Below are 51882 nucleotides of genomic sequence, written 5' to 3' on the forward strand. Positions count from 1 at the left end.
TTCGTTTTTTAAGACTTGTTCGCTCACTGAGAATTTTTATTGTATTTACATTCAATGAAGTCTCATGCAAAACTTGATGCTCCTATTTCTCTCAAGAAAATATTTCGGGGCATAAAATTATGATAGAAATTAAAGCGTATTAGTTTAACAGACTAACATCTGCTCTGTTCATTGCGTATGTTAAACATCCTAATGAAATCAAATCGCATGGCATTGCAGCGTTTAAAAACACAGTTGCCCTGTTTATCTATCTTCCAATTTTATAGTACTGTAATTTCCCTTTCTTATTCGTCATTTAAATTATGCAAATGTTAAACAGATTCTTTCAACCTTAGTTTTCAACAACGAAAGAAACTCATGCTTTTAAATAATTGATGAAACAATCAAAATGGTTTGAATGTTTCCAGCAAAAATGTAGCCTATTATTCAAAATTAGAAGAAAAATGTTTTTTTAAAGAATTTAAAATTTCAGAAAGAATTTTCACTATTATTAAATTCATATAATTAAAAGATTTTTGCATTTTAAAATTGTGTGAAAATCGTTTTTGTGCTGCAGTATCCTAGGAAAATACTAAAAATCTGCTTAATTTTAATAAATTAAAATTTTAAAGGAATCCTGCACATTTCCATCCTCCAAATTATATCTGTATGCAATTAGGAAACTACAGTTATAAAGGTCTACTCTGTACAGCGCCAACACACACAGAGAGACAAACATTCATTCTCCTTTAGTATTAACAGAGAAAAATTAATTTTTGAATCTTAGTTATCATATTTTTCTACATTTGTTGGAAAATTCCTGCAGGAAAGTTCTGAAGGGTTCCTCAAAACCTCAATGTTTTTTCCCTGTCTTGTATTGCTCAGTTTACAAGGATTTGTCACACAAGTGTCTCATCAACAGTATTTTATGTTTGCATATTTGAAATGCTCTGCATTTTATCTTGAAATATTAAATATGTCTGTTTTGTGGTTCGGATATAGATTTGCAAAACGACTTTTCGTATATGAAAATATTTTTAAGAAAGTTTGGTACATCTTTTTATATTGTGCCGTCATCAATTGACTATAAAAAACTGCATCATGCCTATTAAATTCATTTTCATTGAGCAAATTTCCAGTTTTACTTTCAAATTTTCATTATAAGATTTCACCTAATCTTCCTATTTTTGTTATCTTTCATGTATCATTAACCCAGTCTTTTAAATTAGATTTAAAAATTGCTTCGCAGAAGCAATGAATGAAAATGTTGTAATTCTCTAAAGTATCGAATAGCATGATGCAATATTTAAAATTAAAAGATCACTGGGGCTAATAATCGGATATAAAAATTGAGGTTCAAACATCGCTAGGAAAATTAAATTATTTTCAATTACTCACAATTCATTCAGGACATTATTATTTTAAATCAATACATTTCAAAAAATTAATCTATTTTTTAAAAGAAAGGCCAAAATATTTAAATAAAAAAAGTTGTATACTTAATTAGAATTTTTTTTAATTAATAATATAAATTCCTTTTATCATGTGAAATCTCTGTCTTCAACAAACGCAACGTGGCAAGTGTGAGATGTTCTTGAAATCTTCTTTAGAGCATACGTCTAATGAGCTTTGTCCTCACTATCACTTCAATAAAATATAAATTTATTTTAAAATAAAATTTAAAATAAGTTGTAAAATACTACTGTACATTTATTCTTGTATCTGTTTTCGGATCGCAAGATCGAATTACTGGACCCGCTACGTACTGTTTACACTAACCTGTTTGTTTTTGTTTAGTCTGCGCTTTGACATTTTACTTTTACTTCAACTTAAATTCCCCAACAATGTTGCCGCAGTTCAAGATGGCATCGTGCATGAACTGTTTCAGACGATGTTGTGATGGAAATGTTGGCGGTAGTTATGTTCAAATGAAAGAGCAACCAGCAGTTTTGCTTGATACATCTCATATGGGTGAATACAAATCTAAATATATATATATATATACGATTATAAATCAGATATGATGTTGTCAAATGAAATAATTTTCTTCCTGTGATTTGCAGATTTTCATAATAAACAGCTAAGTTTTATCTCACGTTATCTTTTGTACATTCTCGTATTAGATGTTATTTTCAAATTACGATTCATCGCCCAATTCTATGGCAGTGACATCAAAACAATGTATCTTGCCCGCATCACACCCACGTACTTAAACAAAATCAACTAAAATCTTATTAACTTTTCCAAACCACAAAATGTAATTGTATGGGGTTCGGTGTATGCATAATTATTGGAGTCTATAAAATGGTGACTTGAGATTCGAAAATGTATGTATGAAATCGTTGTAATGAGCGAAATTGAAATAGTGTTAAACTTGCTGTATTATGAGATAATTTTATATGCCTTCTAATTGCTATTTAAGGTTGATTCAACACTGTAGAGTGGTAAATTAAATGTTGTGTTCGTTTGATAGATGTACCATGTGAGAAGCCAGTGATGAAGTTTTATAAAGTGATATTTTCTCTAAAGGCAGATATTCATGTAGAGATCTATGTTTATTTCTCGTCTATTTTCATAATTTCCGTTCCATCAGTATTTTCTAATACTGTTTGAAAATTGTATTTTTACAAAAATTGACTGAAATGAAAGAAAAATATATTTAAATTGAACCTAATTTTGAATCCTTTTTTATCTATCATTTTTTGTTAGAGAAAATATAAAATCTTCTTTTTTTATCCTTTTTAAATATTTGTTGCAGTACATCAAAATAAAACTAATATAATACATCACGATCAGTGGATTGTATATTAAATGTGCAAACTCATTTTGTTTATTGAAAAATAAATTCTTGCATATTAACTGCATGCAAAGCTTGCTTGCTAATACATTCTCTCACACTGAAATTTCGCTCTATTCATGAGTGACATGCTGTTAATATATAAATATTAAAAATTGTTAGGTGTTTTTGAAATCGGTTGTTCTATCATAATTATCATTTCTAATAAAATTATTTAAATTTTTTTGTATAAATTGGTATTGCAGTACTATTTATTATTATTCTTGTTTAATCCTTTTTATTTATTTAATGCATTTTCATTCTAAGGAAAGCTGTCAACAAAATGTGTAAATCATAATTAGTAATTTGTAGGGACTATATAATTTGATCTTGTTTTCACTAGTTTACAAAAACATTGCCCATGATATAGCTTCAAAGAGCAGCATTAGTTTTGTAAATCACATTATTTGAAGGAGAATTTTTTTTTTTTTTTTTTTTTTTAATTTTAGTGAGATTTCATAATATAAATAAATAACTTGTTTTATTTATAGTAATTCAATACTAGCTAAATTTGCAATTTTTTTTTTTTGGGGGGGGGGGGAATTCAATTTTTATTGACAAGCTATAGTGATTATCCATCTGGTGACAGCTAAGCATATTTTCACATTCAATTGTGTGTGTGCATGTGCGAAAAAGTTCAATGAAGCAATCTGAAATGGTTCTATAACATTTTGTTTACATTTGACTGTAAATAATAAGACTGGTTTCTGTGCCTTATACTTTAGTATTTTATATATGTAGGTAAAAGTATCAAAAATTTAAAATGGCTTATTGCATATTTGAAGTGGAAAATATAATTATCTTGAGCTCCTTTGCTTACTCTCTCTTCTAAACAATAAAACAGGTCTCTGGTTTCTTCTCACTAAGACCAACTTTTAAGTGAAATGAAGGATAAGAACTTTCTGCTGTTTAAAGAAATTCTTATTGTCTCTAAGAAAATTCATTCACATACAAAGGTTTTAAAAAATTAAAGTATGATGACGATTCTTGCATTCACGAAAAGCTATTAGTGTATTTTTAAATAGCAATGTTGATATTATTAATTAACCATTTATTGGAATTGTAGTTTTAAACATTTATTAATATTTAATTAATCCACACAACATTTTGCAGTGATAATGGATCCAGAACTTATAGATCCAATTAATCGAATCAATCTCGTGACAGGGAAGCAATTGGTTGATTGATTCTGATCTTGTGTCGTTATTCTCAGAAAGGTTTGCGACAAATGGAAAAAAATGATCTAGAAGAATGGCTGAATATTTTTCTGGATCAAAATGGCTCTCTGTATGTGCTGAAATGAATTCCTTGATCATTTTAAGAAAACATAATTAATATCAATTAAAATGTTAATATTGTAGGAACACACAACCGAAAATATTTGCTATTGTACTCTTAATGAATGGTATATTGATAACATTTATCTTTACTTATTCAAATCAGTAATTCTGTAAATTGTTAAAATTTTATGTTTAATTCATTTACTATTTCTTATTCAGGTCAAGAAGTTGTTATTGTCAAAAATGGACATAGAGTATGCGGTACTGGTGCCGCATTAGCAACTGTTCCAATTGTGCAAAATAAAGCCTACTTTGAAATGAAACTTCAACAATCAGGTATTTTCTTTCTTTTTTTTTTAATAATCCTGCTTGTAATCATAAATTCTGTTTGTATTCTCATGATTAATTGTTTCTAAAGTTTCTGCACCGATTAAATTGCTTCTCTTTCTTGCATAGGTGTATGGGGTGTTGGTTTAGCTACCAGACATGCAGATCTGAATCGTGTTCCACTGGGTAGAGACAAAGAATCTTGGGTTCTAACTAGTGAAGGAACTATTGTACATAATGGAGATATTTTATATAAATTATCAGAAATGCCCATGGAAGGCGATATTGTGGTAAAGTGATTTATTATTATTATTATTATGTTATGTAAGAATAAATTTCTTAAAATGCTTACTTGCTTGAAAAAATGATGTAATTTGAATGTAGTTGAGAATTAAGTATTTAAATATTATGAATTCATATTATAATAAACTGCAGTAATATTGAATGTAGATTATTTGCCTTTTCCTACCTATTTTTTACAATGAAATACTATTTTATAAAACAAATATGACAAATCAAAACTAGATGGATCATATAAATAAAATCTGATTTATGCAGGCTTTTTATACACGAAGAGAGAAGAATCAATATGGATTAATTTTGTAAATAACTAGTAAAATTTAAAATTAATACTTCTTTTCCATTGTTGGCACATTTTCCATTCTATCATTTATCATTATTATTTTGGTCTTCTAATCATGGAAATAACAAGCTGGTTCAAGCAGTAACCTCTAAGAAAAAGCTTGTCAGAACTTCAACATAACACCTGCCATCTTTGGTGAATACCCTTCTTTACTCGGCACAAATATCAGTTTTGTCCAATTAAAATTCCTTTAATCAAAATTGCAGCTGTTTTCCTCACTACACTCATTCCATAAACTTCCACAAGTTTATGGAGTGAGTTTTATATTTTCTTTAAATACAAAAAAACAAAAACTTCACTACATTTAGTACTTCAATCGTCGATTATGTATCCATCATCTTCCGATATAAATTTTGGAATATTAAGGCATCAATAACCTCATTTACCTGTTTGCATGCTGTGATCATCTATCCTATTTTAAACATGGAATTTTCTGCACCCATGAAATAATATTTTTTGATATTTTTATAAGTAATTTGTTAAATTATATTATTAGCAAATGTTTTCATCCATATTTGTTATTATTTTAATAGCAAATGTTTTAGATTTCTTAAACCTTAAATATTCTTTATTCATTAGAAGTAGTTCAGATATGTCCTAATAATTTAACAATGATAACTGAAATTTAGGAATTTTTAAATCCAAATGCATTTATTTTTAAAAGTTGTGAATTGTTTTCTTGTATACTATTAGTTTATACAAGCTGTAAAAGTTTTTCAATCTAGTCATATTTTATTCTAGGGAGTTTCCTATGATCATGTAGAAATAAATTTTTATGTAAATGGAAAAAATTTAATGTGTCCTGTCACTGGAGCTAAAGGCGAAGTGTTTCCTGTTCTGTATGGTAAGTAAATAATAATAAAATTAACAACTAATTTCTCAATCGCTTCATGATTTTGTGAAATTGTTATTCTTAGAAATCAAAAACTGAAATGTTAACAAATTTAAACTTCGAATTTCATTTGAATGCTCATTTTTCAATATATCATGTAAAAATATTTAAAATTATGCTACAAATTATCTTTTTTTTTTTCTGTTAAATATACTACCAGATATTAGATACTTCAAATTCTCTGTCAATATTCATCGTTATCACAAAATAGAAATGCATATGAACGAGTCATTTAGCTTAGAAAGATAAGTATTATATATAGAAAAAAGTTATTGTAATGCTATTCTAATTTATCATTATTTCATTTTTGTTTTATAAAAATCAAATTTTCTGAGGTATTAGTATATGTTATCTAATATGTAAATAGTTCTTTAAAAATACTTTAATTCTAGAGTGTCTTGTGCTAGATTAACTCTTTTTTTATATATATAAATCTTATATTAAAATATGTAATTTAATTACATATAAATTTTTCACTTTCTTTTCTAGTTGATGATGGTGCTATTTTAGATGCCGCTTTCACTAATTTCACCCATCAGCCACCTCCAGGATTTGACAGAATAATGGTTGAAAAGTCTTTATTATAGTGCCACCATGTCCACATTGAAATACCAAGCAAAAGTGAGTAATACTTCTGAAATTTAAGGAATTTTTTAATACATCTGTGCTCTACCAAATTGAGCTTTTTTTTACATTTTTTATTTATGGCATGTAATTTGTTTCAAGTATTCATTCAATTTTGAAATAGTTCAAATAACAGAATGCTTAAAATAACTTAGTTTTGATATAGTTGTTTTGTTTATGTTAACTAATCTGACACCAACTTAACTTCTACACAACACTATATTTTTAATACTCTTTGTACAGCATAGCCACATCTGTTTGTTGTGCCAATAAGCCCAACCTAACCAGGAACGGTTTGTGTATAGGATCTGTGGAACTACAAAATCTCCAGCTTTTATGAGTATATAAATTTAAACAATCACTTGATATATTTTGTATGTCTAAATCCATTAATAATGAAACAATTTTTTCAGGCAGAACATAGTAAAAAACAAAATAGAACTAAAGGAAAATTTAGGTTAATATGCAATTTTCCTTACTTCTGAACTGTGGTTTGTTGTTCTGCTAACATGTATGTTTAGAATCAGTTTTTGTAAATACAGCTTTTAACTAAGAAAAGTATTGTAATTGTTTGTACTACTAACAGTGTTAGAAAATATTTAAACCCAATTTTTCTACAGCAGGAAATTTGAAAATAAAGTAGATAAATTTTTTCACTCATCTTAAAAAAAGGGTCATTCAAAATTTCAGCTTCCTCATTCTTATTTGAAGTTGTGAAGAACTTCCAGAAGTACTATTTCACTAAAAATATTCAGGGTACCACATATTTTTTTTATCTACTTAGAATAAGTGCTTTAAGTGCATAATTGATTTGTAAAATCTTAAGCCTCTGGCTTTGAAAAACTGATAAAAGGCTCATTACATCCTGAAGTACTCGTATTTTAACAAGGTTATTGACATCTAAATGACAGCCAAGCCATGCATCTCTAATCAATGATTGTAAAGTTGTAACAAACTTTTTTTATACTGTGTCATATAAATTTGTGTGTATGTAAAAATTTATTTTTCCCCTTATAAAATTGCTATTAATATTTTTACTTCCTTTAGCCCCCCGGAGCTATATTTTTCCTACAATCCAACAGTTCTCAGATCCAAAAGACATATTTTAAAAACTGATATTATTTTACCTTTCCCTGTTTTCATTAAAAATTCAGATGGATGGAAAACTTTATGGTGCCAGGAAGTATGTTGGTTTAGTAGTAGAATATTTTGAATATCTTTTACAAAAAGTTATGTATTATTAAATACACATTTTGTATATTTTTATTTTGTATCCAGTATCACCATGTAAATATTGAATTGTGTATTTTGCATACACATTATTTTATTCCAGTGTAGAGAATTTATGAAATTTGGACTGCATTTCTTGTACAATTATTATTGGCATTTTATATTTTTTTAATCTAACTGTAAATCATAATTTAAAAAATTTGGTGTTTCTAAGGTGAATTGGGAGAAATGTTTAATTAGTTATTTATGCTTTCTCTTTCCATTAATGTACAAATCAATATAAAGTGAGAATTTGTAAGCCAGTGTTTGAATATTTTAGTTTAAAATGCATCTTGCCATGACATTTATGTATATTAAATGTATAAACTTCCCTGTATTTAGATATTATGAAATGTTACCAAGTATCTGTTCATTTATAATAAAACTTTTAAAATCTAATCAGTGTTATTCTTTCAGTATGTTTAGTTCTAATTTAATTTTCAACAGATTAGAAATTAAATCTGCAGAATTAACAAAATCTGGGATATGTAGCATTTTAATAGCCAGGTTTCTTGAAATTGTATTCAATAAACCACTATATCTCTTTCCTAGGGTGAAAGTAAAGAATACACAATTAATAACAAACACATGACTTTTTTTTTTTCGTTTTATTGAAGTTGCTACTAACAGAGAATGATTAGACATGAAGACAACAAGCTAAATATAAAAATAGAAAAAAAGAGCAATACAGCTGTCAATGTAAAATTTTGAACAATCGAATTCCCAACTGTATATAAATAATGAATATTCTCAACATTGTAAGTCCCCTCAAAAACTGAGTAATATTCCAATAAATATTTAGTTTATTCAAAATTTTCAAGGAAAAATGCAAAGAAAAGTGTAGTTGGGCCTTTATAGTCATTAGATCTAAAAGTGACAACTTTTAGATTTTAAAACTAGACTCCTGCCAGTTCATCAAATATCGCTAGACATTAATTTGAAAATCTAGGTCATAGGTCAAACTAATGAAAAAATAAACAAAATAATATCTCTTGGATAAAATACATTATCAAGATATCAAGGATTTGTTTTTATCCTAAACAAATATAATTTAAAATATTTTCTGTCACGCAACATGTTTGAGTGGTCTCCATAACAAGTTTTGTTCCTTAACATAAAAAAAAGGCCCAAGAAACAGTTTTAAGTAATGCATTTTTCCAATGCAAAAAGTACTGTATTGCTCTCTTTAACACACAACTTCACTAGAGGGAAAAGTTTTTAAACCATTTTGTAAAACACACATACACACTTGAATTATTAATTCACAGTTATTTCAAAAGTTATTTGCCAACGTCTGCCATGAAACAGACACTCTGTTTATAGAACTTAGAAGAAAAATGAAACCAGCAAGCAAATGGCATCAATGTCTTAAACACTGACCAATGAAATTTCTTATTCTAAATCACATAAATATTGACGTTTTTCCTTTGCATGTAAGTACCCAGTAGAAGCCAGTTCATATCTCCAGAAAATGAGAACATTTTCTGTTGTAGGGTTATGTTATGAAAGCAAAGTATTCCCTGCCTCATGTCATGGCAGAATTAGCAAAATCCGATTAACTACAACTATAAATCTGATAATTAATTACACATCCAGCCTCATTGGGGCTTTGTTGTCTTCATATGTGATCATAAAATAAAATAATAACTAGTGATAAGTATGCATCGTTCAAAAGTGGCAAGCAAGCTGAGCCACTCCAGAGCGTTGGCAGTTTTACCACTATTCAGTGACTGTCCTTGGCAGTAATTGGAATGGTAGACCCAGTTTTAGGATTACTGCCAAGATCAGTAGAAGGAGAGTTGGCCAGCTTGGGTGCAGGGCCTTGTCCAGGATTCATATAAAGCCTGTGGGGGAAAAAAAATAATTTGGTTCTGGATCACGTTATATAAAAATTATTAATTTTTAAATGCAGTCATAAAGTAATAGTATAATACCACAATTTATCAAAAATATATTCTATTGGTAATTTATTATGCTTTATTTCTGTATACAATTGCAATGGAGTTTAGTCATTATTGACAGTGAAGTTCAAGAAATCTATAAAAAGAAAGCACACTCACTATGGAATGAAATAAAATATGTACTTTCTATGGAAGGTGTGATTAATTTAATAATTTACATACCTCCTCTAGATAGAAATTGTATGAAATAACTAACAATAGGCTTGGAACAAAAAATAATGAACTCTACCAAACATAGATAACAAAAAGTAAAACAAGTATGATTAATTGAACAAAATGAATGAACTTACACAAAAAGTGCTTGAGATATAAACAGTGTAGAATTATTACATAAAAGAAAATTATTCAATCTGATGAAAGATGATGCTAAATTCTGAAATCTGTGTCATGTCTGTCATTATATCGAATGAAAAATAATTTTGTAAAGGCTACTTAAAAATCTATAATTTTAAGAAATGTAAAAAAGAGCAAAATGTAAAATATGGAATATTTCAACATAATAAGACGGGGAAAAGAAACCAGTTCTTAACTATCATTGAATAAAAAGAATAGAATTTTAAATTGCACTCAACATTGAGTCTTGAGGGCATAAATTTGATTTATGCCCATTCTATAAAATACTTAAATTTCACTCTTAACATAATTTTTATTAAAAAAATTTGTAAATCATTGTTTCAAAGCAATAAAAATACACTGAAACGATATATAAGAACACTTATTAAAATCAAGTTACCTAGCAGAAAACACTCAACATCAGTTTAATTCACAATTATATAATTATTATATAATGGTTATTTTTTAAGACATGGATATCCTGAATAAATTTCACAAGTTTAATATGCATAACAAATGCATCTAACATTAAGACAAAAATGTTTTAATATTCTAATAATTTTACTGCATAATGCAATATTAGCTCAATATTTAAAACATGGCACATTAAACACATCAATACATAACAGAAACTATACAAAACTTTTTGTTAGCATTAAAGAAAATGATGGTCATGCATAGAATTATAATTTAAATCAATAAAAATAGCTTTTTATATAAAATTTCCGTCACAAAAAAATAATTATAAATATGAAGCAAAGTAAATTTAAAGCAATAAGAATGAGCCACAGAAAAAGATTATCATCAATAATAAGAAACAGACACTGATACCCTTATGAGAGTTATCAATATTTTAAGGAAAGAAAAAAAAAAAAACTTACCCTTCTCCGGTTATAGTAGTATTTTCTTTTTTCACTCCATCTGATACTGCTTCCATGCCCAGTTCAGCAAGAGAGCGCAGAGCTCCAAGAGCAGCCTGATCATGAGCTGCCTCAACAGTTGCACCAGCTCCATGTTTAACTTGATTGGGATTGATTGCCACAGATACTAAACAAATATGCTCTAATTTGGCACCCTGAAAGGAAAAAATGACCACAATGCTTAAATTCTGACAAGGGTGAATTGTACAACTAAAATCAAAAATTTATTTAAATCATTTACTTTCATAAGACTAATAATAAAACAAAATATGGATATTTCTGTTAGTAAACTAATGCTTCAATAATGTCACATTATAAACACTGCTAATATAGGAATTTTCTGTGACTATATGAATCAAGGGATTCTTTTGAGTTTAAGGAGTATTCTTTGAATATTCAGATGAAACTGTCTAAATCTTAACACTGCAATAATGCATACCTATATACATAAAAAACGAGCCTATGTAAAGAATTTTAGTTAAGAAACAATGCTGAAAGTTTTTACTTAAAATCCTTATGTGGGATAGGATAACTGCATTTGACACCTAATGTAAACTGGGGGGGGAAAAATCTTCAGAAAAAAGCATCTAACTATTTTTTATATGTAAAAATTCTTCATCCAATAACACTCTTCTCTATTTCTAAAGAAGAAATCTATGCAATTAATCGCACACACTCCATATATCTACCTTAAAAATAAATCTATTTCTCCTACTTAACACGTTCATGGACAGTAATTCCCTCAGGCATCAAGCTCATGAAAATAATACGACAGAACACCTGAGAACATAAATGGCATAATCCGTTCTGTCTTATCACATAATTTTATAACTATGCATTTAGTAGTGGCATCTAGGCTGCACTCGCCATCGACGTGTTAAAAACAGTAAATAGCTAATTATTCTAATGTGACAAAAAGAATCTTGGCAACTGCACATATTTTGGCATACTGGCACGACACTAATGTAAATCCATCTGATTGTTTTAAAGATTATTATTATTAGGTGAAATCCATGAAAGAGGTGACCACAAAATGAAATTTATTCCATCATATTATCTACCTATCAAGATAAAAAATATTCAAGAATAACTACTTTGTTTGAGAAGTTGATCTAAATTTGACTAAATGCATGTTGATGAGACAGTTGACTTCCAAAAATAACAAGTTTTATAGTGGACTTTTTACAAATTCTATTTATCTTTCTATTATTACTCATGCATCTGTTTAGCATGCATTTCAATGGCCTAGCAAGTTGAAAATATTAGTGTTCACTTACTTATCACGATTTTTCATAGATCCAAATTCTAAAAATAATCATCATGATCTGCATCTAATATTAAATCTTAAGATAAAATAGATTCTTCATTAAATTTTAACTAAATATTCCATCATGCAGATTATATAGAAGCTAAATATAAATACTTTCAACAAATATCTACACATAAAAGGATGGTTTCAAAAGAAAAACAATACTTTATTACATGAAACATTCATTTCTCTATTTTAATTAAATTTTTTGAATAATTTTAAAAGTAACTATGTCTTTTTTTCATTTGCTGATAAGCTTAAAAAGAACCAAACTGAATACAGATTGGCAGTATTTTCATTACCATAATTCAGTAAAATTAGTTTAAAAAAATATTCATAATTTAAATTTTAGTTTGCATCTAAAAATTAAAATATTAATTGACAAAGTAAAAACAATTTATTAAAATTAACATATTTAAGATACTGGCACTATCCAAACAAACCTGTTAGGAACTTTTGTTTAATGAAAAGAAAGCAATGATTATTTAATTATTACTCAATGGCTTAGTTAAAAAAAAATGGCTTACTTTTGGGAAATCAGTGAAATGCACTGGAAAGCCTAAAACTTCAGCCAAATATAACAGTTTTTGCTTGAATCCTCCTAATGGTTGATGAGTAACAGGTTTCATGGAAGCTTTTCTAATAGCTTCAGCAGTTGGTGATAAACCTGTTAGATAGAATGAAACAAATATTTTAAAATATTAAATCATTAAATGATAAATAATTTTTAAAGTTAACAAAAGTTATAAGTATATTATCACAATGCTTCGCTTCTCAAATATTAAGAAAAAAAATAATGCTTCCTTTTTAAATAATTCCTCTTGAGAACCAAAGGTATAAATTTCAACAAATTTTCATAAATATTAAGATTTGATAGGATTATATAAAACTACATATAAGAAATTTTCATTTATTTCTCTAAATTTTTGTTTTTAGTATGTTCATTTGAATAAACAATGGTTTACAACAACAAACACAATGGTTTACAACAATGGTTGGTCAAACAACAAAATGATGGCTAATTTTAAAAATAAGGAAAGACATTTCAATTTATCTTTACTGTTTACAAAAATATAATTAAAACAAAAAAAATTAGAAAACTAAATTAAAATTAAAAAAATTAGAAAACTAAATTAAAAATAAATTTTCAATGAGATTGTCGTGAAAAAATTTATAAATGTACCGTAACAAAACAATTGTTTTGGGAGATTAAACAAAAATACACATAACATTTTATAAAAACTTTTTTCTTAGAGCATTTCTTTATTATTACATCTAAATGAAGTTTTCACATCCATCATTTTGGGACCATTTAATCAGTCATCATTTATTCTTAAAACTGCTTTCTACACATATATAACATTTTTTTTTTAATTGAATGGTGTTTTCCCCCAGCCCTCATCCTTGCTAGAATCAGTTCCCGAATTTTTTGCAAGTTTCTCAATAATTATAATTTTAAAATTTAAAAAGAAAGCTTAAATTTATCTATATTAATTTTTTTTTTAATTTCTTGCATCAAAATCCATATATTTAACTACACTTAAATGAGGAAAAAAATGTAACACAATTTTAAAATTCACTTTTTAGTTTGACACTATAATAACTTATATTCTTGTCTAATAAATCAATTCTGCTCATATTTATATTCACTTTTATAATTGCAGGTCTTACAACTAATAATGTAATTTTTTTTATCTTTCTTCAACACCAACACTTGCATTTGCAATCTGAATTTTAACAAATTCAATAATACTGACTTTTTTTAAAAAAATCATGCCATTAAAGAAAGCTGAGAATTTTTTCGCTTGGTAATATAGTATCAAATTGTTTGTGGAATAGACTTTTTTAGTCTTCCAGGATTTGATTTTTCTGAAATAAATTGTTTTACACTACATATTCCTATGTAAGGAATCATCTGTTCCATCTATTGCAAGAATTTTATTTTGAGATAATCAAAGACATCCTTCTTCTACTCTGACAATATTGATAACCTGCAGGTCTTATTATTAATAACATACAGGCTCCCCACCCCACCCCGCCCTTTTTTAAATTCTTGCATAATTTGACCGTCTTTGTGTTTTTAAACTTGCTTCTAGAAAACAGAATTAGATATTACAGAAACACACGTACCTTTGACATGGTATATGCAAGCTCTAGGATATCTTAAGCACGACAAGAGCATTGCTGCCACAAGAATGCTTTGATATCGCAAATGATGCATGTAAAGCATTACCAATTTCTTTCCACAATTAAAAACATTAAATATATTCATTTCATGAAAAACTTTTATAACTGTTTATTATTCAGTATTCTTCAGGACTGATGTCTAGTTGTTGGGTAATAATACAAAATTTATTTCATTATTGTAAACAAGTTTTCATTCTCATTACATTTAACATCTAAAATAGGCTTCAATTTAGTAATTTTATTTTCACAATCACACATATCAGTATAATTCTAATATCACATATAAGTACTAATATCACCATTCATAACAGCTTATAAAATTTGAACAGTATCATTCTCTACGCATCTCAATACCTCTAATAAAATTGTGTTCAAATTAAAATCAACCCAATTCTAAATCAAAGTTGCTGTGTAACATTTATTCTAATGAACATGAAAGAAATTAATATACTATTCAAAAAATAATAAGATGAATATCACAATTTTAACTTTATTTCTTACTGAATATCTTAAGAAGTTAATCTAGTATTTACATTTAAAACAAATAAATAATAGCCAAAAATTAAATTACAATATTCAGCTTATTTTCAACAAACTTTCCCCACTAGTAGCCATCATTACTTAGACAATAACCAAAAAAAAAAAAAAAAAATCAGAATGCAATTGGCAGGCAGTGAATATCAAAAACATTGAACAGCAAGATATAAAGACTTTGAATAGATACCTACTTTTTTTTTCTCTCTCACTTTTGAAAATAAAACACAAATATCCATTAAAATGGACGAGGAATTTCAAAAGGATATATTGAATCTCTCTCAAATACTTCTACTTTAATGAAACTGGAGCATCATAATTATCAACTGAATCCTGCTTTTACATGAAAACAATTACAGATAAAGTCAATTTTGATGGAGGCAAACATCAAAAGAGATAGCCATTCTTAATTTTATAACTGAAAGATATAAATTCAAAATCTACAAATTACATAATTTCAAAACACAGTAAAAGTCAGTGCTATATTTCAAAATCTGGTGAACAATACAGATTTGAATAACAATGTAATTAAAAAAACAAATAAAAATTGCTTGCCTCATTTTTCAATATTAATTCTAGTATATGTAAAAAATAAACGCAAGATACAATTTTTCCCCTTAACAGAGTACAACAAAAAGAATTTTTTGAAACACTTTTTTCAAAATTTTTTACCTGTATCCAAGAGTTCTTTTGCAATAATTGCCACTGTTTGGAGCATTTTATTGACTTGCACTTGACTTGTAGGTCCTCCGGGGGCTCTGTGAAGAGAAGCTACAAAAAGCATACATATAAAAAATCATTTTTAAACGCTGAATAAGATCAGAAATTCTAATGTGATAAAAATCAACATTTCATATTCATTTTAGGATTTACTGTTTATTCAAATCTTAAAGCAGATTTAACTTTTTCATAAAAAATCAAAACTGCATAAGTTACATCAATAGAAAAAAAAAATAGAAATCTTACCAGAATTAGCCATTGTATAGCCTTGAATATTATTTTGGTCAGACAATGATGCTTCTGGCATAAGTAATAATCCAGGAACAAGTTGTCTGCCCATTTTACCATCACTGTCTAATTTTTCACCTAAAAATATAACTTCAAAATTAATACAATACTTCAAAATAATTAGAAAAGAAATAAAATAAAAATATATTAATAATTCTTGCATGTAGGATATAATGAATAAATATAAAAAAACAAGAAAAATAAAAATTCCAAAATTTTGCATACACAAAAAAAATGAGTATTACATAGCATGGAAAGCAATTTAGTTAAGACTCATAATAATCAAATGACTCATAATTAAAATGGCACTGCAACTTTTAATCCATACTTTGTAATTATGCAAATCTGCACCACTGACATATTATTAACTTATTTTTAATAAATGAATAATTCAATACTTTGTTTAAAAAAAATAATTTACTTCCAGAATTTTTGATCACAAGTATATTTTTTTTAATTTTAATTTAAAATAAATTTTTAATTATTTTGGATATATTTCTTATTTTTACTCATAAAGATTTACACATCTTAGCCAAAATAAATAAAATGATCATGTAATGTAAGAATACATATAAGAGGACATTACTTATTAAAAAAAAATATATATCATAATTTTATTTCCGGGGAGGAAAATTAATATTTTTTAAATTCATTTCTCATGTGGCTAATGAAAATGTTTTGCTCAATCATTGGCATTTATATTTAAAACTTATCCTCATTGACAGAATGCTTCAAGAAGATACTTTATTTTCCAAAATAATGAAAAATTCAGGCTCTACTGTTTTTACAGGAATGAAACATAATAATGACAAAACAAAAACAAAATTACAGAAGTGGCATCAAAAATTAAAGAAAAATCAAGAAGTTACAAGAAATTTTTTTAAAGAAATATATACCAAGAACTGACATGTAACCAAAATAACATTAAAGTTGCATGAAACTTTGTAGAGTTGTAGCAGAAATAAATTTTTTGTCAACAAAGGGTTTCCAATATTTTGAAAATTCTTAAAGGGTTTGAAGCTTTTATTTGTCAAGTCAAGAAATTGAACTATTTACAACTTTTCTACTAAGAAATAAGTGATAATGCCATAGATAGCCTAATATTCATTTATACACTGAGTCAATTCTCCTTACAAATTTTTGTCAATACTTCATCCAATATCCAAGTCAATGAAACAATGTAAGTAAGCAGTATTTTCCTAGGACAAATAATCAACACTTTTATTGGTCTCTTGAATGATAAGAAACTTATAAAAAAGAATGTATTAGATAAAAATAAATAGAATAGAAAGAAACAAATATTTGTTGATGTATAAAGTTATATAACACTTGATTTAAATGCATTATGAAGCTACATGGAATTATTTGCGTATGAATTTTAAATTTCAACTATGGTTAAATGATGAGAACGATACTTGGGATGATATTCTCTTAATCAAACTTTCAAAAGGATGTTCAACACCAGCAGATTTCATGTGCTTTTATCTAATGTAAAAAATCGATTTTTATGCATTTGAGACGCAAACACACTATACTTTAGTCTCAGACACAAAATTCTGCCATTGAAACTTTGACAATGCAATTAGAATTTTCTTATAATGAAGAACATTAGTTTATTTAAGAATGATCATATGATTTCCTCAATAAAAGTGCAACGAATATCATGAATCAAGAATGATTTCCTACATTAAATAAGTAGACTTTTCAACATGATATCAAGCATATCTGATTGATTGAAATGGGATGAGAATGGGATTTTTATCAACAAAGGCTGTTATTCCCTAACGCCAAAAGAGTTCATTCAATAGATGTTATAAAACTTCAAAGATTGGAGAAAGATCTGAAGATATTACTTATTAGAAACTGCTTTTTGAATAAAAGTTTTGAATGAACAAGAATGAAGATCGATATTAAGTTTTGCAAAAAGATTTGACCTATGGGTTACATATCTGGAACAAAACAAGATGATATTTTCAGTGTTATTTTCATGATTACAAACTTGGCAGTGAGGGTAATTGTGTAGACCAAATCTATTCAACAGAGCTGGAGTTATAATCATCCTGGTTAAAAGACGTGCAGTTATATCTTCTTTCTGTTTCCGAGCCATGGATTAAGGGAAAACATGGTGGGAACATCAACAATAGATTCTTGATATTTGTTATTTTTTAAAAATGTGATTCGTCTTTCGTAGTGGGGCTCCCTGATAATGAGAAATTAAATTCTCTGAAGCAATCCACTCTAACAATGGGTGTGACTCTGTGACCATTTTAGCGAGTATGTCCGCCTTTTCATTCCGATGCATCTGTGAATGTCCTGGAGTCCAAACCAAGTATATTTTCCGATTTAATTTTCCCCTGGCTTGAATTTTGCCAGCTAATCTATGAATGACTTTTGGAGATTTGATTGTATCTCAAGCATCCTGCTAACAATATTTTTTTTATTAGATTTCAAGAAGTTTTTTTTTATATGTATCTGACAATATAGAACATACAAAATTTAAAAAGTGAAAGATAACATATAAATGCACACATGCATACACCAAAAAGTTTACCTTCATGATCTGAATATATTTTTCTTTTGTCTGAATCTTGATTCTGATAAATATGAGGACTCTACAAAAAAAATTTTTGAAATCTAAAAATGGATTTGAAATGTTTATTAAGATACAAGCAAAATTGTGTTAAATTTTATTCATTATGAAAAAACTGTATATACTATGAAAAACCTAATCTTTACACAGTTCTTTCCATTCAACTTGCATAAGATTACGAAAAAATTAATATCTATTAAAAGAGTGTTAAAAATCATTCTAACTGCTTTAAAAAAATTTGGCCTGTATTCACATTTTTTTATTGAGTATGAATTTAGAAATTCACAATTATCTGCATAATTAATAATAAAAATATAGAAAAAAATCTTTCATACAAGAATGTATAATGTTTACATTCTCTTATAAGGAAGAGGATAATAATTTAAAACAATGCATATAAAGTCTTCAATCAAAATATTATCAAGCCTTCTCAACAAATAGCTCTAAGTTCCCAGCTTCGTATATAATTTCCTTTTTTATAGTCACTGTTTTAAAACTATTTATTACAGGTCCTCTTCTAAACAAGGAACTGTTTAAAATTATTAAAATTTAAAATTAAGAATATCATTTGCTTTTATAAATATTTTAATCATCTGGTTCTAAATTATTTTGATTGATTGATTGATTGACTTTAAAGTATGATAAATTAATTGACTTTGAAAATGATTACGAAAATGAGAAAACGCTAGTTGAAACACAGATGTTCAAATTATGCTAAATATGATTATTTAAAATAAGCAAAACTAAAAGATGTTAAGCCATTAATATGTCTTGAATGTCTGGCTTCTAATAAATTATTCAGTATTGCATCTTTTCTTAAATCAACAATGGATCAAGAATCAAATAGCTTAAATAAGTTTTCACTCAATACTTCTTTAATCAATTTTTTTATATTTAATTAAAATATTTATTCAGTTCTTTATTTTACACAAATATTGACATAAAATTTAATATCTCAATTCTTTTATAAATATTAACAGACTGAAGTTCTTGCTTGCTTAGATCATAACTTTTAGTTCTATATGAAAAAAATCTAATGAAAACTCGGAAAATATTAGAAAATAAATAAAACTAGATAAAAATTTAAAAAATAAAAACTTTATATAATTCAAGAAAAAAGAAATTTTCAAAAAATGCAGAAAAAAAAAATATTCTACAAAAAATACTTGAAGATCATAGGATTTTTTTGTTTGCTTGTTTGTTTGTTTCCTTAAAAAGAATTTATTATTGAAGAAATTATTATTATTAAAGAAATTTTTATTGTTTCTTTAAAAAGAATATAAAAATGATTCCAGATAGAATTTTTTGTAACTATTAAATAACTATTTTAAAATATAAATGGATCAACATTACCTCCAATCCAGGAGATTTTACAGTTGGTTTTCCAGGAGATATTATTGGTCTAGAATATCCCATTCGTTGCAACATTGCTTCTGCGGCATTACGTTTTGCAGTTTTCTTATTAGGGCCAGTACCAGTTGTGGTCAGATCACCAAGAGAACACTAAAAATAAAAGAATTAGAAACATTTTAATAGATAAAAAATCATTTAGAAGAATTAATATACATAAAAAACACAGGTATGATAATAAACTGATTATAAATTCCAATAATATAAAAGTGTAACTTACTAACTAAAAAGAGAGAAATTGGCAAATTATATATAACAGAATATTGTTATACAAAAAGAAACCAACAAACTAACTTCTAAAAATAATACATTACACATTTATAGAAAATTGCCACTGATAATGAGTTCCTTGTATAAAGAATGAGTTTCTGAAGTTCCAACAGTTATACTTTTGAGGATTAGTATTTCTATGTCATCTGTCTAAATTGCATTTTTCAGTAAAGAGAAATGGATTTTACATACAGCAAGTCAAAATATAAAATTATAAATATAACTGTCTGTGTGACTGTTGTATTAGTCCATGAACTCCAATCCAAAACAGAAATATATATAATTATGTGTGTGTGTGTTTGCTTGTGTGATAATGGCATCATTTAAACTATAAATAATAAATAAAAGTAGTTTTTTGAAAATGGTAAAAAAGAGAATTAGTCAATGAAATTATAAAATTATTTTAATTCTACTAGTATTGTTTGCAACAAACTAAAAGATTACAGCCTGTATTCACTCTGCTGCCCAATAATACCCAAGAGTTTGGAGTTCTTTCTGGATCATTATGGAATTCCATCTTGCTTTGCATCCTCACTACACATTATACATCTATACTTATATAAAGCTCAATGTGTGTATGTATGTGTGTGTGTTAGCGCTCTACAGACCAGACCGTTGGATCTACAGCTACCAAATTTGGTACATGTATATCTTGGAAGTCAAGAATATGCACCTGAGTCCCTTTTTTTGAATTTTTAATTAGAATTTTAATTCCCGCCAAAAAAATCTTTTCATCTTCCCCACCGCCAAATGAGTAAGGCTTCAGCTTTTTTTCCCACACTAATGAGACTAGATTTAACATTTTTCGGCCGACTATTTCAAACCATTCTGTTTATTTTCTTAATGTTTGATGCATTTAAAATTAAACATTGTTAATTCATCGATCTTTCAGATTCATTCTGAAGTACTTTTGAATTAAAATAAAACAGAATACAGGAAATTAAAAATTTCTAATCTGCATAGCATTACCCCAACTGGTGTAGAAAAATTCACACATATAATGTATTTTTCTCCCATAAAATATGACAAAAATATACACATCCTTCTCTGAATTTTCTTTCTTGCAATTTTATTAATGGTATTATAAAATTGGGGAAGTAAAGGCTTAAACCTGCAACTGATTAAACAGTAGTAAAATTTTGATTCACTTCATTAGAGCAGAGCATATACATACAGAAAGAAAACACCAGATTTCAGTTTTTAATAGACATATAACGCACTAAAAGAGTTAGAACAGCTGTTACAGAACCTCACCTGCATAATAAATTCTCTTTGACGCGGTTCTCCTCTTTCATCAATCACTGTGTAAACAGGTTCTCGTTCTTTCTTGGCTTGCTGTATTTGAATGAGACGACTAATTGGATTGATTCCTTGTCCATATTGAGGATCTGCCTTCTGCTCCTACGGCAAACAGCCTTTTAATCATCATGAATATAATGTCATATAAAATTGGTTTCATAAACTGAGTAGTTAATGAATTCGTAATCATACAACATGCATTAAATGTCTCATAAATTTCAATTTCGAATCCACTGAACACTGCTTAAGAGTGAAAATAAAAGATACAATGTCACAGACAGGAATTAGACCCATGCAGTTGAATATCAAATATAACAAGTGCAATTACATTTTCAAGGGATAACGATAAATCGACTCCATTATTCAAAATTAAGATTAGAATGATAATAAATATTTATTTATTTCTTTAGAAATCTTATCTGCACAAAAATAAGCATATTTTAGTGAATTTATAAATAGTTCAAACTTGTCATTATTACATAAAACTATCAGACTATCATTATTTTAAAACTGCAAGTGGAATTTTCAGAGAATAATTTTTTTCCAATAAATTTATTAAAAAATACAATCCACATTATTTTATAGTATAGAAGAACAGAAAGTACAATTCTATAAATATATATACTTATTTTTCATTTCAGTTTGATAATTAAAAACTACATCTGCATTTTTATTACAGATGGTTTCTATAATTAAATATAATTTGTTAGAACTAACATTTAATTAAAACATTAATACAGTTCAAATGGTAAGAATCATCTAAGAATACTATGGTATTTCTAGCAGTTGCTTAGATACCCACTCAGCATAAAAATATTGGAATATTCCACTTTCATCTACTTAAAGTTTTTTTTTTTTAAATTATTAAACTAAGATAATTTTTAAACTAAAAAAAAATGTTTTCTGATTTGTATGGTGTTTTTAAAGTGAAATCAACTTAAGAAAAATGACAATCATACAGTAAATCTCATCAGGCCTTGTGTTTAATTCCTCCTTATATTATATTACATTATATATGTTCTACTATCATATTTTGAAAAGGCTTACTGGATTCTAAGCTTGGCATGGTGCATTTAACATAAATTAAACACTCTATTATCTTACTATTTCATTTAAGATTTCATTTGAATTTTCCAGGTATAAATTGAAAGTCAATACAGTATTTTAAAAAATTAAATACATTTTTCTATTTATACAAAAAACAAATCAACTTAATTATAGTAATTAGCATTAAATTACATAACTGGGCATTTCTGAAAGATTATTATTGTCATGATAAAAAAAATCAAGCACTTAAAATTAGCTAATATATCTCTAAGTTAAAAATGTTTAAACATAAACACAGAAAAATTATTTGCTAATAAAATAATGAAAATGTACAAAGATCATTTTTAAAAGTTATAATTTCTTAAATAGACCTTTTCACTATTTTAATAAAAATATAAATTAAATTCATAAATATCCCTATGCATGCCATTTAAATGAATGCTGTCTAAAATTACATTTAATATGTTTTTTCCCCAACAAAATGAATTATAGATTCTAAAATTAAAATATCATGATATATAGCCATGGGTATAAGATAAATATGAATCCACTTATTATACAAGCTTTGAAATGTCTATCTAAAATTAATTCAATATAAACAATAGTTTCAAATTTTACAAGACTGATTACCCTGTTAATGAAAAGTATCTTATTTGTAGGTCAGTTACATTTCATTTCATTTCTACAATTAAAATAATTATAGTTCAATTATTTCTACCAAATTCTTTTTCCCAAACTTTGTATTACAAATTAATATGTATTTCCAAATACCTAGATAATTTTCAATTTACATATATTACACATCAATCAGATTTTGAAATCTAAACATCGTTTGAGGGGGGGGGAGAAATTAGATATATTTTATGTTTTATTTTATTTTTGCAATTAATTATTAGCATGAGATTAATTTACAAGTACCGCTATTTTACTTAATACATCACCTTGATAAGATTTCTGTTTTTCTTTTTGATAATTGGTTTCTTCTTTACTTTCTGTTGGGCTGGTGGTAATGATGGAAGTTTTCTCAATTCCTCTAGCATCTTTTCTGCAGCTCGTTTCTTGGAAACTTTCTTCCCATTCCCTTCCCCATCCGTAGTGATGTCGCCAACCGTGCAGCGGGTTACAAAAGTGCGCATGTGGGGTGGTCCGCTTTCACGAGTTACTTCAAAATTCACAGCCAAGCCCCTCTTCAATGCTATTTCATGAACTAAACTAATAGGGGATTTTAAGTCATCACTTTCATCATCTTCTTCTTCAATATTTTCCCCATTAGTTTTCTGATGAGGAACTTCATGCTGCCTTTTCACATTTTCTGGATATGGTAAATTCCTTAGAGCAGCTAAGGCTTCTTCTGCTGCAGCATGGCGTGCAGCCTGTGCTGTCCGGCCTTCCCCAAAAAATTGCCTGCTTCCAACTTTAAGAGATACATAATAAGTAGGTACTTTAGGATAATGATATCTTTGCTGGTACATTCCCCGAAAATTAAGATTTGGTATGTATTGTGGTCTAGAAGGTTCTATTAATTGATACACAGCTGGTTCTCCTCTCTTCATTGCTAATGCATTTAATTCGACTGTTGGTGTGATTGGACCCATGGCTTTTCTTTGACTTTTTGGAGGTGGATGTTTCAGTAGAGTTTGTTCAAGAGCAATAGCTGCAGCAGCATGCTGTGCTTTCTTGATACTTGGACCAGATGCAGTGTACTCTTCAGTGTCCAGTTTCAGCACGACGGTGAAAGTTTTCTTGTGAGGAGGACCCGATTCATCCACAAGTCGATACTGATGCTGGACCTGTGCAAATAAAATTTCCTATTAATGTCCTATAAATGTTTGTAATATCATTTTAATAAAGAAATAGGAACTTGTGCTGGTAATTATTTCATTAATTCAATATCTGATGTCAAAAAAAATGTCATTTTTCTATTAGTACAACTTTTTATCAAATTGTACATTAATAAGTCCAGTAAAGCAACTTTTTAACTGTAAAGTCAGAATTTAATTTCTTACAAAATTTTATGATATACAGATTACATTTGGCACATTTCACATATGCCTGCTTTGAACAAGAATCTTTAATTTGAGACATATTATGATGTTAAGAAATTTTTATTGAAAACATTTTTAGAAGGGAAGTACAGTGCGTTTAAATAAAATCTTATAAATATTTTGATAAAAGAATTCTTTTTATCATTAATTGATTCCATTCAATAGCTATGAAAATTACAGAAATTTTTTTAAAGTCCTATTACAGGTTTCATTAAATCAATAATTGGCCTCAAAGAAAGCTTGTGTATACAAAAATAAATAAGAAAGAAAATAATAAATCTGGCATAACTATAAAAATGTAATCTTTTTCGATGAATAAGCTACCTTTTCAGTTTAACTATGGTACATGTGATATCCGAAAAATGTTTTTTTGAATTTGGAAACTGGATTTATATTTGTAACATTTGAAAAGAACCTGCTGCAATCACCAAATGCTAAGAGTTTATTTTTTAATGTGTGCATAGCCTTTTATCTCCAATGAGAGTTATTCATTTATTGGCTATTAAAAAAGTCTTTATATCTGATAAATTGCAATAATTATCAACTTTAATTATAACTTTCATATTTACTAACTTAACTATCATTTGCATAGGCTTTGAAAGTGGCCTTTGAATTTATTAGCTTTGATACAAGCAAATGTGTTCAAATAGCTGAGAAAATATTTTTTCATCTTAAACTAGGTCTAAAAAAATCTTTCTCCTTAATATCTAAATACTTATATTCCAGACCTGAAAAATATTTGTTTCAATATCTGAAAAAAAATGTATTTTCTATTGATTTTTATAATTATTATTAAAAAAAGTAAAATGTCTTGAACATAATAGATATAAAATTCACATTTGCAAATTTTCATAAACTTTCATTTCCTTTATAAATATTCTAATTTGGAAAAAAAAAAACTTATACTTAAAAAGTACTGAGGTAAAATATATTTTTGTTACTCTGTATTTAGAAATTCTCCACAGAGCACTTTATGTATTGGCTGAAAAAAAAAAGCTACAATATTTAATAACCCTTTAAAGGGCCATTTTTTTCCTAGTCATATTATGTTAAAATATTTTGAGGCTTGAAATTAGAATAAGAAAAGGGATTCCTTTAGCTTATTAGATAAATTTTAATTTGATTGATTAATTAATTTGGTTAATTAATAATTAAGTACAAATCAAGGCACATCATTTTGTGTAAGATAAAGAACTGAAGCATCTAAGTTTCTGTCTTTCTTTAAAAAAAAATTCAGAACTTATGTCAACCTACATAATTTCATACGAAGATTGATAAATTTGGTGGGAAGCACATACTTCTCACGGCCGTAGAAAGAGTTAAGTAAAAAAAAAAAATCACTAATCGTTTGTTTAAGCATTGCAAGATTTCTAAACAAGCATTCTTATATATTTGAAAAATTGCAAGAAATTTTAAAATAAATACTAGTTTAAAATTTCAACCAAAAGCAAAAATAGACTTGCGTTTAATATTTAAGAAAATTATATTAAATTAAAATAAGCAAATACATTTTTAAAAAAAGAATTTTTGCAGAATTTTAATGATTTGTAAATATGTATTTCCACACAAACATTTCTAAAGTCTAAAATTCAATGCCAAAGAAAACAGCATAAATCCGCAATAAAAATATATAAAAAAAACCAAATCTCCCAAATATGGTTTTACTTAAAAACATTATTACAGTACCTTGTTAAAACGTGCTAATTCATTAATTAAGCACATAGGTGTCTTCTCTTTCGTGTTTGCCATGGTTCCGGTGGACTGAATAATGCACCCACCAGCAGAGGGGGCTGTGCTGCTGGGGGCAGTCCCTCCGACAGTAGTCACAGGTAGTTGGCCTTGATGGGGTGGACTCTGCATATTGTTCTGAGCATTAAGTGGGTGGTCTCCTAGTACTTCAAGTTTATGTCCAGTATTGGGTAGCATGGCGTTGGGAATTCCGCCTTGGGTTATATTAACACCAACCATTAAGCCACTGCCTGAATTTAAAAGAAAATAACACATTAATATTTCTAATTGCTGTTAAATAATTAACTGTATCCTTTTAAATATTTCAAAACTATAAAATACATTTAGAGCACAGGAGAACTGATAATTTTTTTAAACCTAAAATGAATGTTCTACAAACAGTTAATTTTTATTCAAGCAAACAAATTAAATGACAAAAAAACTATTTCTAAAAATTAACTAAAAATTTAATCATCTAGATTAATGAGAATGAGATTGAAATAATAAATTAGCATATGAAAATAAACAGAATATTTTTTTAAGGACATTCCTATCTCTTACAGCTTTAAGTAAACTTATTAATAATCTTTTTTTTCCCCCATTACTGAAACTATAAATATCATAGATTTATAGAAAATATAAACATCTAATTTTTTAAAAATAAAATTGAGATTCTATATATATATATTTTTTTTTATTTTAGTAGGTTAGTTTTTATAGTTAGTTTTCATTGTCATTTCTTATCAAGTTTTTTTTTTTTTTTTACTAGTTGCAAATATAATTACTAGATTTACAAATAATCATGCAATATGTAACAAAAAATACACCACTTTTTGTTTCAACAGTTTTTTTTTTTATTCAAAAATCATTTGACTTTTTATGTTTGAAAGTTAATAATTTTAATTTAAATAAATAATAATAAAGTTATTTTATTTACAAAACATTAGTTAAGTAGAAAAAGTTAATTACTCTTGTATCTGTTTTACTCTCATGTTTGTCTCATAATCTCATCATGCTGGATGATAATATATATATTAGATAAAAACGTAGCTAAATGTTATTCTATAATTAATAGTGCATAAGTCATCTTGCAGAGAAAGCAAGAGTATCAAATGATCAGTAAGAAAAATCCAGCAGAATAAGATATTGGTTTTGTGAAAGCCAATAGGGTAACTATTCAAGTAAGGAAGGAACTTATTTAACTTATTTGAAGTAAGGAACTTATTTAAAGGCTCTAATGCAAATAAAAAGGAACTAAAAGAATTCACAAGAAAAATAATGTTTTAGGTAATTTACATTCAAGTTTTTCCATCTTTAGATTATAAATTTGTAAAATACAATAAGAGCTACTACTATTATTTTCATGAAAGTGAAAAAAAATGACAAATACTATCTAAAAGTATAATATAAAATAAGAAGCAATACATTGAAGGATTTCAGAAATGTACTGCGAATTCAGAATTAATAGGGTGTCCCATTTAATGAATAGAAAGAAAAATCCAAATCCCAAAATCTTTTAACTCATTTCAATGTGTGTGTGTGTGTGTGTGTGTGCGTGCACGTGTGTATCAAGGAATTTACAGTTTTCATAATTATATATAGGGCCAGTAAACTTGTGAAGACTTGTTGAATTAACAAATTTTGGATAAAAAAATAATTACTTTTGTGTCTTAATATTAACTACATTGCTTAGACTGCTGCAGTAAAAACTTATGAAATATATGAAAATGATAAATAAATTATTTACACAAAGTTTAAATTGATTCCTATGAATAATCATCAATACATCAAATAAGGAAAATAATTTCTTAATAAAGATATTAAATAAAATTTAGCATGCAAGTTTATAGAACACATACAATGTATAATTTTTATTTCATTTTTTTCATCTTTGACAGAAAATCTGTTAATAACATTTTCATTATTTTCCCTCCTTTCCTTTAAAACTAATTTGGATCTCATAAATAAAATAAGAAGGAGGTAAATCAGTTTCAATCAATATAAAGTTTGAACCTTTTTTTTTATTATTATGATTTTGAATCTTTAAAAAAATCTTTCTGATGACATGACAATAATTGATAGAGCAACAGAATTTATTGAATAAAAATATAATTATACCTAAATATATTGCATTTAAGTTTAAACAAAAATATTAAAATAAATATTTTAATATTTGTATCTTTGGTCTCCTGGAATGCAAACCTTGACAATAAATAATAATTTCACTAAGACCTGTAAAATTGCATTTAAATCTTTGCACAAGTTAAGAAGATTGTTTTTAGTCCCTGTGTAAAAAACCATAAAAAGCCAATGTTCATAAAACAAAAATGTAAGTTTTGCCTTAATACAAATAGTAATGCTTTTAATTAAAATTAAAACTATGCAATTGGACAAGACTTAAAGCACTCCTCAACCTTGTGTTAGACTGCAGGATAAGTTTCTATTATTATTATTATTATTATATATATATATATATATATATATTAAGCTTTTTGTTTGCAAAATTATTCAGTAGCATGGACTTTGTACAGTTTCACATTTCGATACACTCTTGGTACCAACCCAGATAATGTCTTATAATTCCAGCATTTTCTCTTTTTTTTCCTCTGTGACCAAGTACCTTTTGAATTTTAAGAATTTAACTAAAATATACTATTAGTTTGAACATAGGTGCTTTAATCTTTCATTCAGAAAAAATATATATTTTACCTGCATTTGTATTCATAGTTGGAGGAGGCAGGATAGTTCCAGTCATTTGTCTCTGTAAGATATTGCTGTTTGGATTCATCTTTCAAATCTGAAATATGAATGGAAACATTTACAATTAAAACTGAAAAATAATACTTATGATGATAACAAAGTAAACACGTAAAAAAAATATTAATATTACTTTCCTGAAATAATAATTGGTTTACAGAATGTAATGCAACTTAACATAACATTAATTCACTAATAAAAACATCAAATTTACTAATAAAAAATTTAACATTTTAGAGAAGTAAGAAAAAAAAACATTAAAATTTTTTCAAAAATTAAAAAAAAAAAAAAAAAAAAAAAAAAAAAAAAACCTCTAAACTTTTAAAACTTAATGGTAAAGTAATATTTAGCCATGTTATATGACAGAAACGAATACTTAAATTATCACACTTAACTAGAATAGAATAATCAAAATGGTAAAATAACAACAAAAAAATCTCAAGATATGACAAAAATGTCAAAATATATCAGTGATTTCAAATAGCTATGTTGAAAGAATATATAATATTTAAAAGACACAAAAATAGCAAAAAGAGCCAGATTATCACAACAAATTGTTCTATGGCATCATAGAAAAGAGTTAATTTATTTGTTATTAAATTAGCCAAAAGTGAGCAAATTTCTTTCAAATTCATCTGCAGGAAATGGGATCAATTTCTCTTGGTTTTACTTTATATCAATGGCTCTTTGGACTAACTAATCTTATATTCTATTAATATTTTCAAGCTTTATAACAATGGAAATATTTTCATAAAGCAATATATAATAAAAATGAGTCAGACAATTTATATAATAAATTTGAGTGAGAATGGTTGGAATCAAATTTCATGTTTAAATTTAATTACAAGAATCAGACAATTTAAGTTATATATAAAAGTGACAAAAGAAAGTATCAAATTTCCTTTTAAGATTAATTACAATTATCATATTTAAAAGCTATTGAAATGACAATAGTAAACTTCAAATATGTAAAACATTTTGAAAATAAAAAAACAATGGGTCAATAAAAATTTCAATACTCTTCACACATAATTTAATTTTGTTTATGATATTTTGTTATGATAATTGATTCCATTGTTAAAATATTTAGTAGTAAATATAAAACCTTCATTATCTCAACTAAAATATTTAATTTTATTAACTGAGAACATTTTTAAAACAGCAAAAATTCTTAATTTTTTAATATTTAAGACATCACAATTACAAAAATTATTTAACAAACAGATACTGAAACTGAATAAATTTTATTAAATATATTATAACTAATATTCTTCTTTCAAATGATTAAATTAATAAATTAATTATTTCAGATATTACAGTGAATACAATGATTCATGGAAGAAAAAAAGAATATGCTACTACTGGTTGAAGTTTATAAACAATAAAAAGAATCAGCAACTCATAAGCAATGACAGTATTAAGAAAATAAAAATGAATTGTGATATTCACAGATAGAACCAACATGAAAATGCAAAGTGCCATTTTATTCCTGAACTAGCTTTTCAAAATAATAAATTGATACTTCATTTAATTGATAATGTGTCTGATGTTGATGTTATTTATTAAATAAATGATTTATTAACTTTTAATAGAATTGATTCTATACACACACCTTTTAAATTATTGGATAAGTACTGTTGTCTTTATTGGATTACAGAAATCTCTTGCTGGAAAACAACATATACAAAATTGTTTTCACTGCAATGAAAATACTCTTACTGGAAAGCAACATTTACACAATTAATCAACTATTTTAAACCAATACAAAAAAATAGTTTTATTTCTTTTTAAATCATTGCTCATTAATTTATTTGACAGTTATTTGAGTCCAAACAAGAACTTAAAATAAAACAACTTTTGAAGCTGCATTTTTAGATTACATTAGAACTCAAATCATGGTAAGAGATCAACAGACTATATAATGCCATTATTATAAATGAAGTTAAAAAATGTCAATAGCAATAAGTAAACTATTTAAACCATGATAATGAATTGTGATTTTGGAGAAATTTAAATTACCTAAAAAGCTTTAAATTATTCATGAATCAACTTAAAAATACATATATTCCAAATTATTGTATATTTATATAAAGCCTAGAAATTTAATACAATTTCTCAAGTGCACATATTTTTTTTTATTCCTTTGCTGAATTTTAACTCGGCTAAAAAATCACCTAGACAATGTTGTGCAGAAATTTTCAAAATATTTGTTATATAATACAGATGCTATTTCGGTTTAAATCATTCATTTACTTTTCACTAGATACAACCCCTTCCACAAATACACTCATTTTTTTAACAGATAAATATAAAATTTTTCCTGAAGAAAAAAAAAATGTTGCAAAGCAACATTTATCAAACTGCTTTCACTACTACAAGAAAACTCTTGTTGAAAAACAATATTAATATAACTCATCAGCCATCTTAAATCAAGAAAATAAAAAAAGCAGTGATTATCTCCTTTTGTTTAATAGCAAATTAGTCAGTTCCTTAAATTATAACTAAAAACTACAATTTTTATGGTTTCAAAAGTTGTGGATGGATTTTAGTTTTCATATATTTTTTTATACTAAAAAACCAATAAATATAATAAACCAAAAATTCAATTTTCCAACAATTTACTGATTAAGGCATACTGTTGATTTCATTTTAAACTTTATATTCAAAAAATGAATAGCTCTCAATTTTATTGCAATTCTCTTTAGAACTGTTGATTTCATTTTAAACTTTATATTCAAAAAATGAATATTGTTGATTTTTATTGCAATTCTCTTTAGAACCTCATGTAATACAATTTCTTCTCTTTCTGTTTAATGTATTTGTCTCTTCCATCTCATACTGCTTTACATCTGTCCATCTAGTCTAATCAGAAAACCTACACTTCAATGTTTAGCATTAATTATTTTTCAAAACCACTTCAGATTAAATACTTACATTACTTTGTGAAATACCCAATGTTCACCTATATTTAATTTAAAATAAAAATGTATTTATTAAATTTTAATGATTATCTTTTACTTCTTGAGACACCACTGTATTACTATTCTCTGCCACTATTATTTTAGTTTCATAGATTATAGTCAATTTAATTGTTCTTACACAATAAAGCCCAACCCACAACAAATAAAAACCTGAATATGATATGTTTATAAATCAGAATATAAAATATTATATGAATACTTATAGATTTTGTAATAACATAAATTGCCAATTTTATTATTCTTACACATGAATAAATTAATATATTATTTGTAATACCACTGTTACTAATCTTTAATTGCAATTAGAATTCGTTTTCAAAGAATTAACATCTGTGTGACTATACAATACATTTAAGAAATAAAATCACTTATATTTTTTTTCAATACATTTTAAGAATTTTATTTCTTTTGAAATCTGTTTAATTATTTTGTCTGTCGTTTTAGAGTATCAATTATCATTTAAATTTTCAGTCATGACAAGATAACTTTATAAGGATACTTCTTTCTAAAAGATCATAGGTCATTTTAAACCTATCTCTTTTTGGATAATAAATATAGACTGTCATATATTTTTGACGTAAACTAAATTTCCTGACTGAAAATGTCTTCATGTAGTGTCCATGCGGTATAATCAGTTTGACAAGACTTGTTGCGTTTTTTTTCATTGCTAACTCTAAATTGTACAATTACTCAATCAAGGCTTTCCAAAATGATACTGATATAATTATATGTCATTTTTCAACTATCATAATGATAATTTATGACGCAATAAACAAGTAAAGACAAGAAATAGAATGAAGGGTAACCATTGCCGCCATTTTTTAAACTAACCTTTAAGAGTTAGGGCGAATAGCGATGAATGATGGAGAAAAGCGAATATAAGTCAGGCAGTGACGTTATAAAAAAGGCCAACACTAACTAGAAACTATCAGTCTGCAGACCACTGAACAATGGCAAACAACAAAGAAAATATTACATTAATAATTAAACATTATCGCCTGCACCCAAGATGCCGACAATCCAGAATTCTATTAATAACATTGCCAGGTTTAAAAATTTAAGTATCATGTTATTTCACCTTCGCTATCATGTCGAATTTGATATCAGAGAACATCATGTTTCAACTTGTTGAATCAACTTTTGCAAGGATCTATAAATAATCCGATGATATATAACGATAATGTTCAGAATAATTATATAATAATGACTATTCTAAAATACGAATAACGGATAAAATCTATATATTTCTGTAAAGATTTGAATTAGATATAGGAATGTTTTCTCGGCATAATATCTGTATAGGACACTTTTCAAATAACTTATAGCATGAATCAATTCTACTAAATACTATCTAATATGTAATATCGTAATCAATAAAATTTATACAGATTAAAAAGAGGTAATGTTTGATGAAAATATTTCTTCAAGGAATTCCATCACTAACTGAATCAAAATATTCCGAAAGTTTCAAGAAATAAGCATTTAAGGACTAATCAATAAATTTCTGATTTTCAAGTTACTACAGCAAAAAGTCATTGTCAAATAAATCATGATTTTTCTCTATGAACTGAAATGAAACAATGTTTGTTGTCCTTATCAGGATTTTTCCGGCTGTTCAGTGTTTGTTTACATTTACTTGATACGTATCCTTATCAGTTCTTATTTATGGACATTACGTAGAAGGGAAACTAAACATGTAAATTGAAGTTTCCAGTAAACATGTAAATTGAAGTAAATTGTTGTTTTTCAAGTTGATGATATGAAAGTATTTTTTCTGTATAATAATGGAAGAAAGAGTTAAATCTTTAACTTACAAAGGTAGAAGACATTTGCCTTTGCCAACTGGGCCTTTTACTGTGGGCTGTACTGATGTTATGACTTCTTATTTAAAATTTGGTGTCTTTGTTAGGCTATATTATCCCTCTCGAGACCAAGGAATTCTGGTGTGGTTTATTGATTTAATCTTGATGATTACTTTTTGGAATTTCCATAATTCAAAATACATGCATTATTATTTTAAAGGCATTTTAAGCTTTTACATTGTAATGAATTCATTTGTGTTGACTGTGGCTTTGTAAAATTGTGGCTTTTTACCTTTTTTTTTTGTCATTTGTATTCTTATATTTATTACTTACTTGTGCTTACAACATCGTACAAAAGTCCAGTGATGTAAAATGGGGAAATAATTCTCATTAAATTGAATTAATATTTTTTGTAAAACTCCCCATTTATTATTGGTAAGGTTACAATCTGTGAATTTCAATCTTAATCACTCTAGTAATAGGTAACTACTCAGTACTAGAAAAAAAATTTTTTTTCAGTTCATGACTATTATAGATAATTATTTTGAAAATACAATTTCTTTTTAACTGTAACTTTATTACTTCTCTCTGAAATGTCACTCTTATAATAATCCTAAAATTGTCATCTTTTATTTGTTATTGCTGTATTATTTCTGTACCTTGTGTGTGTGTGGGGGGGGTTAGTTAAGTGGCAAACATAAAATAAAAGTGACTGTTAAATAAATATCTAGTTAAGTTGCTGGTTATTTTTTTTATTTGCATTTATATCTATGATTGAGCAACAATTCACTGTTAGTGTAAAAACTTTAAAGAGATTACTAGCTCAAGGATCAGTGAAATTGCGGCATCCATCTAGATTTTGCTTTATTATCAAGTATCGTAAATCTGAAATTTCTGCTGTATTATATGTATAAAATTACTTTATAAATCAACCTATCACTATAGTATAATTAAAAATGTGTCTGATAACAGTGAGAAAAAGGCAGCTTCCTACTTATATGAAATGCTACATTAATTTTTTTATTCGCTATATTAAAAGAACTCTCAGTGTAGTCTATGACAGGCATACAGTCTTATATAATCAAAGCAAAGAAGAAATTTGAAATAAATTTAATTAAAAATTTGTTCACTTATCTAATAAACTGTTAAAATCTGAGTGATTGATTAGCTTATTCTCAGAAACCAGAGTCAAAGGACTGTAATGTACTCATTAATTTCAAGTAAGGTTTTAGACAACTATTCAATAAAAGTATGAATTTGGATTGTGTAACAAAATAATCTTTAGGGGATGCTAAATTACTGTTTAAAACTGCATTCTCATTGTGCATGTGAAATTATACACAAATTTGTCATATAGTATTACTTCACTGCTTGGCAAATATTTTGAAGGAATTTATTTGTAATTTCTGTATTCATTTGGAATAAATAATCATATTTTCCATATATATATATCATGTCTATTTGATATACTTTTTTAGAAGGCTGTTTGCTTGAAAATGTATTAAACAATGGAAGAAAAATAATCCATTATTAAAGCATTATAGTGTTATTACATTTCTATTCTTTGAAGGAATATTTTATGCAAACAAATAATTTTTCTTAAAGAAAAACAATAAAATGTTATAAATCATGAACAGTGTTTAAAAAAAATTGTATTTCGTATATCTTTTGTACACAATTAAAAAACTGGATGAAAATTATTATACCTTTCTTTATACTAGGATAGATATTTGCAATGGCCATTATGGCTTCCTCATAAAGAATATCTCAATGGATATTCTGTTAGACTGGGTATTCCATCAAGTATCTTTAGGTTTCTGCATCAAATATTGGTTGGTAAGGAATTTTATCTTGTTGTTTTATTATTTTGTCTTATTCAATTAGGAATTGAAATTAATATCTGTAAATTGTTATACAAATAATGATTTGCTGTGATTTTGTTACACTTAATTGAATTATTTATCAGATTTAATATTTTCATTTATCATAATAATGCAAATAGACTTAATATAAATTTATCTTAATATAATTTCCCACATGGCCTCTAGCTAAGTTGGGGTATCGCATAGTATTTAGTATTGTATCATGATAGCAACTTTTGCTGTACATATTAATAGTGCATCGAAAATTTCTGAGAAGCTAATAATTTTTAATAATATTCTTCTGCCCATAAAACAAATATAGTAATGTGAATTGAAGTGAAAAGTTCAGATATTGTTCTAATTTAAAAATAGTTAATTTATGTATTTGGAAATTTCAACAGAAATATCTCTTTATTCCTTACAGGAAAGCTGTACATTCCAGCAGTTTGGCATGCAGCACTGCGACAAAGTGATGAAAAATATCCAGTGGTAGTTTTCTCCCATGGGTTAAGTGGTTGGAGAACAGTTTATTCTTCCCTGTGCTTAGAATTAGCATCATATGGTTTTGTAGTTGCTGCTGTAGAACATAGGTGTATCTTATTGCAAATATTTCTATTACAAATAAATAATAAATTTTTGATTTACTTTCCATTAAAAGGCTTGTTATTTGGAATACTTACATTGATGTAGATTAATTATTATGATCATATAGAAATTTCTTTAAGAAAGTTTGAATAAATTTAAGAAAATATCCTTTTTTATATTACATATCCAAAATATATTAAAAAAATTTTTGACTTTTTTCTTAAAAATGTAATGTCTGATAGATTATTTTATTTAATTAAAAAGAAGTTTCTGTAGAAAAATAATTCTTTCAGAGGGACTTATATTTGTGAATAAAAACGATCTGTGCCATATATCTTTTTATAATTTTTTTTTTCTTTTCTGTTTTCATAATTTTATATTTTATGTTGTTATGGTCTAAATAATAACATACAAATATACTTCAGTTTTCATCACCAATTCTTCCAAAAATTATGAATGAAATACAAAACATAAGCAATAATTCCCATATGAATCAATGTAAATCCAATTAATTTGTTCTAATAATGCCAAAAACCAGTTTCTAGAGAATCAATTTTGAGAAAAGTGTTGAAAATTTTAAATGAACATAAAAGACTAATATAAATGATAAATGGGCATTTAATATAAATGAATAAAAAAAAAAGATTTTTTTCTCAATACTTAATGAACATTTCAAAACAATCTTTCCTGTCTTAAATTCAGTAAATAAACTTTCATTCATACCATACATTTTTTTTTTAATGAAAAGGGCATACATTTCACATATGATGGCTCTAAAACAAAGCCACCATTTAACTTTTTAATTGATCCATATTAATATAACTGTTTTGGTATTTACAGTTGTTTGCAACCTATACTTTGTTAGTACATTCACACTTTTACTGCATTGCCTCCTTTACTTTTTTTTTTTTTTTTTTTTTTGTCACAGTGGAATTTTTATGGATGGTGACTACCTTTACATGCAGCTATGTTTTCAAATACTTTTCTTCTTCAATTGATTTATTTTCCTAGAGTGCTACTGGCTGTAAAATTTTTTTAGCTTATTAGCAAAAAAAAAAAAAAAATCTATACTTAGCACAAAAATGCAAATTAGTGCACCAATGAAATCTGAGGAGACAATCATGATGAATCAAATTTTTCACAGAAAAAAAATGAATGAAAACCAAAATATTACCATGTAATAATTATTGTCCTATGCAGTAATTGTTAAATATGTATATAAATAATTAATAACAAAACATTATAGTTTAATATCTTTATATATTTGGTTTCAGAATAATTTTTCTTTTAATTTTCACCCATTTTTAGAGATTATTCTGCATCTGCAAGTTTTTACAAAAAACAAGTAAGAATGTCAGCCAGTGGAACTAATCCTGGTGCTAGCCTCTGTGATTTAGATGATTTACTCAATGATCAAACTGATTTTGTTGATGGAAAATGGGATGCAGGTCAAGGGACTCAAGATGTTGGTCCATTTTGTCATGCAAAGGAGTGGATGTTATATCAGCCTGCTACTAAAGAAAACGAGACAAGCATGAGGAGTCGCCAAGTACTGTGATATTGAGAAATTTTTAATTTGCTGTTTGCTTCTTACTTTTCATTATTTATTTTATTTAAAGCATCTTGTGCCATTTATTAATATCTTGCATAGGATACTTTATGGGAAAATAAAAAGACTAATCAAAGTAATATGCTGCTGCTATCTTTAAAAAATAAAACAGCTTTACAATGAATCTATTAAGACAGAACAGCTACTTTTAAAAAAATTATGTCATATAAGTTTTTTTAGTTGCAAATTGATTTTTTTTATTGTTATATTCAACTCTACATACCTATACTTGAAGCTTCTTATTGTTATTAAATATATTTCAGGAATACTTTAATAACATTTTTATACATCCCTATAAATAATTCAGTCAGTTGTTACTCAATTGTTTGTTTTTTTAAGTTCTTCCTTTGAAGTGACATCCTCTTATTTACTCATAATAATGCAATTGTGTAAAAGAGCACAAACAAAACTGACTGATTAAAAGAAAAATGTCACACAAAAAATGGCAAAAGATTAATAATGACAGCAGCTATCTTCCTCTGCTTTAATAGACTTGGAATCCTCAACAATAGTATGATCAATTTTGTGTACCATATGTTCTCTTGACTTGGACATATTAGAAATACTGGGAGAAACACTCATTTAAAATCAACCCAATTAAGGACAGTAAAAATTTCAAAGTACATTTTTTAATTTTATTCACTCACAGTGTGTGTTTGTGGAAAATTTAATATCAAATAAGAAGACTTGACTGCATTATTGTAACTAAACAAATATAATTATTTATACTATTTCCAAAACTTCATGAATGACATAGTATACTAGTCATTCTGTTTAAATTTGAATAAAAAGTTGACCATTTACACTACATTTTCATTTTTTGTTGTTGTTGTGAATGTAATAGAAAGATTTTTTTTTAAATCAAATTCCTGAAAGATAAAAATTATTAGCTAAATAAGTTACCATTCCACCTATCTACATTCAATTATTTCTTGCCTGAAGAGCAATTAATTCCTTGAAAGAGTGTAATATTTTAACTATTGATGGAACATTGAATTTGAATATCTAATAAATATGAAAACTGCTTTTCTTTTTTCTCATCTTTTCTTGGTGTATGATATAATTAGAGGAATAGATAATATCTTCAGTCTTTGGAATTTGATACTTTTTTAATTTATACTATACCTATCCTCACCATGAGTATGTAGTTGAGAATTTGCCACAGGAATAAACTGGTTCTCAGTTCATGGAGGGAATTGTAATGACGAATTTAATCTCAGTTTTTTGTAGCTATCTTTATAAGAAACATTTAATTAAACCCCAAATGTTTCTAAGATAGAATGGCGATAATTAATTTTTGCTATTTTATGTACTTCTCTGGTTTGACACATATGCATGAATAATATATTAATGAATGAGGTTTAAAATGCATCTCTAACCATTGTTTTGTTATTGATATTAAACAGGAAAGCATTTCTGTATTTGAATGAAATACATTATGAAAAGCTTTCGAAGTTTTTGTTACCCTAACCTGTAAAAACCTTAAATAAAATAACTCTATCATTAAAAATATTTTAAATCAAACCTTTTATAAACCTTCCATAAGTATGTACTTGATAATTCCATGAAGAATATATGTATATATATTCTCCTATTTATTTTATTTTAAAATGTTTTGTATTTATTCAAAATAATATACTTTAAAAAGTGTGAACTTTTTCCTTTTATGAATGTTAAATTTGTTTGTTTGATTTTGTGAGAAAGAATGCAAAAGAATTGCACTAAAAGTAAAAATCCCATGTTGTATAAACCAGGTAATTGTGTAATTGTATGTATAAATATGGAAGAGATTTTTGTTAAATTTGTATTATCAGCTATAGAAAAGTTAAATTGGCATTTTCTTTACAAATATATTATATTTCTTTATGACTGTAGATTCATTTTTCTGTAAGAAAAGTCTACATTGCAGTCTGAATAGTCATACAAAATCTATTGACTATTCTTGATTAAAAATTATTATAAAGCATAATATAAATTTGTATTTTGCAAAAATTATAATATTTTTATTTGTATTTCAGGTAAAATATCGAGCAAAAGAATGTATGGAAGTTTTAGATCTCTTGGAAGATTTGAATAAGGGACGATATGTCGTGAATGTTTTGGAATCCAATATCGATTCTGGCATGTTTTACAACCAGCTAGATTTAAAGAATGCATTTTTTATCGGCCATTCTTTTGGTGGTTCAACTGGTATTTTGTGCCTTGCTACAGAGTTGAGATTTAAGTAAGACTGATTATAATTTTTTTTTTTAAGTTATTCTGTGGCTTTACTTGCAATTTGGAGGAAATTTTAGGGAAAGTGAATATAGAAACTATTAATATTATTTAATAATAACTCATTTTATTCTAAAAAATATTCAATAATTTACAAATTGCATGATAAAAAGAATGAGAAAAATAAAAGAGCTAAATTTCATGAAAGAATATTACATTTTATTTTACTTACAGAAAACTGATGGATTTAATAAACAATAATATTTTTTAAATTGAGTGTTGATAGGTAAGAAGCTTCTCCCTTACTATATGTATAGCATAATTTTTTAGATGTGTGGCCAAAAAGAACTTTTGAAATTAACTTCAATTTATTTTACACATCTGGTGTATAGAATAATATACAGCAGAAGAAGCAATAAAACATGATGTCAGTTTACAATGTGACACTAGAGCAAAAGTGTGAGAAATTTATTCCTTCGTTGATTCTATTATTAGATTCTGATAGAGATTACTTTGCAGCCTGTCAACTTAGACAAAGCAATCTTAAGTATTTATGAAAAAGATGTGTAGGTGGTTAAGGCGTTTTTATTCCTTCATTCATGGCATGGGAATTGCAGTGTCAGCAATTTTGTTAAGCATGTGTTAGAAATAATTAAATAAGAAACTAGGTATTGGATCAGGAAATAAGAGAACATTTTAAAATGAAGTTAACATGGGCTAATTTAAGATAAAAAGTAGAAACCATTTAAGATTTGAATTAATTTAAGAAATATCATTACATATATATATATAAATTTACTTCTCTACTTATGTATTTTTTGTATTTCTTTTTTATACCCTTAAACTTACAACATATTGAAGTGCCTGCACTCTTTATTCTCCTTCTAACATTAAAGATTAATAAATAAAAAATAATCTAAATTTATTAGTTAAAATATTGATTTACCTTACTTTATGTCCAATAATTTATTTATTTTTAATATAAACTTTAAGATATTATACCTGTAGCATTGTATGGATTAATAAAAAAATTATTATAATGTAATAAATAAGAAAATAGTATTTATATTGATATTATTTTATACTTATTTTCTAGAGCTGGCATATTCTTAGATCCATGGATGCTTCCATTCTTTGAGGATCAAAGTTGTTTCTCAATGATTTCTCAACCCTTCCTATGCCTTCTCGTTAAAAGCTTTCAAACAAAGAAGTCTTTGGAAATCTTGAAAAACCTTCAAGACATGCACAGTCAATCACAGTTTTATTTTATAAAGTAAGTTTGATTTTAAAATTTTTGATAATATACATGTAGGACGGCATCTAGGAATAAAGTGAATTTTTTAAAGAAGGGAATCATAATAACCAAATTAACAAAAAATTAATTTATTAAGACTACATATAATAAAACATTTTAATATTTACATTATTTACAGTTATGGTATAAGATTTAATTAGGAGCAGGGTTCATCTGAGATGCTAAAAAAGGCCAAGCCTAAAAAGGGTACATAAAGGGAGCACATTAACAGTGTCCGAGCATCCATTGCCATTGGAAGAATTGAGTGTTACTCCTTTAAGAGCCTGCAAAGCATTATGACATCATGCACACAAGTCTCTCCCATTGGATGCCAAAACCCAGTCTGCTCTGACTTGACATGATTGCCGTTGTCATCTCTTACCATCGAAATCAATTATATACTTCAATTAATCACCATCCCTGAAATAAGTTTACAACCAATATAACTACATAAATATGTAATAATTTCAATTTAGTTGCAATTCTAAAAATAATAATTTTCTGATAGCTTAAACTTTGGCTACATTTTAACTTTTGAATTGTTCTGGCTCTTATTTTTTCCATGCTGAGTCAAACAATTGTAAATCTAAAATGCTGTTTTAGCTAAATCTTCTTCTGAAACTATAAAATTTCTGACTGTTTTTTCATCGTCTCTTCTTCCTGCTTTTTGCTTTCCTATTCAGCTCCTATAGCTGCCTGGTAATAATTCAAACAAAGAAATCTTGATAATATTTCAAAACTGAATTCTTTCTATCACCAACATGAAGAAATAAAATGTTTGTTAAAAAACTCCTTGCATTATTTTTCTTTCACTGAAGAAATATTGTTTCATGTATACTGATATATTAAAGTATATATATATATATATGCTGTTCACCCAGCAAATATTTTCAAGTATATTACATCCATGGCTTATTTAATATTCCGTTACAGAAAAATTGGAATTTCTTTAGTAAATCAAATTATATGTTTTGTGGTCGCTATCCTAAACAGAAGATTTCATTAAAAGAAATTTTATTGAATAATTGAAAATCTAGTGAAACTTTAAATGATGTTGAATATTGTTAACAGTGGTTAACCTCATTTTGAAATTAAAATTATATTTTAAATAATTTATTTAATTAAAGAATAATGAATTTTAAAAGAAAAATAAAGCTTTGTGGAGTATTTTGTGATATAATAAATTTGCATTTGTAATTTTCTGAATAACAAATTATCATCATTATGTCTGAAGTATTTATTACTTATCCATAATATATAGTTTATAATGGAACTTGGAGGGCTTTATCCTCTTGCTAGACGTTTTCTTGTATTATGAAATTTTGTATATCTAACACTATTTTGCTTAACACCATTGCATGTTGTATTCCATTAGTAAAGAAACTCTGTTGAAATTTTAATGTGATAATAGTGTCCCTAATTACCCTTTCACTTTCTCTAGAGATGCTGATCACAGAGACCTGTGTGATACTCCTTTCGTTAATAAATACTCATTATCCTTGTCATCTAAAGTTGGATTACGAATTGAGAGATTTGCTGCTCTTGAATTAATGTCTGATCTCATTTTCCAATATTTGGGACATCATCTTGGTATGTTTTAGGTTATTTCTTATTTTTGTACAAAATTTTCAATATATGTATATGATTAGTAGACATTTAAATTAATTTTTATATATAAACTTTAAAAAAATTTAGATTTAAAAACTGACAGCTAAGATTTGTTCTATAATCATTTTACCTAAGTTATGAATGATAAATTTAATTCAGTAATAAAATTTTTTTAATTTTGTTTGTCCTTATAGTAATAAAATTATATTCATCAGTAAATCTTTTATGTACTATTCCACACATCATCAAATTAAATCTGTTCTAAATGCAAAAATCCTTTCAAAAATATCTATGTCAAGGAGTGAAGATTAGTTTTTTTTTTTTTAACATGAACTTTTATTAGTAAAAAGGTATTGTGTAGAATTGGTTTTCTTTTTTTTTTATGTTTAATAATAAGTAATGTGGATTATGTTTCTTAAAACTATAGCATCAAATTTAATAATAAATGCAAATTTAATTTATTTGTGTTTTTATTTCCTTAGTATTACTTCTATTTTTTAGTGTTCTTTTAAAAAAAGAATAATGGATTTTATTTCATTCACGATTATAATTTAGCATTTTACTTTTTGTGCTTTCTTTCTCATTTTGTTCTTTAATACTTTTTGAATAATAATACCTTTTTTTTTAAATTCAAATCACTATTTGTAATGAAAAATTTGATACATTATTAGATTTCGATGTCTATAATTTCTCCTAACCTCAGTTTTTTTCCCCCTTTAATATTTAACTTTTTAACATCTTTCACCGAATTCACAATTATTTCTGTTATGTCAAGTGAAAAAATTTCAAATGGCTGAAGTAATCAGTTTAATTTTTCCATCATTCTAAATAATAATTAGTTGTCACAATGTATACAGTAAATATTTTAATCAATATAAAGTATTGCTTAGTTAACTGTATTTTAAAAAATAGAAATTATTTAAAAAGTGGGATTTAATTCAATTTTTGATCATTGGTTGCCGATTTTACTATTTTAAATATTTTCTATGTTTATTTATAGTGAAAGGAAAGAAAAAATCAAATAGATAGCTTTCTTTTGATGCTGTCTGTTTTTTAATGTTGTTATTTTTGTCAATTACAATAAAAAAAAATTTCTCAAAGTCAATTTGAATATTGTAACTTCTTTCTTTGTAACAAAAAATTTGAGAAGAAATTCATTTTTATGACACCTCTTTGGACCAAAATCTTTTTTGTGTTTCCTAGGTTTGTTTTTAGCACAACCAACTATTTTGTACTGTTTTTGTATGTTAAATAAAAAATATGCCTTAATTAAAGGGGTTTCTTTTTTTTAAATACTGTGTTTTAAAAATATGAAGGGTTAAAAATTGCTTATTTTTATTGATTTATATATAAAGGCCTAAAGAATCTTATTTTCTACCAGAAGTAAAGAATTTTCCTTATTCTCAAGTCTTTTAAATTATGTGAATATATTTTCTATTCTGTGCAGAATGTCAATAAATCTGGAGGTTAATGTAAAATATTACCCTTTAATTTTGGGAAATATGGGGTAAAAATATATTTCATTCTTTCATTCCATTTATATATATATATATATATTAGAAAAAAATTCTTTTCCATTCAGACATAATTTTATGTATTCTTACAAATGAAATGAATGTCTTATTCTGGCTTTTCTGCATCTGGTTATTTCTTTATAGAGCATCTGTTTAATATATTTTAACATTATTATTAGTAGTAAATTTTGTTTTAAAATAATTTTCAATAATAATTGCTGAAAAATGTATATAAACCTTCCCAAAATACCAAGAAAATGTGCATTTAATTCATTGCGAATTTTCAAAAATGAATACATGGAATAGTTGAAGGCTTTCAAAAAGGTGTAAACATTATTGAAAAATTAGAAATATCAGCAATATTAGCAAATTCAAAATATCACCTATTCTCAAAGGAGCAAAAGAGCTAATGAAATTTCTGCTAATGACTAATACATTTGTTCAATATTCCAATTTTTTTTTTTTTTTTTTTTTTTTTTTTTTGCTAAAAAATCTAATTTGTTGTAAAAAGCTATTTGTGAGAAAATTGTGGCAGTGTAATCTTCATTCATCCTTCCCACCCTATATAACCTTCTGCTTTTCCTTTCAAGGAAAAAGGAAGTATTAAGTAATATTATTATTAATAATAATATTATTAAAATTAAACATGCTATGGAGCTATGGAATGGTAGTGTAATGTTTGTTTCTTAATACAGCTAATTCTACAAAGAAAATAGATTCATGAGATTTTTTATGAGATACTTGCAGAAAAAATATTTTAAATAATGTCATTTTTTATGCAAAATATTCAACTATTTCTAATGTTATTCTAGGTTTGTATTTGTTTAAAATTAGATATTTTCTTGCCCAATTTGGTGAATTTTATTGTAGCATAGAATTCTACGATCAAAACAACTACTTTAATGCTGGTTCTCATTTTTGCTCGCTAAGAATGCTTTAGATAAAATTTAATTATTCACCCCACATATCATTTAATATATATATTAGACTTCTTAAAAATATTTTATGATTCTGATTTGGGGCTTAGAACTATAAATAACAGATTCCTGGAAATATTGCGCTTATTTTGTTAGGAAAAAATATAAGCAGAATTTGAAGGGGGGAAAAGGAGATATCAAATTACTATATCATTTCAATGACATTGAAAAGAATTGATATTCTGCTTAACATTTATAAAAGTAAGGGCAAATAATTAATTTTCATAAATATAAATTTGGCAGAAAATTCCATTCTTAAGATCAAGTATTGATAATAACATTCAAAAATACTGAATGCTAATATTTTAAAATTTGTTAAGAATCAAAGAATGAAATATTTTTAAAGTATTGATTTAAATTTAATTAAATATGAAAATTTTACTTCAGATAATATTGGCGATAATGTATTTCAAAAAAGTATCACGAATTTTATGCAATATAAATAGCTCTAAATACTTTAATATAAATTTGAATATAAAACAAAAGTTAATTTATTACTTGTATTGAAGGTAAGAAACATTCTAGAATAATTGTTTTCAGAATATTTTTATTCAGCAATGTATAATTTAGTATATATTTTCTCACAATTGCCTCTTCTCACATTTTCTTACATTTATAGATAGTCATGAGGAAATTGTTGTAGAAAAAGTTAATTAGTAGTGCAAATTTGTCTGTCAAATATTATTTCAAGTTTTTTTTTTTTTTTTTTTTTTCTTCTTCTTCTTCTTTTTAAATAGTGCAATGCTATGATTGATAGTGTAATGCTATGATTGAAAAGTTTTTAGAATTTCGCTAATATCTCTGTATTTTGCTTTGTTGATAATGGTCACTAATAATTGTTTTTGTTTTAAATTAATTACATGATTTAAATCTTTCAGTATTACCACTGCTTGTAAACGTAATTTTATATTTCATTTTTTAGGGAAATCCATTCGTAGTAGCAGCAGTAAGATAGAATCACTGAAGAAAAAGTTTCTGAGATCAGAAGAATATTTTACCAAACTCATAGCATGAAAAAATTACATTACAAATCACATTTTATATCATTAATTTAGTTAGAAATTAATATTTAGTTAAGTTTTTATTTGTGTTTCATTGTGCCAAAGATTTTTAAGTGTTTTAATTAATGTTAACTTGTGACATATTTATATTTCTGATTAAAATATTTTTACAATCTTAGTAGCTCATTTATTTATCATTATTATTATTACTACAGAAACTGGCTGCATATTTTTTTAAAGCTGATTATCATGTAAAGGGCCATCAACATGAATGTTAATATACTCTCACACCTCCTCCTTTTTTTTGTGCTTATAATTCACTCTCAGGACAATTTAGACATCATTCAGGTTTGTTTGTTTTTTCTTGTATATGACTTAAAAAAACCACTTATCTAATTCATCTGTTCCTACTAATCAAGCTCAATCAGTTAACTCTATTTATTAAAATGGAACTTCATGAGAAAATTTTGCTATAAATGATTTAATGAGATTTTTGATTTCTTGATGTGCACATAAGTTGTTGATTGTCAGAAATTAAAATCCTAATAGCAAAACCAAGCCTCCTAATAACTACCATTACTTGAATTCTGAGCATGGAAAAATTGTATGCAAATTGTTTAGATTTTATACAAAACATCTTGTAAAATGCCATAGCAAGTAGTAGTACTGCAGTTACATTATTTAAGTTGGTTGATTTTTTTTTATAACTATTTTTTGAGGAAAAGAAGCATCCGTCTTCATTTCATAATGATGTTATAACTGATTCACGAAACGAAGATATTTGTAATTAAGATAAATAAAGACTTTTTTCTTATTTTTATAGAACTTTGACATTTTATAACCTCTATCAAATTATCATTTCAGATTTGTTACACATTCTGTTATTCAAGATTAGATTGGAACGTCATTTGTTGCTAATAACAGCAAATAATAAAACTTCTATTTTCTTTACCATCATTACATTTTGGAGAATTTTAATTCAATTTATGTATAATTGCATATTCTAATCTTTCTATTTAGAATCTCAAAATATTTTCTTTGCTTAAAAAAATCATGTATATTTTACTTTAAAAAATTGAATCATTTTTTCCCCCTAATTACTTGCTTCTAAAGGATTAAAAGATTTTTTATGCATTAATAATGACTATGAGAGGATAATAATTTTAATAACTTTTATTTATAAATTTAAGAACTTCAAACAATTTATATTAAAATAATCCAGCATTAAATTAATCATAAGCAGGATTTGCATGAAAAAAAATTTGCTATTCTAGTGGATTTATGAAGGTATCAATTAATGCTAATTAAAGGCATTCCTCTAAAAATTAAAATTCTGATTCTATACTATGTTTGAATTTTCTTACTGAACATATATATTTCAAAAAGAAAAAAAACATGTATATGTTCAAGAATGTTCTGATATTTATGAGGCATATAAAAATAATCATTATTAAAAAAAAAAAAAAAAAAAAAAAAAAAAAACATTTATACATGCATTAAAAATCTTTCGGAATATTCGAGTTTCTATCTGAAAATTACAGTAACACTTCCAACTTAACCATTGAGATGCAACAATTGCTCTGACTGGTGGATTAAACAGAGATTAAATGTTGTAGAAAAGACAATGTTCAGAATGTATAAATATCCGACTTAACTTAGAATATGATTTTATAAATTATTTGTTAATAAAATTTTTAGAATAAATAAATGTCAAAGAAAAACATGAATTCTTCATTTATAAATAATTTATGTAAATTAAAGAAACAAAAATTATATTTCTTTTGGGAATTTTAGTTATCTTGTTTGAAAATTTTTTAATTAATCTAAAAAATAAAATAAACATGCTTACCTATATTTTTTATTGCAGTCATTTTAATGCAGGGTATATATTTAGCTGAGCAGTAGTCTCCAACATAAACATAGTGTAAGGTTTGTAAATAATTTTGTGATTAGCTGTTAATGAGAATTAAGGAGCATAAAACAGACAAAATTGGATTGAATTATATAAAGGTATCAATAAGTAACACATATAATTTTGGAGATAATAATAAAAAAAAATTGCAGTGAATGACAATATGGAACAGAAATGAAAGTATTAATAATTTATTATTTCTCGATATATTTTTCATTCTTATTGAGGCATTTGTTTAGCATTACATCTAAAAATGAAATAGCCACTACATTGTAAATTAAATCTCAAATCTTCAGCATTCTAATGTACTTTTTTCATATTAATAAAAGTACTTTAAACGTTTTCCAAAAACTACATCTTAGTAATTTGAGTGTAGACCATTGATTGGGATGTTTAAAACAGAAAAAAAAATCAATTATGGCTAATGTATCATTGATTTCATTATTTCAACTGGAGTTCAGTATTATTTCAAGTTCTGGCAAGGTAGAAAATGTAAGATGATTTCTCTTGAAACTCGAAGACACAGTCAATATAATTGTTTGTATAAAAATCTGTGTAAATAAATACTATTCTTGTATAGTTTGTTGCAGAAGGATAAATACTATCTCATTAAATTTCCGAATCCCAAAATACTTTTTCTCTAAAATAATTATCATCCACTAAATATTATAATTGTATATTAAGTAGGACAAAATCAGATAATATGAGAAAAATAAGCATTAGATAAATCAAATTAGAAAAATTATATTTATAATTTTTATTATCAATATAACATTCAATGACGCTGTCACTTTATGTTTCTTTAGCATCATCTTCATCTTCCTTATTTAGCTGAAGTGTTTGTTCATTGATATGAACATCGTCTAACAATGATTTCTACAAGAGTTTCATTATGAGATTTAGAACATGAATACTGCTCTGCTTAAACCATTGAGCGCTTGATCCCGATTTAATGCAATTGCAAATAGATCTATATTCCTTGGTACATCTGTCTAGTAGTAATTTCAGTGGTGGTAATTAGAGCCAGTTTGATAGTTTGTCATTCCCAGTGCATATTCTTACATTACCACATTTGAAAGCAGGTGCTGCTTCTGGACAGTGAAGTCAAATTGAAATCGGTTTCCATAAGCGATTTTGCAAATAAGAGGAATTTTAAGCCATTCAAATTATCATCCTTGTCTCCATACAGTACTATCAAGAGCTTTGCCCTGCATTCATGGCATTGCCAGCATGAGAGTGCTTATTCATGAAAACTTGTTTAAAAAAAGACTACGTTATGAATTTTCTTTCCTTCCCTATAAAGTGAGTAGATCGTATCAGCGAAAGCGTGAAAGAATAGAAAAGCAATTTTCATATATTGAGAATATTTAAAATTGCTGATATAGAGATTCGGTGAGTTTCTTTTTCTTGATTTTAAGAAAATGATTGAAGATGATAATATGAATATGATATGGAGTTCTGTGCCCTTTCCTACCAGTGAGGAATATTTCTTTCCTCATCAGTAACAATTACAATGGCGACAAGCAAGAGACTTGCTTCCACAGTAATTTTTTTTTTTAAAGAAAAGCATTTTTTTTTTTCCCCCTTTCAAGTTTTATCTAGTTTAATTATAAACCTTTCTTTCTTACTACAATGCCAGAGGAATAACTTTTGAAGCACAAACACGGTTTTATTGAATAATTAATTTCAGGACAGTATGTTCCTTAATGCATTCAGTTGATTTGACTGTCAGTGGTAGCGCTTATGAGAATTCATCAATAATAATGGTTCCTTCAATGTAATATTTTTATGCATGCCAAATATTCGGTCGAATTGCACAAAAAACAATTCTAACAAATATATATAATTCAAATATATTGTTACAAAATTTTTCTATACAGCAAAATACCGTCAATCAATCGTAATGACGCAGTACATTTAATTGCTATAGTTCATTAGTTCAGCAGCTTTCTTGCTGTCTAATCCTCCAAGACCTCTACGTGTCGGCGACTCCGACTCTCACCACACACCGCCTCTTTTTACGATCCACACGACTTCTTCCGATACACACGACACGACTTCCTGGTTCTGAGTGCCCGTCTTTTATAGCTCCGGGAGGCGGGGCTAGAGTCTTCAGACCAATCAGGGCGTACCTGGCTGTATCTCGGGTCTTAGTGGATGGATCGTGAAAGTTCTCGAACTTTCCAGTAGTATCCATTTAGTCGCCAAACTCGCCAAATTCAACGCCAAGTCGCCAAATGATCGCCAAGTTAATCGCCAACCTCTGAGTTCATTGACACGGCACCCGCTCAGCACACACAGGACAGATCGTACAACGGTCTTTCTTAGGATGACACTATTCGTCTTGCTGGGAAGCAAAATTACAGGTTTGTAACAATATACTACTAAAAGCAATTCTAATAAATAAATATAATCAAAATATATACTACTAAAAACAATTCTAACAAATATATACTATCCGTTGTTTCTAAATTACACAATATATATATATCATCTATTTCTCATATTTTTTCTTTCTTACTGCTGGGAGTCGTATATCGTCAGTTACATTTGAGACTCATTTTGCACTATGACGCTCTTAGCATTATTTAAGATCTCGCTAGAAGCAACATCTCTTTCTTTGGAATGGAAGAGCATTGGTTTTTTTTTTTTTTTTTTTTTTTTTTTCATTGTCATTCGTGGTCAATACTTATCTTCGTAATGTACTGGTTACGTCGACGTAAATTGGTTCCATTAAAAGATAGCTAAATAGTAAAATGATATATCTATTTACACTTTGATGTCGCATTTGTTTAACACCTTTATTAAAATAGTATTTTGGAATATCATTCAAGTTATATGACAAAATTTCTTCCAAAATACTGATGCAGGAAAAATTAATAAAGGGAAAAAATCCTGCTTTATTAATTATTTAGCAAATAATATATTAAATCAATGGAAATTATATTCCTCGATTTTTTTGTATATTCATTAATAAATATGTTGTTCGCCTCCCATTTATGCATAAGGTTTCGGAATTTTGGACAAAAATGTGAAAGGTACAAGTACTCATATTTTTATTTCTGAGCCTCGCATATGAGCATCTCTGTGTTTCTTATAGCATGGGGAAGAAAAGAACCGAACATGCATTTGTATACCTTTGTCGACTGATTGAAACCAAAATTTAACACAGAACTACAATTTAGAAGAAAAAAAAATCTAATGATTGATTAAGAGCAAAATTTGATGCGAGTCTTTATACTATTCTTAGATACTGAAACTATGCTGGAATTTTG

General features: G+C 26.5%; 3 protein-coding genes across 4 annotated transcripts; 2 read left to right on the forward strand and 1 right to left on the reverse strand.

Moving 5' to 3' along the window:
- The first annotated feature begins 1762 nt into the window (after nt 1-1762).
- On the forward strand, nt 1763-8249 carry LOC129968819 (SPRY domain-containing protein 7-like). The gene is made up of 6 exons (XM_056083087.1): nt 1763-1950; nt 4315-4431; nt 4552-4712; nt 5807-5909; nt 6447-6578; nt 7629-8249. The coding sequence occupies exons 1-5, from the start codon at nt 1824-1826 to the stop codon at nt 6542-6544; spliced, it is 606 nt and encodes a 201-aa protein (XP_055939062.1). The 5' UTR covers nt 1763-1823; the 3' UTR covers nt 6545-6578; nt 7629-8249.
- A 204-nt stretch (nt 8250-8453) lies between these two features.
- LOC129968182 (double-stranded RNA-binding protein Staufen homolog 2-like) lies at nt 8454-33280 on the reverse strand. Of its 2 annotated transcripts, none has more exons than XM_056082030.1 (12): nt 33061-33280; nt 29201-29288; nt 26450-26742; nt 23660-24508; nt 21627-21773; nt 20046-20195; nt 18654-18714; nt 16061-16180; nt 15767-15865; nt 12901-13040; nt 11026-11219; nt 8454-9694 (listed from the first exon to the last, which is right to left on the reverse strand). In XM_056082030.1, the coding sequence occupies exons 2-12, from the start codon at nt 29277-29279 to the stop codon at nt 9574-9576; spliced, it is 2253 nt and encodes a 750-aa protein (XP_055938005.1). In that variant the 5' UTR covers nt 29280-29288; nt 33061-33280; the 3' UTR covers nt 8454-9573. The 2 variants fall into 2 exon arrangements, with proteins under 2 accessions (XP_055938005.1, XP_055938006.1); XM_056082031.1 differs by having other exon boundaries at nt 8455-9694; nt 21627-21767; nt 33061-33279.
- Nucleotides 33281-33870: 590 nt separating this feature from the next.
- LOC129968184 (platelet-activating factor acetylhydrolase 2, cytoplasmic-like) lies at nt 33871-47481 on the forward strand. Its single transcript, XM_056082032.1, has 9 exons — nt 33871-33938; nt 33969-34172; nt 35753-35867; nt 36318-36483; nt 37787-38027; nt 40106-40311; nt 41398-41574; nt 43037-43185; nt 46617-47481. The coding sequence occupies exons 2-9, from the start codon at nt 34014-34016 to the stop codon at nt 46706-46708; spliced, it is 1305 nt and encodes a 434-aa protein (XP_055938007.1). The 5' UTR covers nt 33871-33938; nt 33969-34013; the 3' UTR covers nt 46709-47481.
- Nucleotides 47482-51882: the final 4401 nt, after the last annotated feature.

This window comes from Argiope bruennichi, chromosome 5 (genome assembly GCF_947563725.1).
Source record: "Argiope bruennichi chromosome 5, qqArgBrue1.1, whole genome shotgun sequence".
In the NCBI taxonomy this organism is placed as follows: domain Eukaryota; kingdom Metazoa; phylum Arthropoda; class Arachnida; order Araneae; family Araneidae; genus Argiope; species Argiope bruennichi.

Excerpts from the sequence above, each read along its gene's own strand:
- LOC129968819 (XM_056083087.1), top strand. The coding sequence starts at position 1,824 with ATGTTGCCGCAGTTCAAGATGGCATCGTGCATGAACTGTTTCAGACGA. Across the intron at positions 1,951-4,314 it reads GCTTGATACATCTCATATGG|GTCAAGAAGTTGTTATTGTC; the intron begins GTGAATACAAAT and ends TTTCTTATTCAG. Across the intron at positions 4,432-4,551 it reads AATGAAACTTCAACAATCAG|GTGTATGGGGTGTTGGTTTA; the intron begins GTATTTTCTTTC and ends TTTCTTGCATAG.
- LOC129968182 (XM_056082030.1), bottom strand. The coding sequence starts at position 29,279 with ATGAATCCAAACAGCAATATCTTACAGAGACAAATGACTGGAACTATC. Across the intron at positions 24,509-26,449 it reads AATTAGCACGTTTTAACAAG|GTCCAGCATCAGTATCGACT; the intron begins GTACTGTAATAA and ends TTATTTGCACAG. Across the intron at positions 16,181-18,653 it reads AATATATTCAGATCATGAAG|GTGAAAAATTAGACAGTGAT; the intron begins GTAAACTTTTTG and ends TTATATTTTTAG.
- LOC129968184 (XM_056082032.1), top strand. The coding sequence starts at position 34,014 with ATGGAAGAAAGAGTTAAATCTTTAACTTACAAAGGTAGAAGACATTTG. Across the intron at positions 41,575-43,036 it reads TCACAGTTTTATTTTATAAA|AGATGCTGATCACAGAGACC; the intron begins GTAAGTTTGATT and ends CACTTTCTCTAG. Across the intron at positions 43,186-46,616 it reads ATATTTGGGACATCATCTTG|GGAAATCCATTCGTAGTAGC; the intron begins GTATGTTTTAGG and ends TTCATTTTTTAG.